At 40.5% G+C, this 72,089-nt stretch overlaps 1 protein-coding gene across 1 annotated transcript; it reads right to left on the bottom strand.

Annotated features, from left to right (window-relative positions):
- Positions 1-34,097: 34,097 nt before the first annotated feature.
- LOC137912508 (leucine-rich repeat and fibronectin type III domain-containing protein 1-like protein) lies at positions 34,098-62,919 on the bottom strand. The gene is made up of 7 exons (XM_068756658.1): positions 62,724-62,919; positions 61,767-61,918; positions 61,395-61,648; positions 60,992-61,235; positions 60,685-60,842; positions 59,616-59,996; positions 34,098-34,773 (listed from the first exon to the last, which is right to left on the bottom strand). Exons 1-7 carry the CDS (start codon positions 62,914-62,916, stop codon positions 34,098-34,100), a joined length of 2,058 nt encoding a protein of 685 aa, XP_068612759.1. The 5' UTR covers positions 62,917-62,919.
- Positions 62,920-72,089: the final 9,170 nt, after the last annotated feature.

Genomic DNA, 72,089 nt, shown 5'->3' with positions numbered 1-72,089 from the left:
GGAAAAAATTGCTTTTATCAGGCAGAAACCTTGAACAGAACCTAAGACCCATGGCGGGTGGCCGTCTGTCTTGAGGAGGAGAGAGAGAGAGAGAGACAGCGGTAGAAAGAGGGAGAGACAGAGACAAGGACAGGTAGGAGGAGAATAAAAAACAAAGTGAAGGACAGAGAGACATATATTAATTAAAACCATGAAATATAAATTGAGAATTAACCTTATTTGTATTATCTTTATAAAATAAATCTGCTTTATTATCTGGTGTAAAAATGGAGGATACCTCAGTCTTTTCAGCTCTGGCGGTCATAAAATTAGTGTAAAAATATGAATATGCTGCCAGTAACATTTATTGGTTTAAAAAGAAGCACCACTCCAACCACGTGCACACTGATTTTGGAGATTGTGATTTTCAAAGCATGTGTCATATGCTACTGATTTAAGTACATCTGTTTGCAGTTCAATTCGACTTTGCCTCAAACAAAGAAGACCAAACAATTTGTTAACTAAATTTGTATTGACATCTTTTGTTTTTGTTTTCATTTAAAAAAGAGAAATTGCTGGAGAACGGTTCCGTCAGGATTCTATCCTGCACTAGTTCCAGAGGCCGATTGAAATGGTTTCAAATTGTTCTCCACCTTTTGAAACCACAATTTAGACAAGTGCAGCAGAGGAAAAAGGCAAGATCAGGTACGTGAGAAAAGGATTTGAGTGACAGTCCGTTTCTGAAAGAGAAACAAGCAAAGGAGCCAGAAATGGAAGCAACAGATCTCAGTGGATATAAACAAACATAAAATGTCAGTGAAACACTTTCTATATTTTATAGTATAGTACAGTATCAACGTACATGTGGCACAACTGTTTTCATTCAGTGCAGTGATCCATTAAAATGTCAAAAATATGAATCAATGAAATAGAATTGGGTTTAGTTTCCCTAAACGTGTGTGGTGTGGGTGTGTGTAGGTGTGTGTGTGTTGGGGGTGGGGTGGGGGCTGACGGATTGAGACACATTCCTCAACTCCTTTCAATTATTTGGGACTCAAACTGTTCTGATGCTGAAAAGACATTCTTCAGCCCACACAACTGCACAGTTGGTGCAGGGTTGTCACCCTTTGTGCTTTTGTTGGTTTCGACACACGCTCCTTGAGGCGTGTCTTTTCTCTGCTTCTGTGCTGTGTGTTGATGTAACGGCTGATTTTTTTATTGCTATGGTAGGATCTTGTTTGAATGTGCATTTGAACTTCATGCTGCCATTTGAGCTGTGTGTTTTGAGCTGCATGTGAGTTCAAGATCAAAACGGTATGAATTTAGAAATCCTTACATTGCTTGTGAGAAAGATCTTACGCCACTTGTGTCTCCTAAATATTAGGAATGGAGATAGATACTGGCAGAAGGGAACAGGATATTCCAAGAAAGAACCCATTAAACTTTGGAGTGGAAATGAAACCATGAGAATAAAGATCAAGATAAAACGTTGAACACGTCTTGTTAGAATATGAATTATGGTTTGATTAAAAAGGGATTGTTGGGCCACATTTAACAGGAAACGCAGTTCGCTGACCTTTTCCAAAATGCTTTTCTTCCAAAAAAGTAACTGATCCTGCAGTCAATACATTTGCATTCATATTGTGAGGCTGGATTGTTGCTTTTCCCAGTTCCTTAATTTGCCTCAGTATATTGTGACTACATTTTATTGATCAGCATTGTCAAAGTTTTTATTTTATTTTTCATTTTTACATCATTTACAATTAATGAGGAAGAAAAATGAAACATGCATCTTGCAGCAAAATTCAACACTACAGAAGAAACTGCATAAACTCCATGAATTAATTAACGTCTACAGTAGTGTTTTTGTTAATTACTATTTTGCCTGATTATGTGTCAAAATATACAGGTGACTAAATGTGGTGCATTCACTGGATTTGTTTGCACTGACAGACGTGCTGCGGTACGATGGAAAATATGCAAAGTACCATATCTAGAACATTTTTTTTATTTATTTTTTGCTTGGTCTCACTGAAATCTGTTTTGTAAAAGGTACCAGTCAAAACATCAACGCTGACACGAGCCCTTCTATAAGCCTGTATGCCTCCTTTAAAGGGATCCGCGGTCCCTGCTTTCCACTTTTGCGTGTGTTTCTTCTGTTCAGATGTTGACTGGTTGAATGTTCAGTCCACGAATTGGAGGTCAAAACCTTGGAGTGTCTGCTGTGTCTGGTTTGAGCTTGGGTAACTCAGAGAACCGATGTACCATGTGAGTCAGTCCGCTGTGCAGCAACTACCTGCTTTCCTTTGTTGTTAATCGCATGACCGGTTTCACAGAGGCAGATGCAAGGGGAGGAGGCAAAAGTTGGGGAAAGGCAGATGGAGGAGAAGTGAGTTGGTGAAGAGGGACAGTGAAAGACGAGTTGGAGGAAGGGATCGCCAATCAGGACAAGTTTGCTGTTAGCTGCATGACTGAACACAGATAAGACAGAGGGAGAGGATGGAGGAGAACAAGGCAAAGACCCAATGGGATGCAGGATAAAAGAAAATAGTGTGAAGGAAGGAAGCACTTTGGTTATCTTACTTCAAGACAAAGGATGGGAAGATAAAGGATAAAAGAGGGGACAGAACAGATTGAAAAGTCCAGGGCGCTGGTCGAAGGGATGGAGATTTTGCATTTAAGCACCTTTGCCTCATAATTGTTTACATTTCCTGTTGTGAAAACTGAATGTAGAGGAAGAGAACAGATCAAGAAGAATGTGTCCGACAGATAGAGTTTAGAGTTGGCTGAGAAAGTCATCTGGCCTACTTTGACTTGGTTTCTCAGTTGAAGTAACATTTATGCTATACTGTTCACAAAAAGCAACACATCAGAAAGTAATATTAGAATATAGTATTTAATTCATGTAATAGTATTTGATGCCTGAAAACAGTCCACATTGGAGTATAAATATCCTTTAGAAAACAACGTTCTTTATTGTGCATGACAGTGAATAGTACATGTTTTATTATGCTTGATTAAAGCTTAATAAGGTCTAGGCGGAACCCCCCAGACAGTTAACCCCCCAGAGATGCTGAACATGGTCTCAGAGAAAAGCTGTCATCTCAAGAAAAATATGGCATTATTTTTTTTTTGAGTAAAATCATTCTTTTATACAAGAAACAAAATTACAATAAAGTATAAATGAAATTATATAATTACCTGCTGTGTATATATTGCATAATATATAATATATACTCAAAGAGCTTTAGCAAAAATGAGATCACAGATTCTTTACTTTTCAAATTTAAATCCCTGAATACACTTTTGATTCTGAGACAACTTGGATCTCTGCGGATTGCCGGCACACAGCAGCTCTGTGCATTGGGTTACATATGAGCTGGTTGGGTTATTAGCGGGTTAATCGTATGTTGGACATTTAACGATACCATTTTTTTTTTCATATGACCTATACTCGTGCAGCTCAATCTGCAAAAATGGGTTTAAGGTGGAAGAATGTACCAAAAGATGGCTGATGGAGGCGACTGTGACTTAAGTGTATACCTTTAAATTAATCATCAAAATAAAAGTCTGATGGTGAATGCAAGCTCTGTAGCAATTTGCTCGCCAATTCATGTGTGAAAGTGCTTAGATCATGTTATAGATGTGGATTATCAAATGGAAAGACAGAGCTAGAGAGAGAGAGAGAGATAGAGAGAGACAGAAAGAAGCAGAGCAAACAATGTGGAAAGACAAAGTTCACCTGTTTATCCTGGTACATAGTCGGCCTCATTCACCACTGCTGGCAGATTGCATACAGAAAACAAAACCTTCCACAGAGATGGAAAGCTTGTGATGAACACGTGCAAGCAGGGATAATAGCACATATTATGTCACCGGTGTTGTACTTGGTGATCTGCTTGACTCATTAAGCGTAAAATATCAATCAAAAGAAGTCTACATGCTCTGCCAAAAACACAAGGCCTGTAGAAGTCATTCAGGTGTCATCTAATGAGTGTGTCCTGTCTGCCTCATTAATCCGCTTCTTTCCTCAGCGCGGATGGTCGGCTGCTACACGGTCCTGCCAGCAGGTATCAGTCATCACCGTGGCAGCGAGAAACCAGCACAGCCGATTGAATGGAAGAAGGAGAACGGCTCAGCGGCTGTTCTTCACTTCTGCAGCTGACAGCGTGATTTAGTGTGTGTGTGTTTGTGTGTTGTGCAACGTCTTCTACGGATCCCGCATGTACAGCTACAGAAACGATCTGCCGCTCCTCCAGTGAATTCAATTCCAAAGATAATGTTTGCAGGTCATGTCTTTCCTCAGCTGTTGCAGAAACAATGGCAAGTCTCTTGCGGTGGCGGCTGTAGTGGTGAAAAGTGGTTTTGTTTCAATATTAAATCTGACCAAATGTCAGGAGAGATGGACTGTGTTAGGGTTAGGGATGGACTGGGTGGATTGTAGGTGTGTTATACTGGCTTTCAGGCCTTATTGGTCCGTGGACGTCTTCAAGATTTAAACATAGGCCTCTTTCTAATCTGACAGATGGTGATGTCCCAGTATTAACTGCAGGGTGTAGATAGTCAAATAAATAGCATCCGTTTTCTACTTTTACTTTAATTCATTTGCGATTTGTGCATTAATCATCCAAAGTCCACAGATTGCTGTTTTGCTTGAATTGAACCAAGAGAAAGCAAAACAGGGTAATAGTAATAATACAGCCTCTTTTAGATCTGTAGTTTTGCTTCACCGAGTCATGAGAAAACCAAACCAAGGTTGTTGGAGGGAATCCAAAACCAAGAACATGACATCGAGGTACCATGCACTGCTGTGCTTCAGCGCCGGATCACTGATCAAATCCCCCATAAATATTGTTGGTTGTTGTTCCTTTGCTCTAACGTTTCCTTTACATAAAAAAAACCGTTCAATCTTATAACATTTATGACAAGAACCACCTTTTAGACATTTTGCTTGTGAAAAAAGTTGAAGCACAGCTCCACGCTGATCGATTCACAAGCAGATACGCACAGATTGATTGCATGTAAGACAGGAAACGAGGGAGGGAAAGATGAATACAGTCAATCTGAGAGCTAATCAGTGCCTCACTAATGGAGTTATACACAGCCATAGCTCTCTGGTCTCCTATTTGACTTGCTCCCATCTGCATATCATTTACATACAGTTACCCTGGGCAACAAGGTGCAGGAGAGACCTAGTGTGTGTGTGCATGTGAGTGGTGTGTGTTGTTGAGAGTGTGTATGCTCCTGTGTATAGTTAAGTGGCGATGAGTGCAGTGTAAACGCTGTTAGATGGATCCATTAATCATGTGTTTAACCTCATCAGGAACTCCAATCACACACAGACGCAAGCAAAATGGGAAGCAGTGAGAGCAGGTAGAGAAAAGGCAGCGACAGCACTCAATAGTGTTTAAACCATATAGATGAGCTAAGCGGGCTAAGCGTTAGTCAGGCCTGAGGGGATTACAGGTTTGCAGTTTGTTGTCTAACCCTGTAGAATCTTCTCCTTCCTCTTTCGGCTGGCCATCAGGGGTCGCCACAGCAAATCAACCTTCTAGTCGATTGCATGCTTAATTCTGGCAAAGTTTTCCACCGGATGCCATTCTTGCCGCAACCCTTTGCGTTTATCTGGGCTTGGGCGGCACTACCCGGGCTACCTCTGAGGCTGCAGTGTCTAACCCTGTAGAATAAATAGCATAAATACATTTAGCTTGGACCTTGAGTCAACCGATGCAGAGGTTGCTCATCACACTGCTCAAATCGATGCTGATGTTCCATTGAAACATATATTTCGATCCACACAACAAGTAGAGCTTTACAACACCTTCTTTTAGAAGTGTAAATGTGAATAAAGACAGATTAAAATAATCCAGTGTACTCTGCTCTAATTGTAAGAACTGCTCCCTCCACTATTAAAATTGTGCTCAGTTTAAATACATTTTGGAACAATTATTAGAATTTGAACCAATGGTTTATTTTACTGCTGACATGAATGTGCAATTTGTTTTTATAAATAACGATGTGAACTATTTTGAATTTTTTCAACAAAGTAACATAATCCTGAACATTAAAACCAAACGTGCTACGAAGCGAGAATATGCTCTCGTAGTAGGAGGGCAGTTTGACTGGCAAAGCCAATTACCAACTTCCGTCTGGAGACATGCGCTGTCTGTCTGTCAACGTGTCAATCTGACTGCTGCGCCAAGCTGTCAATACAACACACACCAATCAAAGATGAGGATCAGAACCGTTGGAGGAATTGCAAACTGGTTTAATCTCACATACCGATGCTACACTCTCCACACACAAGACCCACTGTCTTAGCACACGCACCGAAAATATATTTACATCGTTACACACAGCAGGTGGTGGTAAACACTCTGTAATTGGTGTGCTAACAAGCTACCTGTCAATCAAAACTATCCCAAGATCCCTTCAGTATTCTGCTCATTCTGGTTCAATGCTGCAGTTTTTTTTAATCAGTCACAATTTAGGGAAGATCTTGCAAATTGGGCGATCTTTGGTACATGGAGTGCATTCGTTATTCACGGTATAGTTGTAGCAGTAAGAATAGGTTAGGCTCAGTTAGTTCACAAAGACACGATAGAAAGGAGTATTAGCACTTCAAATATGAAACATCGAGTTGAGTCTTCCTAGTCTGCTTTATAGACATTGCGGTGTAACACGATAACCTCAAAGATATTTTAGTTGAACGTGGAACAAGTACCCAATGGTATCTTTGCTCCTCAATTCAGTGTTTGGTCTGCAGTAAAGCCATGATAAACAGAGCTATGGTTCCAAAAAACCTGGGACAACAGATAAAACAGAATATGATGACTTGCTAATCCATTTTCAAATCAGAGCAGTACATAGATGGTGTTTGATGTTTTACCCCCTTCATGTTCAGTGATTTCTGTTTGCTTATTCTGAATCTGATACAAGGAACAAAACCAAAAATTAAAATACAAATAAAGAAGATAAAGAGACTGAGTTCATGATGCTGGAAGGGAAGGGAATCAGAGACCTCAGGCAAATACCTCAAAGACTGGATGGAGGCACAGCTCTTAGTTCTTAGCTGCCCAGGGCATGCCCAATGGGCAGAGAGGCTCTGTTCAGAGGTTTGAAAGCTGCTAAGCTGGAATGATCTGAAGGCCTGGCAGGGGAATTGCCTCATGGGCAGTGATGGTGGGGCATGCCAACTGATTGATGGCAATGCAGGTGGGCCCATTCAAGAAGTGAAGGTGGAATTCAACTGGAGAACTGAAGGTTGAGATTGGCATAGTAAGCCCGATAGATCGATAGAGTTAATATATACCCAGCCTTGGCAGTTTGCCTCCATGCAAGAAACATCCTTATTCCACAAATGAGTGATGCAAGACTAGTTGACATTCTATGTCTGATGGGTCAATGTTGGTCAGACTTTATCTGATTTTATTTTCATGGATCCAAGTGCAAAAAAGATCAGGCAAGCAGGTTTATAAATGGAGAATAACATAAAGCTGAAATCCAATATCAAAAGCCAGCAGACAATAAAAACAGAAGGCTCAACCAAAAACCAAAGAATAGAAAGAACAGAAAGGGATATGAAAGGAAAACACAGAGCAAATGCACAAAATGCAAAGTAACAAGTGAAAGTGGGAAATATTAAATACACAAGAATGAGGGCAAGAAGATCCTGACCGGGGAAATCATAAAGACTGGACAAACACATACTGACAGGATGTGTTAAACAGATTATGACTCTTATTATGAGAATTCTGTACACGCTGGACCTTTAAGTGAACGGCAGCAAAATGCTGCAGGCATGTGTCTCAGAGAATGTTAGCTGGATTGATCTTGGGACTGACAGCTCATTACCCCTTGCAGTGTATGACTGACCTTAGGGAAGCTTCTTTGCAGGTAAATGAAGAGCAAGGTCATAAATTAATAGATACTTGCCAGTGAAAGAGACACGTTTCTTGTCTTTCAGTATAGTTGGACCAACATGTTCTCCCAACAGGTCCCTTTTATTACTAGTAGCTGGATTGACTTTGGTAAATGATGTCAAGTCAGGCTTTCGGGGAAATAATTTAACAACCTTTTATTGTTTGAGTTTCTTTTGTAATTCTTAGTGAAGTTGTGGTATTTCAGAATATTATTAATGCCTTTTATTCCCCCCCTTCCGTTTTTTTCCTTTACAGCCATCATTTCATTAACGATAAGCAGCTCAGACCCTGGCACTCTCACTTTTCTATAGAACTTCAAACATGCATATTTGAACAGACACAAAATAAAAGTGATTATCATGACTCATCTGCATGTTTTTTATCCTGCACGTGCTTTATTTATCTTTTGCTTGTATTCTACCTTGTAAAATAAATTATACCTCCTAACTCTTGGCATCAAAACACTTTGTGTGTCCTGTTAAGAAGATCAGATAGCCGTATGTGTAGTCTAATGATGAAGGACAGAATAAATAATTTAAGCCTCCTTAAAGCATGACTTGTCATCAGCCAGCAAACTATTAGAATGCAGCAGAAATTAAGAGGCTTCGCTAATGTAAGCATTGGCCATATTTAAGGGAGTTCAATGATGTGATGATAATATGCTAAAACGGTGCTATTCAAGTGGCAAACTGCCAGCTAACAGCCCTGCTCGGTGAGCAAATTAGGGTTTAGCTAATCTTTGGTTTTTGCGATATTGCTGTCTCTGAATCCCTAACGAGCGCAATGATAGGGTGATCATATCTGCTTTGCGAATTTTCAGTGAAGTCAGAATAGTAGGGAATTACCCAGCTGGATAGTGAGGGGAACAGAAATCTATACCTATTTTTCTAGTTCTCTCTGTCTTTGAAGTCCAGTTTGAGAAAAGTCGTAAAGGGTTTGACTTTTGAGTGTTTCATGATTGAAGTTTGAGCAGAATCTAAATGCAGTGGGGCTGATGAGGAGATGAGCAGCAGGTGTTCAGAGCAGCACAGGTGACGTGGATGAGCAGATGACGGGTGTGGCAGGCAGTGTAGCGAGAGTCGAGCAGGAGGCTGGAGTTACGTGGAGCAGGAAACTATGGCCGGGTTGCTGGCGCCTACATTGATCAGCCACATTTAGCTTTGCTTTCTTGCTGCTGTTGCCATTTTGCACTACTGCCTGTGATTCTCACTCTCTCTGTGTGTATATATATTATTTCTTAAGAGAGAGAATTTAGTTTGTTATGATGTGTGCCTTAAGCCGTGGGCCTTCTCACGATTTTATTATGCTCGCATAATGACAATAAAGTATCTTGAATCTTGAATCTTGAATCTTGAATCTTTCTACTGCATGTTTGTCATTAAGTGTACAGCAAATACTTATAATTTACCCTCACTGTCTGCCCTTGCACTTAATCAAGCATGGCAACTAGCTAACGTACCAGCAGTCTATCACTGTTACAGCTATCCTCTTTTCCCTCAAGCATTAATAATAATAAAAAAATATGCGGGGCATGCTGAAAGTAAAGGTCAAAGGAAAGGACTCAAATCTTAATACAGCGATGCAAAATGTGCCTGCTATTTAATAAAGGGACCTGCTCTTTTGTGTTTTTAATCAGATTATAAATGTTATGCAGCTTAACATGATTTCTGTACTCTTCCTCTTACCTCTCTCCAATTCGATTGCTCTCCTTCTTGAAGCCACCTCCAGGTGGCAGACAAGAAGAGGAGAAGAAGCCGTACAAGATGAGTGGTGAGCTGAGGCAGATGATGAAAGGAGGAAGGAAGGCTTTTTTACTTAATGCCTGTGTGTTCATCCATGTGAGGGAAGAACTGGGACCCAGGCCAGGCAAAAGACTATCAAAGAAAACATGGCACACCATGAAAGTGTAGCACATTGTCGCAAGTACACAAAAAAACAAACAAATGGCTCATTGGTGAAAGGAGGAGAAAATGAGGAAAGTCAGGAATGAGAGGGCAAGGGAGTGAGGAAGAGTAGAAAGAGAGAATGAAGATGATAAAACTGGGGTTCAGCCTGGTGGGTTCAGGATCAGTATATGAATGATGGACAGAAGAAAAGCAGAAATATGGACAGAGGACAAAGGGGAGTTAGGGTGGGAAAGAAAACGGATATAATTGGAAATCAAGGAAATATTTTCCCCACCATAACTTGTCTTGTCTGTGCATTTTTATATATTTTTTACATATGAAATTAACCCAATCTGTTGTGTATTGAGAGGAGCAAAGTGTCAAGTTCATGTACTTGTACCGCTCATAAACCTCGAGTTTGACTGCATCAGTTCTTGTAACATTCATTCATTCATGGTACTTGTGAAATAATATTTAAAACGATGCAGTCGTTTGGGCCTTTTCAGATAATGTATAACATTCTTATTTTGTGCATTATTAGATTCAAAGTGAGAATAAACACTGATTTCAAACTGCAGCTCAATGTTAAAGACGGATAAAGCAGCTCTAGGCAAAACGATTGAGGTCGTCTTGTCTACAAAACAATTGACGATGGATGGATGGATTATTAAAGTGCACCATGCTTCTTTCATGTTCTCTTCTTGGACACCATCAATGAGCAAATCCTGTTCAAGGTCAAACTGTTTTTACATAGAAAAGTCAGTTTTAAAGATTGTGTGTATTTTGCTTTATTTTTCTCCCCCTAACACATTTGCTTTTTCCTATATACCTAAAATTACGAGAGACTAAATCAGGATCTCATTGTCAAGCACTATATCTTATTTTGCATCATTCCTGTGTAAAGGTGGATTTATATTTTTAAATGAACTTCAGATATAACAGCAATGCTTTTATGATCAAAGCAAAACACACTTCACCTTTTTCTCACTAGTTTCGTCTTTTACAATCACGCTGTGCAAAAAGCTGCAATTATTTTTTCCATGTGGGGGGATTTAATCACCAAGGCAACGCATTCCTTATCAGAAAGAGCTTCGTGCACCGTGCTCATCTATTTGATCGAGAAAATTATCCTTGAAGTCAAGGTAGCCGCCGCAGTGCCTCCTGTTTATAGCTGAGATTTCCTGGGTCCTGTTGTTCTCTCCTCGACCTCCATCTCTCAGATGTGCGCCCAACCATCCACTTAGTGATTCTCCCAACATTCCTCAAAATAAACAAAATCTTTTTTTTTCAAATTAGATTTTATCTCCTCCCACACATTTTCTAGTTTATTTCTTGTTTCTCTGTTGTGTTGTTCGACACTCTATCTTCAGTCAAACAGACAAATTGTACATTTAGTTTGTTTCAGGTGGCAGAAAAAAGATATTGATTTGGCAATGGTGAGACAAAGGCGAGCAAATCAGGAACGCGAAAGGATTAAACTGCTTATAGACATATCTGACACCTTAACAATGAGTCGTACCCTCTGCTCCACATCGGAGCACCTTTCTGGATGACATTGTGTTATCTTGAGCCAAAGCCAAATGCCAGATCCCCTTGAGTCGGAACCCTGCTGACTCTTTCATGCAAGTCAATCCGTGTCAATTTACTTTTATACATTAATTCATGTAGAGCTGAGGTAGTTATGAACACGACTGAAACCATCACTAATTCAACCCAATCGGCTGTCATGCATCCCAATCAATTGCTCAGAGTAGCGTCGGAAGCAGTTGGTTTTAGGAGAAATGGTGTTTGGGGTTAAATAAGCAAACACTGGACCTCACTTTTCTAGAAAGCACCTTTACGTCAGCGGGCATCACACTATGTTAAACACTCGGGTGAATCACGTCAGTGTCGGTAAAGGGTTGTGTTGAACCTTTAGAAATGTAGCCTATGGTTGTGCAGAAAATGATATGTTTCTTACAAGTTGTGACAGTTAATTTAAGTTTGAGAAAATAATAAATAAGATCTCCTGTAAACACACACACACACAAAAATAAGTAAATAAATTTAAGTACAGGCTGCTCCTTGTCACCAGAGAGGCAACTCTCTCAGACACGAGCAGATGTTTCCGACTGGAGCAGGTGCAAAATGTCACTGATACGCCTAATGCACAACACAAATGCCTTATCACAGAGGGCAATCGGCGCGTCGCAGTAGCAGCTCAGTCCATGCAAGATTTATTGAGGAGAGAACTTCCTGTTCCCGATTTGATGACTGAAGCAGGTCAGACCGCTGACACACAATGTTGCTACTTCTTCTTCTTCTTCAAAAAAAGTATTTTACTATTGTGTTGAATAGTGTGGGAAAATCTAAATCTATTTACAGAAGAATGTTTTTATTTATTACTGCTTTAAATAATGTCTTTGGAGAGTTGGAGAAAAAAAATGACACAATGGGAACTTTTGATCTTACTGCAAAAACACTGTTGTCAGAATATAGTATTTGTCGGATTCACTATTGATGCAATCACTTGTAGTGATCTGTAGGCTAACCAAGAGCCCACATATGCTGCAGGATAAACAATGGTGGCTGAATAAGCAACAAAGTGGCATTTGTAATTACAAATAAATAAGATAGTATTAACTTGGGACTTAACATAAACATGAAAAGACAAAGACTTTGTACAGCTAGAAAAGAAAGCAGTGCAGAAGCTATTCTGATATTTTACAGGAACCAGTAGGAAATGACTGTTATTTGGGTTATTGCGGGTTCTCATCTTCCCCGTTTGGTCAGGGAGAAGAGAGTCCCGGAAGTCCATCACAGCTGATGGAAATAATGGCGGCGGTGCTGCTTACAAAGGAATATTTCACTCGGCTCAGTAAATTCACTCAGATTAAGGTGTTCGTATCACTATCCAGCGCATACGAAACTGGAATCCCTGCCATTTGCCAATTTTCACACACCAGTGTGTAGCAGTGAAAGCAGCAGTAGCTTTAAGCCAGATACGTTTGGACATGAAATGGGAAAGGCAGAAGGCTTCGTCAATCGAGGAAAATGATTCTTATTTTGGGTGAGCTCTTCTGGGAGTGTGGAATTATGAGTTCTTTCCACACTGTTGAGTTTTATTTTTGAACATGATCAGACCGAATATAAAGGCAGTTAGTCGATTGAGGAATGCTCCTGATCAGAGAATTCTTGAATGGATTAAAGTTCTGTGCATGACTAAGCTTTGGATTTGCACCATAAATGTCATTGTTATGTATTCAGTGTGATGCTTCAATGACATGTTACTTAAAAATGTGTTTCTGTTTGCTTTGGGGAAAACTGTAATTATAGCATCCTAAATCCGTTCTCTGTGGGTTGACTGCTCTCCTTTGCGGCCTGACGCCAGTTGAGTGAAAGTGGAGAACAACATCAGAGCACCCTAAATCCAGCAAAGCAAGACGTAGAGGCAAATGATGCATTGTCAATGAGAGGCTTATATTTTTTACGGCGGTTCCAATGCCTTTACAAATAACTCATTCAGCTACACTCTGAAAGAACTTCAAAAGCGCTTAACTGCCTGCTATTTCATTTCAATGTATGCTATTGTAAACCACACCGGTTACACTATGTTACAATATTGTCAAATCTTACAATACAATTCAATTCAGTAATATTACGGTGACACAGGATTCATCTCTCTGACAGGCAGAATAGTGAATAAAAAAGTTTTCCTTCATACACCATATGCCTCAAACACAACTGAGCAAAAGTATGAAATTGATACAATTAATACACTCTAAAAATTCTGAATCAGAAGCCCTTTGTCTTCTTCAAACAAAATTAAAGAGCAGCATAACTCAGAATTAGCAGCAACGTTTTGTAAACGTATTTAAACTGCCCCTCCAGCAACAGTTAATCCCATTTTCCACTTGAATATAGCCTATGATTCTTGATAAACCTAAAGTGCTGGGATAGAAAAAAAATGAAACTCATGAGTCAAGTGACCTTCAAAGGAAAAAAGAAAAAGTTCAGTCACAATGGAATAACTTATTTCCACAATAAAAATACATTTGTTACCAAACTTAGGGATGTCTCCCCAAAGATCTTTCCACTGAAGGAGCCTCTTCATGGTCTGTAAAGCTTTTGAGATTTATATACTGGCAGGAAGCAGCAGATATGGGGTTTCTATATAAAGACAGATATATCAGTGTGGTGATTGCAGATAAGGAATGATGGGCCACATATGCAGAGGCCTGAGATGACTTCAGGCGGCAGAATCACAATTGAGTCCTTCTGACTCTGATCTCCGCTGTGATTGGCTGACCCTACTGTTTTATCTCTGATTTGATTATTTTGAAAGGGGTGTATTTTAAATCGACTCTGATGACTTGTGAAACTTTCAGTGTCTCCTCTATTGGCATTTACTCTCTGTGCAGTAGAGAGACACACTGAAGCTCTAGCACTGTGCAGAGTAACGCTCATCACTCATTCCTTTATACCCCTGCATATTCAGAAGTGTATTTTAAGCAAAATGGAAATAAAAGATTTGAAAGTCTAATTCCAAAACCACCCAAACAATTTCAGGGGCCTGTCATTTGTTGTTGGATTTCCAATATCTTCTGGAAAGCCTTGCAGAACATTGCATTTGATGGCAAAGTCTTTCCAAAGCTCTGGCCTCCGTTCCGTACTCGCCGTTAGCAGTTTATTAAAGCTGACCTCTCGATGTCAAAAGCCACTAAACCCGAACTAAAAATATCAGCATCTCCTCCTGTCTGACTTGGCTTGTTCAGTCATTTAAAAAGCACAGCTGACACAGTGAAACAAGGCCAGTGTCTGAGTCTCAGGATGTTTTTACGCTTTATAAATTGGATCCAGTACGTAACAACACAGCACTTCGGCCAGGCACAGACTTTTTGCTGAAAGTTTACGAGGAAGTAAGATTGGAAGCCTGAACGGGTTCTATCCCACATTGATTGGTATTTATAGTTGTTGTTTTTCATACACTATTTACCTCATTGTACTGATACACCCATGGTATACCAGGAAATAGGTTTGACAGTTTGATTTCATGATAAAGGCTTGGTTAAGTCCTCCTTCCATATATTAAGAGATCCTACATTTTAAGTCTAGGAAGCACTTCCATCCTTGCATTTCATGAATTTGATTTTCTGTTCTACTGAATGCTCTCCCTGTGCACATGCAGACAGACTCCAGGCAGCGTGTGTGCGCTGACATCTGCCTGTTTCTGTGTGTGAGGATTGGTGGAGGTGATTAAATACATGTACGGCACACAATCCAGAAACGATTCATATTCCTCCTTAATCACGTGAGACGCTTAATGCAGTCCTACGTCAGACGGCGTAAAGTCCCCGCACAGTGAAAGCGATGCGGAAACGATGTGACACGAATCAGAATATTTCACTGTTTGGACAGGTCTCCATGCTGTTCCTTGAGATGCAATCTCCCAGCGAGTCCCCCCCCCCCCTGCTATTTCCTGCCAAATGCAGACAAAGACAACATGCTTTGACAAGGTTTGGTCCCAATTAAGCATCTCTGAGCAGAGAAATAATGAAAATATATTTTTACAGTCCAATCATCATGTCTTTCCTCTTCAGAAATTCTCTCCTGTGGAAAATTTGGGCTGGAAGAGAACAGTAACTTTGTGTTTAATTAGTTGGACTCAACTTGATGAGGCCCTGCGGTGCAAATCCAACTCCAGCTAAAACCAGGGGAGAGCGGAGCGGTTTGGTTCTCTCGCTCTGTGTGCGATCCTCATTAAAATACATCTGAATGCTGCTTGAGGTTGATTAAACAAAAACACAATGAGATGGCGGCAAGATAAATGCTGAGCCCTGCTGATAACAAACGGCTGCGTCTATCGCCCTTGCTCCCTTTCGCTTAGTGAGAAGGTTTTCCCTTACAAATGCATCCAAGCGCGGAGGGATATTCCAAATATTGCCTAATGTGGATGGAGAATTCGAAGCAACAGTGCTTCAGCTGCAGGAGTGTTTTAACTCATTCAGTGCCACTCACGTCTAAAGACGTTTTTTGAAACCCAAACATTCACTGCCAACCCTGACTCTCTTCGACGGCCAATAACTCTGGAACAAAGGATGGTAGGAACCCACTTTTATGTTCCTGGTAAAAGAGGAGACTTTGCATAGTCCACAACCTTGTGATTGATCAATGAACCATTAAAAAATAAAAAAAAATCATACCATTTGAGGTTTTGTTGAGCTTCGAAAAATTGATAATTCTGAGCCAAGGGCATTTGATCAACAGCTCTTGCACTCTGTATTGCTTTTAAAATGCCGCAACACTGACATGTGTCTGTCTGTGTGAATGCCTTCATTGTTTTCAACGGCGTGATTTAATTTGGAACACCTCGCTGCATAGATTTACATTTAGATACACAGGCAATGATTTCAGGATGAGTCCTTATTAATACCATACCAAAGTACGGCAGTTGACGTAAATGTTTTACTTAATTAATGCATTCAGGAGCATAACTGATTATTTTTAACCCGGGCTCACTGGCAGCGTTGCAATTAGATGATCACCTCAGTGCAGTTAACGTGTGCCGAGTGGTTGTAGTTTGAACACGGCGTTTCTGCGGGTGTCCGTAAAATGGAATGGTAATAACTACTTCTCAGGATTTCATTTTCTAATCAAATTCAGCCTTAGTCCAGAGTAGAACCAAATTTCAATATTAGGGAATCTTGTCGAAACGGGAGCATGGGTGGCAGCTTTCCTTCAGCTGCACTCACGGGGTGACGAAGGTTCATGTTTCCTCCTCAATCCATTTCTTTTTCCGTCTTTGGGCTGCCATCATGCCGAAGCAGTCTCTTCAACTTCTGTAAGGAAATATATATTTTACTTCAACTTTCACTTCTGTCATTTGCTCTAATTCTTTCGTGGGGGAATAAAAAGAATCGGAAGGGAGAGGAAATAGAGTCAACAGGTGGTGATGAGAGCAGAGGAGAAGAGAGAAATGTTGAGAATCTTTTCTGCCGCTGGTGGCTTGCCACAAATGAAGGAGCAGAGAACTGAGGCGAGGAGCAGAATTCTGGGGAACAAAATGGAGTTGTGTAGAGCAGATTGGGCATTAATGGTGAGAGTGGAAAATGGAGAAGAGAAGAGATCGAAAGATGAGGGGATTGGAGGTGAAGGCATGGGAGAATGGATGTGAAAATGTGAGGGGAATAGATGAAGGAAGAATTTGAATGATGTGTGATATAATAGCAGAGCAGCTCTACGGCAGGAGCAGACAGATTTAGGTTACATATGAGAAACATTTAACAGCTGAAAGCAGGAGACAAAAGAAGGACATAAGACAATTCCAGGGGCTCGAATGTTCAATAAAAACTGCATGCTTTATGTAAAGATGTCACATTACTGCATTCATGCAGAGTATATGAATGTATTAGGAAAAACAAACAATAGTATTTCAAGGGCATGCATTCAGATTTTCCAGTTGCAGTAACAATAAAAGACACTGTCAGCATCACACTTACTGTATGTCCAAGAAGGCTACGTGTTGTTGTCGGACCAGCATCTGCCAGCAGTAAGAACTGATCTGTTCAGATTCAGAATGATGTTTGATCAAGTCCCACGCTGAGCCTTGTGTTACGTGTCACCTTACCAACCTTTAGCGTAATGAACTAATGTGTTCTGCTTTGTTCTTCATCGACTCCTTAAGAAAAATATCTGGTTTTAAAGCTCAGCTACTTCAAGCAGCTCAATGATGACTGTGTCTGCTGGTGCTTTATTGACTCCTCTCTGCTCAAAAAGGGCTGCCTGCTCTGGCCAAAAATAACTCTGGTGACACCTGTGGAAATGAACTGAGATGGTGAGGATGCATGAAGTCCCTGATCTAAAAGAAGCTGTAATGCTGAGGGGAACTGCAGAATCACGTCAAAGATTCATTTTGACAAGACATACCATTATATCTGTTACAGAATTCTTAATTCTGGGAGTTACAATGCCAACATATGGATGCACACATCTTTTCAAATATAAGTAATGCATCATGATGGAGGAGGAGTGAAGATTTATGTTCTTTTTATTTTTATTTAACCAGGTAAGTCAGGTGATAATTGATTCTCTTTTTTAATAACGACCTGGACCTAAGTTGCATGTCTTTCGTGGTGGGAGGAAGCCGGAGGACCCGGAGAGAACCCACGCAGACATGGGGAGAACATGCAAACTCCACAAACTGCAAGTTGGATTTGAACCTGCGACCTTCTTGCTGTGAGGCAACGGTGCTCACCACCGTGCTGCTCAGAATGAGCATATTGTTCCTGATTGACTGTCCAGCTACTTCTCTCTTTACATTTCTAATCTTTTGGATCAGAATCCATGAAGTGGAAAAGTGAAAGAATGCAGCCAGCCAAGGAGAAAGTTGTCCAGTTTTGTTTCATTTTATTAGAAAAATTCCACGCACCATAAAAATTACATGTACAAAACTATAAGATTTGGAATTGCTTTATGTATACATACAAAAGATAAAGCCCAAAAACAAAAGGGAAAACGAGACACAGAAGGAGAAAAGTGAAGACAAAGCGTTAGTGTTCCTTTTTTTATGTGTGTGTTTCTTCTGTTGTGGATCAAAGGTCAGAGGTCATCTATCTCTCTTCTGCCAGCTTGGCTCATGGAGTGGAATCATATCAATCATGATGGCAATGAATGCAGTTAAATGCACATATGAATAGCGATACTATATCTCAGATGGTACCTGTGAACCTCATGAGAATAATGCGATGGATCATTTGGGTTATTACAAAGGAATAACCATCAAACACATGAGGACGTAACTCTTTAGAAGTCAACCATTAAGCTGGGCGTTATCGATCATGCTGTGTGCACCTAAACGCATTCCATTGGTGTGATTTTTGACAAGGAAGTGTGGAGCCACTGGATGACTACAATCAAGATGTCAACAATGCTGATAGTGTAGTTACAAACAGTCGTACCGCGGTTAACTTCACATTAATGCGTATCCAGTTTAAATTCAGAACTTTCAACCTGTAATTGTATTCAGTGATGATGATGATGATTTTGATAAGCATGTCTCAGATGAAATGAATGAGAATGAAGACTGGAGATCTTGGCTCACTTCCACCCTGCTACTTTATTTTTCATACATTTCTTCCTTGACATCAGACACGCGGCTTTCCTCCGGATCGCTGGGTCTGAGAAGACAAACAAAAAACAGGAGAAAAAAAAGATGCATTTAAATTGTTGTTTACTTAAAAAGAAACAACATTTGTGTTTTGTCTCAAAGCAAAATCATCATTAAAACGCATGAGTCATGGCTTATGGGCAAATGTTTTGGGTGAAAGCCAATTAAAAAAATGAGACATAAAATATATGGGGAATGATACAAAGTTGTGAGTGATGCAAAAATGTATATCTGATAACGTGTAATTACGAAGCAGCATTTATGAACACTGGTTGCTTTTATGTGTTTCCAGCCTTGAGCGAAAATAGCAGAAAGAGGTGAGCTGTTGTCGTGGGCAAATACCCATGTGTGTTTTGGTGTTTGTGTGTATTTATGAGATTTCTTTCCGTAATAAGGCCAGTCAATTGCCATTATGTGGATCAGAGCAGATCAGCAGCTGATCACACTTCAAACAATCTAAGAACAGCACTTAATCCACTCTAAAATGCAAAGAGGTGGTCTTTGATAGAAAACCATCGACAACCAATGCCATATAGTGACATTTGTTCTGTCCTGCACCTGGAAAAAACTGAGACAAATATGCGGACTGAAGCCGAACCCGGATAAAAAGCTGAAGCTTTAGAAGCTGAGATTAAAGAAGGCGACATTCACACTTCACTTGAAAGTATACCGTCAAAGCGTTTTTCTCAAAGCAGACCTTTTCCACTAGACTGTTCACATTCATCTTTGTGCGTTACCATGCCTAACATTCATGTGCAATGAACGAGGATGCATATAAAGATCCATAGATGTTACTGGCGTGCTAATTTCTTATCAAAAACGGAGGGAAATATTGACACAGGCACTCATTTCTCGCATTGTTTGCTGTGCTAACAGTGGCGTGCCACCAATTATTTAGGCTGAGGGCAAGGACGAAAAACAGAATTTGATTTATATTCTCATTTACTAGAAAATTTGCAATTTGTCACTCCTGCAATCCTCATTAATTGACCGTGGCCATCATTGCTGACAAAGCACGCTCAGCGGGAAGAAATGCGACATCAAATCTGATCTGGCTGTTCACACTCCTTTCACATCCACAGGAATCAGACACATATCTGATTTAGCACCGCAGATGACAGTAGCAGATTTGAGAACATCACATGCCATGTAAGCTATTTTTATGTCTGGAGTGTAAACATAATCTATCAAAAGAATATAATTGTTTTTGTTAAAAATATATTGAATCCATTCTGCTAAGTGACTGCAGGTTTATGTGGAAAATGTGATTGAAGGCAATTTGCCAGCCCCCCATTCTCCTTGTTAAACAACCACACCAACAACTCTCCTACCATTGGCCTCATTAGTACTTTAATGTGTGCACACAAAATGATTAGCTGTCACACTCTAAGTGGTCCTCTTGGGGGGAATCTGGTGCTATTTTCATATTTGCTCAATGACGGGCTGGCAGAAACAGGGTGTAATAATAATAATACAGCAGCCTACAGCAGTCCCTCAGTCTGGCAAATGACAACCAAAATATTGATTTTTACAAGCAAGTTTGATCTTAACGGGAATGTGCAGAATTACCTGATGCATACATAGTAGAGAACAGCAAGTCAGTCAGTGATTATATAGATGTTATTTAACACTGTGTTACTCTATTTCCCAAATAACCTTTTTTTTTAAAATGTCATCAGGACAAATTTGATGCACTCCTGAGTAGGAGTGCATCGACCTTTATATACTGTACCTCCAGCATGCGCCCTTTAAGACTGGATTAAAAATTTTAGTATTCGATTAGGCAATCTTCATAAAGGAAATTAGATTACACTTCATGCAAATGTTTTGTGTAGATTTATGAGTTATATCATTGTGTAATAGAAAAGGCTTATGTAATTTACATATCTTTTCATATGCAATTAAAACAAAAATAATAAAACATTTACTTTGTAAATAACAGATACTTTGCAAATCTCAACCAAAACTGTGAGGGAAAAAAAGAAACAGAGCCCCGAGACCATGTTTTTTTACTTTGAATGAATGAATGAATAAATAATTACATACATAAATAAATAAATGCATAAATAAAACCTCTCTTCCGTCATGATAAGATCAATTCAATGACATAGTGGGAGCACCCACCCAGAGGCTTATAACATTAAACCTGTATGAAACTTTAATCCAACGCAGTCTTATTTTGTATCTGGTCTGCAAGGAAGGAAATCGGCAGATGTACAAACATTTGATCTGTGATTGGTTTAATGGGTATTCCATTAAAACGTGATGTTATGTTTTGATAATGAACTTTGTCATGTAAGTTGAAGACAGTTTAATTTATACTGCATTGCGCCAAATCACAAAATATGTTACGAGACCTTCAGTATAGTGGTAATGTATTGGCAATAGAACAGAAAACTGCCAACACAGTAACTACGGACAACACAGAGGCCCAACATTTCCCAATGAGTGAGCACTTTACAGTGACCACATTTTGTTACATTGGAAATATCATGAGGAGCATTACTTACAATGAAAGTTTAGCTCATAAATGAAAGTTTCTATAATGAAGACAATCTGAAAGTTGTTATGACAGTAAACTAATCCAGGGCATCAGTACAGTCTACAATACTAAACTTTCTACTACCAAATGAAAATGCATTGGACTCCTGCTGTGAGGTGCAATATACTACACTGAGTTAGTTAGGAAAACACAGCTGCAGACATTTACATAGAATTCGCTCGAGGTATTTCTTGTATCATTTTGTAACCCGCTGAATTGTGCTACCCGATTGGTTTCAGTTCTTTTTATTTCTTTTCATCTGTATCCTGGAGGAGGGATCTTGCATCAAGGTGCACTAGTGTTTGTGTCACTGATGCTTGTGAAGATAGTGTACGTTAGAAGGCAGCGAGAGAGAGCGAGGAAGCGAGCGTTGTGAAATGCTCTACATTAACCGATGCTGAGTGGTAAACCTGCAGCGTCCAATTACGTCGTCCCATTAATGCCTCATTTTTTCAACTCCTTTCTTTGTCGTTCTCTCTGAGTTGCAACACGGTTGACTTTCACAGGTCTCCGTGTCGCTGTGTGTCAGCCAGTTTCAGTCGCTAATGTTTTTAATATTTTAAATGGTTATAATTACACAGTAATTGCTGCTCTCTCATTTGCATCAAGGGCTTTCAGTTCCAATTAGCAATTATTCCGCTACCCTGAACCAGACGTTTTAATCACTTTCTGTTTAAGTGTATAAATAATACATGTGATCTACAGAATAACAGAAACAATTTAAAATAAAATAAAAAAAAAAACAGAGTACTTAAAAAAGCAATCCATTCCTCGTTCAGAGCATCTATGGATGTGTAGTTCTCAGAGCAGATGATGCTGAGTTTATTTTTTGACCATTTTTATAAATACTAATTATCTCCCACAATGAGAATCATCAGTGACCGTGTTTAAAGCTTTCAAATTCATATTTTGTCATTGCTGTATTTGACTGGACAAAGGTGTGTTTGTGTGTGTGTGTGTGGGGGGGGGGGGGGGGGTAGACTTTAACTGAATACACAAATCGACAAGGGCTTTGAAACAGCTGAGTGATCCTATGCTACTGACCTTCATAAACTAACATTGGAACACTACAGTAAGGCCGAGATGTTTTGGTGAACAAATCCCAGCGGCGCTCACATTTTAGATGCTGAATCTGCCCCCAAAAACACTGCCTTTGTTCTTGTTTTCTTCTTCTTCTTCTTCTTTCCGAGGCTACTTCTTATTCGCAGCTTTCCAATTGCTGCTCCTGTGTAGATGACTGCAGCTTTTTCAGTGTGACTGACGCATGCATCCACATTTAATAAGGTGCGCCATCGCTCATGCAGAAGCATCAACACACACACACTGTGCATTCGAGTGTGGCCGTATCAATGGGAGGTCACCGGTGCTATCCTCCAGAATCGCATTTACTCATTTAATATGTGTCCATCAGCTGTGCACATCACATGCCCCGGCTGTGACGGCCTTTTTTCCCCTGCCACTTAAGTTAAAAGGGGACAAGAGGTCACGCGACAGACAGCCACGGAAATAGAGATGCTATAAGTGTATGTTGCGCCATCTATTATTCATACTACCAAGTTTCCTTTCTGAGGGACGAAAGACAATCACAACACAGCTGCAGATCAGCACACACTATGGAGTCCTCCATACACCCAACTCGGCATTCTCTTGTCATCCTTTTCTTGTTCCTTTTCTCCAATGTCTCCTTCATCTCCTGCATGTTGCTCTTACTCATCTTCATTGCATCTCTAGTCTTCATTTTCCTCCTCATTTTCTTAATCTTTGTCTCTTCCCTCCGTCCTTTATCTCCTGCTTATTTGGTAAGCTGCTTATCCTGTACAGCTTTTCTCATGCATTTTATTCTTTTCTCCCAAAAGCAGTTCGAGTCCCCCCCCATAAAAAAAAAAAATCAAGATTGTCATAGGAGTATCTGAACCAAAGCGAGTACGTGTTCACGCCAAGCTCTCCTCCTCCTCTGTCTTTCCTTTAATTGCATGATCAGTATTTTTTCACCACATTCTCACTTTAGCCATCCCAATACATTGGAACTTATCCCTGCTGCATCTTGTCCTCCATCTCTCATTCCCTCCCTACTTCCTGTCCTCCCAGCATGTTTTTCCATTATGTTTTCTGTTACTGCATGCATCGTTCACTTTAACGCAGATGTCCCTATCGAGTATTTATAGCTTTATATAGCAGCTCTTTTATCAGTGGCTTGCTCAGCAGCCTATATGTTGAAAATTACTGGAAGTGTGTAAATACATAATGTTTTTGCCGCTCCTGCTCTCTCTCTCTATTACTCTATCTCGCTTTGTTTTTGACTCTCCTACAACCTGTCCTTGTGTCTGTCTCGCCCATTCTGTCATTGTCTCTCTCTCTCTCTCTCTCTCTTTCTCAACCCAACCAGACAAGACAGATGAGTCTTATGAGTCTTATTTCTGTCCAAGGTTTATGCCTGTTAAAGGGAAGTTTTTCCTGGCCTCCGTCTCCAAAGTACTCTCGTGGGACAAGTTGGGTTCCGTCTTTCCCTGCTACACCTGTAAAGTGCCTTGACATAACTTTCTGTTATGATCTGGTGCTACAGAAATAAAAACGATTTAAATTGAATCATTCACTTTGCCATGCTATTCTAGGGTACCCGTCCTACATGACTAGGGGTCTGATAACACCAGGGCGTACACACATGTATAAAACCCTCATTTTGAATCAGCTCTATGTGAGTAGTCTCCCGTCGTCCTCTAGAATCCACACACAGCTGGAAAGCCATGTGTAATGAGTGCAGGATTCAGCAGTGATGTGTGGCAGACTATTTGTCTTTTTTTTGTTTTTGATATAGTGCAGTGAGTGTGTGTGGGTGTCACATGGAGATCTTTATTCATAGGCAGTAAGGCATGGTCACGTCTAACTACATCACTGCCACATCAGCAGCTGTTGTCACTAAATTGAAGTCTTAGCATGGCCCATCAGCTCTCAGGGAGACTGCCCACGCTGCACATCCTCTACATTAAGGTTGTAAAAACAACTCCAGCCAGTGCACTGCTTAGCGCGGCCATTTTAACCTTTAAACAAAACAAAACACTGCCGCGAAAGAGCCACAGATGAAAGCTGTCACATTCGGTGAAGCGACATCGTGCTACACTTCACATGCGACGCTTAAATAAAGAGACACGGTGCGAATTAAAACACTTCTTGTTTAAATCATGAGGCGATTACCAGCGAATGTCTTCAAAACGTCCCGTTTTCAACAAATTCCAGCAAATTATATTTCACTAGATTGCCACTGAAAACTAGATCAAACCAATATCCCTCCCAAATTCCTGTACAATATAAACATTTCCTTTCTCTACGCAGATTTTGTTTCCAGCACCAAATCACCAATCACTGTAACTGAGGTGCCCCCTCGCGTCATTAGCAATCACACAAGAGGAACACAGTTCCGTCAGGATGACGGGCTCCTAATGTGCCTTGGCGACCACTACACTTTGGCGAGGAGGTAATGACAGTGAACAATGTCAGGGAGGACAGAGGAACATGTCTCAGTCATTCATCACCATCACCATTATCAGTGTTATAGGAGTGTCTAACAAGAGTCATTCACTTTTATGACGAAGAGAAAGAATGGGGAATAAAGGCAGGATTTATTTCCGGAGCCGACGGTACACACTTCTTTTCTCCTGCACTGAGACCTCTGTAACGCCGACACACTTTATGTAGCCACGCGAGTCCGAGCAGCAAGACAACATGAGAAAAGCAAAGTCAAGCTGTTTTTTTCAGATGCGCGCTATCGTCTTTTCTCATTTGCCGTCTGCCACACTTGAGCAGCAAAAGGGATTAATCAGTATAATCTGGTCAATATTGAGCAAAGCCTGCACAATCTGATGAGGATGCTCCAAGATCTCCAAATCATTGCCCTTTAAGTTTGAAAGACAGTCCTATATTGAGCTATTTTCTAAAAGGGATCTATTATTATACCTTGTTTTAACTCATGTATCTGTTTTCATCTTTCTAAGCACACAAACATAGGAGATTGACAAGACAGCACAAACAATCAACAGCAACAACAGATGGAGGAAATGTTTGCGTTTGTCTTCTGGGGCCTGACATTGTGACATCTGCGATCGTATCGGACCATTTATGCTGTCGGGAGGACGCATACACACACACACACACACACACACACCTACTGGCAGACACACCATCATTCTGGTTTTTGTGTGTCTTTCAGGGACTGGACAGCCTGACCTGACTGATTAATCTCTGTTATTATTGAATGAATAAGAAATCATAGCGTTTATGGCGGCCAGCAGTTAAAACTGGAGACGGTTGTCATCACTGGCGGTCGGTGTAGCATCATCCATTATTGGAGAAACTGACATCTCTGTTTTGTAAACTCGTCCAAATGCCTCAGCAATGGCTGTCATATCAATATGATGTGTGCACAACAGCGTGCTAAGTACCTGTCCACTGAGGACAAAATGGATTTATCAAGGAAAAACAAAACACATGATATGATGAAAAAAAAAAAAAGCTGTGAACAGCCACTGAACATGGTCACGTGGGTCCAAGAATGTATGGTAAATATATACAGTAGAAATGACTTAATGCATTTCTTTCAAAAAGTGATTTCCATATTTAAAGTGAGGCTGTAAGAATATGCAGCCTCACTGTAGCATCAACAGAAGAGTGCACTGCAGTCGTTTCCTGATGGCCTGATAGTCCAGGATCTATTAAACTACCACTGTGGTGTTTTGTTTACACCCACATTTTTATGTTATGGAACATAATTGTTGAAAGGAGATTGCTGAAAAAAGGAGATTGCTGAAATAAGACAAATATTTAACAAAGTATTCTACTGATGATTATTATTGGTAATAAATGCACCAGCTAAACTTGACAGTCAAACTATCTGTAATACGGGGAGCTTTCCAATCCTGCAGCATCAGTCAGGAGCCATGACTAAAGTGATATTGCCGATCCCTCTGCAAATTACATTCCTCCGGCTGCACTGTTAGCTCACAATCATATCATCTCCCTGTGTGCTATATTTTCCACTGGTTTTCGATAACCGCCTCAGGCAAAAAAACAAAACAATAGCATTTGTTGGACAGGGTGAAAGGTGGAAGGAGTTGCACATGAGATGTCACTAAGATATGAAAAGAACAATACACAAAGAGGAGAAGGGATGCATTTCCCATCGTCGGTTGTGAGGCAGTCTTCGGACAGTGGCAGCAAAGTGGATCGCTTAGCCAAAGGTGGCTTTCCAATTTTCAGGTTGACAGCAATGGTATGCCGCTTGTTCAAAAAACTGCCCTCATTGCATTACAGGTCACTTAGCAGCAGAAGAGCTGCAAAGTGTAAGAGAGTTATAAACCATGAATCAGGACCTGGAATTGGTGGTTAGCCAAGGTGGGTAACTTTACATTACATTTGGCTGCTCGTTTGCTTAGGTTCATATGCTAATCTGCACTTCACTCACCTATTGAAGTAGGCCGGAAGAGAGAGCGAGAAAGGCTTGGAAGGTCTTCATCAGTCCCATCCAGTGCAGCGGTAGATACTTCAGTAGAGGAAAACAAAAAGACTAGCCTGATGGAGGACAGGCCTGTCTAGTCTAGTTGAGTCTGAATCCTTTAACTGTGTAAAAATCCAGGCTGCACTGGCTTCATGAAGGCCGATCCAAGAGAGTTCAGTCAAGGTAACAATCCAGGTTCAGTCCAGCCCAGCGAGGATCGACTCCAATCCTTAAAGCAGGCTTGTGTTAGTCCACGGAGATTAATACAGCGGAGCCACGTCCAGTTCCTTTTTTCTGAAGAAATAGTTTGCAATAATTATTTGGAGTGTGTAGAATGTCCAAATATCCAAACCCAGATGCCTTGTGGAATCTCTGATGCTTGTGCAGTGAAACAAAACACAGTTCGGTCAGCATTTAGTCTGCTTTTACTTTTACTTGGTGTCTGTCTTCGCATGTTGATGCTGCTCCAGATAATAACTCAATATTTTCCGTCCGTTTGCATTTGTGGAAACATGCGTGTGCCTCCTAGTGATGGTCCTTAAATTACCCACCACCCACTCTATCCTTTTCAATGCCAATAAAGATTTTTCCTGCAGTAACTGGTCAATTTACGGCCAAACAGACCCCAGGTTTTGACACAGTTGTCCAGAAACGTGAGCCGAGATGAGCAGAGAGTTCAGGTCTATGACCGCATGATATCCATAGAAACAAAGCAATGGGTACAGTAAACAGGGGACATGGGAGAGGAGCTAAAGGGCCTTCTTCGGAGTTTTCACCAGCTCCTCCTTGGTGGTGACGTTCATTCTCCACATCTGCCAATTAAAAACATCAGGGTTCTAGAAAACGGGAGAGCAAGAACAACAACATTTAAGAGGACATAATGCAGTTTAAGCTACTATTTGAAAAGGAAAGGGACACAAGGGCAACGTTTTTAGGTTCTAAAAGGCGATATTTAGAACAGGGAGGTTAAAAAGAAACTCCAGAATAGGGATCAGTCTCGAGGAAATAAAGGATAGATAAGAGGTTTTGGGAAGAAACTGTTTCAAACATTGACGCCTCAGAGATATAATTTAGCACCTGTGAAATCTGTAAAATTCCAATTACAGTGATAATAACACAGAATTAAGAGCATCACACATGGAAGGCACAAACTTTTAGCAGCTTTAACTTCTGTTGCTCGGTGTCACAAACTAAACGCGGTTCTACCCAGGGGAACTTATTTTGAGAATCCCTTTAGGGACGTCTGTGTCACGATCCTTCAGAACTTCTGTTGAATACTTGATGGTTTTAAGAACAGCTCACATAGACAAACAAAACCTTTGTGTTTCTGGTAAGTTAACTCAGAAAGAAAAACAGATAATGAAACCCGTTCAATTGTCGTGTTTCTTCCCCGACTTTATCATATAATTAACGCTTCTCTCAAGGCAAAACAACTGAAATGAATACAGCCAATTTGAAGTAGATAGGATTTCTTTTCTTTAGGTTTTTGAATTGAAATGCTGAATGCCATGAGATGAAATACCTCTATAGGAAGATCATCCTGACAGAGAAACCTAAAGAAGTGCAATCACTCTGAGGATGACGAAGCTGCACTTGTTATGGTGTTAGATTGCCACAGCTGGTTTTTGTAATGTGCACGTTTGTCAGGCGAACCGTTCTAAACGCTATTTGTCAGGAGGAATATTTCTTAGATGCATTTATGTACAGCCAGCACTTATTTTGTCAGTTTAAGAATGAAGCAGAGTCTTCTTAATGCCTCAGACTGTATTCATCCATCACAACAACTACACATCGCTCCTCCATCATCCAACTCTCCTCTCCTCTTCTTCCCCATCTCTCCTTTTGCCACGCCAACGGATAAGGAGATGTGGAGGTTCAGACGGGAGAAATGTAGAAAGCGGCACGTGAGGAAGAAGTTTGAGCGGTGTGCAGATGGATAGGAAGCATATTACAAGTGAAAAATAACCACATAGGAAATGTCGAATGTTACAGGATTGAAAATAAATAGTAGACTATTTAAAAACAGCATTAGAGGGAAAAGTGTGAGCCAGCAGAAAGGAGAGTGAGACAAAAAGATATAAATACATTTGCATTTGGAGCAAATGTCTTAGAAATACAAAGGTAATTAATAGGGAAGGAAAAGAGGGGAAAAAAAGCAGAAACATTCTGAGGATTTATAAAAAGACGATAAATAAGAAGTAAAGCTGTCGCGGTATCACACCCTGCAGATTTGTTTGCCCTGCAGGTGGGTTTAATTCACTTAGTGTGGCTTGTGGCTGAGGATGTCGAATAAGATGTCCACTAATCTTTTTTTTGATCGGCGGTGCCTCCCGACCACGACTAAGCATTCTCGGGCAAGACGCCGAACCCTAATTTCCTTCCTTTCATGCACCTTGCATGGCGGCCCAGTGAGAACTTAGTGTCTGAGCCACTGATAGGCCAGTTACAATGTGCATTATATTTACCTTTGACATACCTACCCTTGAGATTCCTGCATTAACCTAATAAACTACAGCTGCATGAACGTGTTTGTGCTGCTCACAGCATAGAGCAAACATGATTGTTTGAGTTACATTACTAATTTACTATGAAAATCAATCACCTGTTGGTTTTCTACCCTGTGAGCTCAAGAAATTAAATTCCATAATGCATTATTGGATCACAATAGAAGAACGGCTCTCAAGGACTTCTACTTTTTGTTATATGTTTGAACCTCACCAGAAAACGAGTGAAGGCAATTAAGAAGGGTCAGATGGCAGCATTCAAATACTAGCATAGGAGCAGATAGATCAGGATCAGTGACAAAGGGAGACAAGGAGAAACTACAGGAGTATCGGAAATAAATGCAGGGATAGCTTAGGTTTTAAGTGGCGATCATTACTCATTGTGTGTTGTCGTGGTCTTTTTTTCCCCAAGACCTTCAGATCTTGAAGTCTCTCCATTCGACACTTTGAGGCCACCTGACATCTGCTACTGGAGTCATCCAACAGACAGGAAGAGAGAGAGAGAGACACAGAGAGAGAGATGATACACAACCAGGACCAGAGGAGAGAAAAGGAGACATGGAGAGGAACAAAGTGAAACTGTGAAAAGTACTGACACAGATGCAGGAAAACAGTAGCAAAAATGAGGGGAGTGGGGAGAGAGAGAGAGCAAAAATTGGCAGGACAGTTGGAAAGCTGGTGAATAAAACACATACAAGAATGAGAATGTGGCAGAGAGAGCTTGAGAAACATGGTGGGAAGAGAGAGGGAGACTCAGTGAAATGGATAAGAAGAGACAGACGGAAGTGAAGAATGATGCTGAGCCAACAGGATGGCACTGACAGGAGTGATGATAGATTAAAAATACTCAGAGGACAGACAGGCTACAGGGTCATGGATGGGCCACGCGGAGAACATACACTTTCACTTCACACAAACTCACATGTCCTTGCGTTATCCTCGACTATATTTGTGTCTGGCCCAACCTTGTGAGAGTGTTTGCACCGGCTCAAGGCAGTTAATGCTCGTACATAAAAACACACACATCTGCATGCACGGACCTTGCAGGGATTTAGTCGAGACTGTGTTTACACACAATCATCTCTGCGCGACTGCGAGGACATTTTATTCACTGGCTCGGAAATTGGCCAAACTATGATTCTAACCCCTTTAATGGAAATGGAAAACTCATCCTTGCAATGCAAGTACAGCATCAGACACACACTCATATCCAATGTTTGGCTGGCTGCTGTTCAATTAACAGCATTTCGCTTGACATCATTATAATGTGTTTGTGTCAAGCATGTAATAACGGCTAATGCTGGTAGAAAATTCCCCACTTAGCATTCAGGTTCAAGAACGGTTTCTGGATTTATGCAGCATCCTCTCACGAGTCAGATCTCATGCAAGTCAAAACGGACTGAAACATGTTATTAAGTTTGCATTTGTTTATTTTTAATTACGGAATCTGCTCAAATTCCTAAAATCTGTGTCGATGCAAATATGAATTATGTCTCTTTTCGTGCTTGATTCTCTCCTCCTGTGACTTCCCTGAAAAGGTAAAGGGACAAAATCCACTGTTCTTCCTCTTTTATTGTAAAAACTGCCTGAAATAATTCAGCAGACACGTTTTTTGTTCTCTCCCAAAGGTATTGTCTTTTTGGAATATTTCCTCTGCTTGTATTATATTCCCTCTATTTCCCACTATAAAGAGTGTTACTCTGGACAATCCCTGAATTGTTTGTCTATTTTAGGCTGCTGAAAATTCATGATTACTTCAGAGTGTGAGGAATGTGGATTTTGTGTTTCTTAAGATGATCTAGAAATAACCATATAAACCAAAACTCTTCCAATATGCATCTATTAAGTCCTACTTGAAAATATTATAACCCATGAGGTATATTCCAAATATCACTATTTAGCATAATAAAAGGTCTTCAACTAAATAATTATGCATCTATTTACGTATCTATTGTTCCAAGCTATTACCCACAATGAGCAGATTGTTCCTGTTGAGTCACATTTTTTGACAACCGTGGGCCTTTAGTTGGGTCTCTTTGTGCATCTGTCAGTTGCTGTGTTCCTCAGGTGCTCTGAGTCACTGCCGCTCTCTCTGATCAGATCAATGTTGGATTTCTCTGCAAAGCAGCAACCAATGAAACACATCACAGACACAGATATACCCCGAGAGGCCCCAGCAGCCTTTTGTACAAAACACACGCACATTATCCGTCATCGTAGGTTGCCCTCAAAGTGCCAGCGATCGTGGAATCAAAGTGAGGAAAACAAAGACCACAAAGGCCAGTGCATGGTAACTTTTTTCCTCCCTGCATGTTGTGCTGCAATAAAAAGTAATAATTACCTTGTCAGGTATTTTGCAGTCAATGATGCATCATGAAAAGTAAACTTTGCAAAGTAAAACAACTTTTACTTTCGAAAAGTAAAAGATTCAGAACACCTGCTGCTCCGGTGCGCAATCTTCCCCTCAATTTGAGGAGGTGGAAAACAAAGGGTTTCACTATGCACTGTGCCATTCAAGGTAGTCTGATATTGAGTATGGCACTAGATGCCATTGAGCATCTGTGCAACTCTTTTTTCCCGTGCTGTTATTATAGATCGTGATATGACCAGATGTCCGGGATTTTAATTTCAGTTTAAATGTCAGGCTGTCTACCGATCCAGCAGAGTTCATTCGGGTAAAACACCTTCGCTGATCTTGCAAGCTAATCCGCCGGGCTTCGCTCATATCTCTTTTTTCCTTTTCTGCGATCAACTTGAGGCTGAATAACACCCCGTTTCAACCCATTCACAAAGGCCAGCCGGATTACATATTAGCCACTGATAAAGTATTTCAACTCAGCAATTTAGGCCACTCTGAAATGGCCTAAATTTGCCTTTTTTTTGGACTGGTTAGTGCGTGTCCTTTAACTCCTAACACACAACATTCTCGGACCCTCCTCCTGCATGATTTCCTACTCTACCACCATGGCTTTGTTTTCTCACAGCATCTTATCTATTAGCGAGAGTAGCTGTTTAATTAGCACTTATTGTTCCATGCTTCCCTCAGTTTAAGTGAATTTCTTAAAATGAGTCCATGTTCCTTCTGCTGATGAGAATCCCACTAAGGCATTTCTAGAAACCTCTCCTGTTTATGCGCCTCTGTCCCATTCCCTCCCTCTTGCTCCACGTTTGCTCCGCCTTCTCTCTCTCTCCCTGCTCGTCCGTGGCTATGCCTCCTCTGAATGCTGGTGATCTCATTGACTCGTTGATCTGATCTGGTCCAGATTCAGCCTCTCCCCTTCTCTATCTAATTTGAATCTTATCAAGGTTTTTTTTCTCTCTCTCTGTATTTGTATCTATTTTCTCTTCCGTCTTCCTCCCCTGCCTTTGTATGGTCATTCCATTTTCCAGGCGTCCACAGCTGAGAGTGAATTGAGTGGCTGCGATCCTATTTAATGGGTAACATAAGATACAGTCAGTCACTTTCACAGTCATATTATCTGTTGTGAATCTTTTCTGCACACACACTGTTCAATGTTTTTCATTCCTGGTATCCTTGACAGTGGCTCTTCCTAATGTATTTCCTCATATTCCGCATTAAAGGGAAGTTATTCCTCATTTGACTCAAGTGTTGCATGATGCGCAGATTAAAGTCCCTTGAGGCAAATTGTGATCCACTACACACAGCTTTATAAATACTGTAAAACTGATCACACTTGACTGTGTGAGTTGTCTTTGTGTAATTATGCATTATGTAAAGGTCATTCCTTTAGAATTAGATGTCTGCAGGATTTAGTTTCAGCTGAACTCCTGGCTTTATCTTACACATGTTTCTTGACTTTACACAAATCTAAATGTGTGTATATCAGCAAACACATGCTAATATACACACAGTGTACATGCTGTACCAAGGAAGAGAGATGTGATAAATACATTGTGCAAATTCTCACTTTCCTTGAGGCCTTTAAACTTTTTGAATAGAGAACTGGGGGGGTGTTTTTCTTCCAGTGCTTGATATTGAATATTGGAAAACTTTGAATAGCCTCTCCCTTTGACTAAGGCCTCTTTTTGTTTTTCAGTCTTAGTCACTCTGCTTGTGTAACTCAGTGGAAAACTCGCCTCCCATGTCCAATAGCATTAGATAACCTAATGGAAGACACACAAAACTCACTTAACTAATGATAGCTGTATGGAGATGAATGATTCCTGCAGCTCTAACAATTCCTTTGTTTGTCAAATCCAAACCAAATAGAATTTCTTCCATGGTCAAAGTCACTAATGGGATGAAAGAAGAGCCAGAAAGTGCATCTTCTGGCAATACTAATACGGTGCGAGCATCATGAAAACTTGTGTATAAAAACCCAAAACCTTAACAAAACATTGATTTCACCAAAAACCTTTTGCCTACAATCTTGTATTGTTTAGAAATCACACCAAGATCACCACAAGATCGTGACACCAATGATGCTAATTCAGTGCTAATTACGCACCATGTTTCTGACTCTCAGCTACCAAGGACGGAATCTTTCTTACGCATCGTTCCACTCCCGCTGAGTCTTGCCCGATTTCATACCTTCACTTCCTCACCATCTCTTTCTGTCTTGCTCTTTTTTACCTACTTCTCACCCAATATCTCTGTGGTGCATGTCTGTCTATTTGCCCCCTATCTCTTTACTACCTGCCAGTTTGTTGGGGGAGGTGGGATCTTTGGCGACAGATGACGGTCTGCTCTTCATCTCAATGGCAACCCTAGAGGAGAAGCGTGCCTTGGTGGGGGAGAGCAACTCCTCATTGGCCAAGGAATCAGTTCTTGTCATTCTGCTCCGTCCACTGCAATCCTCCGCAACCAAGGCCACAGTGTCTCTCGTATTGTTGCTAGGTGACATTGCCATGGCCGAGGCTAGTGCTTGGTCATCCTCACCGTCAGGTATTTTTGACGCAGAGCGAGGGAGGACTTGGACCTGTCCAGCTCCTCCTTGTCCGTTGCTCTGTGGTCTCGCTGAAGTTGCTGCAACGGTTGCTTTTCCATGGCCAGCCACTTGGTTGCTGTAAACCTTGTATCGGATCATTAAAATAATAATAAAAACCAGTACAGAAGCAACGATGATCCCTCCAATGATGATGATCATGGTGCCACCCAAGAAATGGCTGTGCAGTGCTTGGCACTGGCTGAACTCTGTATCCGTAGTGAATGACAGACAGCCCAGAGGACGTGTTGCAGTCAGTGACGTGACGACATCATCGAAGACAGCCAGGACACAAAGATCGTAGGTGCGTCCTCCAGCGAGGTCTCGGACCAGGAAGTCATTGCTGCTGGATGGAATCATCCTAGCAAAGGAAAAGACAGAAAGACCCAAAGATGTCAGTGTGAGGAAATGTAATCTGTTTAACATCATGTTGCCGTTCAAGATGTGATAGCTTTTCTTTTTTATTTGGAAAAAAAAGACAATAAATGTAAAATAAAACAGTTTTCAGTGCAATTTATAGACAGTAATTACCTCCGCCGAGACGGGGGCTTTCCTTTATCCTGCACCTTTAGACTTTTATTGAAATGGGATTCAAGTATTTTTTTCCAAAATACATATTTAGCATTTCAATGTAAGGCTATTTTCCAGAGTTACATTACAAAATGACAGCATTTAACTTTTTCAATTTGGGTTCACTAGAGATTAAGTACAGTGCTTGTGATAAACCTGATTCAAACTGTTCTATATGCTGGAACAGTTCAGCTTTACTTCACAGGAACAGAGTTTAAAGTTAAACCAAAGAGACGCTTAATTGTGTTACATTAACCACCAAATAACTTACAACGTCTCAATGACATTGAACTATGAGACCGCTCTGATCATACAAGTGATTCAGAAAGACAAAATACCTGCCAACATGACCCCCTCTGTCAAACCAGGCCTGTACATCCGCTACCACATTGTGCCAATGAAGCAAGCAATGAGTCGTCACTGCATCTTCTCTTGTATTATGTTGTGTGCTATTATGAAAGCTGCAGATGTGACATGCATGCATCACCATTGTACTGTGCTGCATATTCCATCCTTCACTGCCTGTGCCACAATAGTCACCTCCTCACTCTAATTTTATGGTTTTGGAACGTGTAATCTGGGATCTGCACGGATCTGCAGACATTGTCATTCTCTGATTAAACATATTCCTAAATCTGACTGTATTTCCCTTCCATATTGACATTCCCTCTTGTGGTTTCCGGGTAATAATTCCAGGTGGAAATAGCTTTCAATTAAACAGATGGCAATGCCATTGCTATGGTCGCTTGAGTTTTCCTTTCTTGGGAGGGGGGGGATCTTCATTCTTTTGGAGAATAGCTGAACTGATATTCCCACAAAATGATACTGTGGTTCTGTGCCTCTCCTCTCATCTTTGCAGTGTGACAAACTAAATCATAGTTTATTAGAGCAGGAACTTTTGGGAAATGAGACGAAGACCAGAGTGTCTTCAGTGAAATCCTCAATGCGCATCTGGGCTTGTAATCCGCTCTCTGCAGTATGAGACACCGGTTTCCATTTTAACAAGCAATTTATTGCTTAAACTCGGACCATAGGTTTGCCTTCTGTGAAAACCCAAACTGTGATTTCACATGTGCAAAAGTGATACAGGGGGCGAAGCAATCTGACTCAAACCGGCTTGCGTAAAAGTCGTGACTGATGATGATGAAGATATTGTCATGGAGACAGAGGGAGCAACTTCTAACAGCCATCATCACTTTGAAAATTGCCCAAACTGTCATTATGGACAAGAAAATGGAACATTCTTTTGTCTTGCTGTTATTCCTTTATAATGAACAGACTAATAATTGCCGTCTCGTGAAACAGTGAGAATTCACCAGAGAGGTGGGGATGAGGTACTCTGCCAACATATAACAGAGAGGAACTAATGAAGCAAGTCAATGCTGTCAGTCTGCCAGTCAGGAACATCTTCAGGTATTGTGCTTTCATGTGTCAATTCTTTCCAAGTGAGCTGCTTGTCATTTTAATTTGATTATTCTGCTCCTGGGCTACACTGAACAAAATATCACACTTAAATGCTTGTGGACACAAGAGCACAATTATCACTGAGTCTCGATAATGCTGGTGAGCAACAGTGAGCCCTAATGTGAGGGATGGCTATTAAACTACTGAGCTTGATGTTGTTGCTCGATGGTGGGCAAATCTTAATTAATAAATGGCATGCTTGTTCTCAATGAAGCAGCGGAAAATCAATCAGATCAATTATTCCAGATGGAATAGAATAAGTGAGCCCTTTAATGTTATCCTTAAAATCTTTGCTAACCATGGGCATTCTCTCCAAATAATCTCCTGCAATTATCTTGAAGGGCAACTCTATTTGGAGATTGCTGTCTAAAATGACTCCATGTGTCTCCCAATGCAAGTGATCTGTTCTTAAAAGGATTAAAAAACAGAAACTTCGGTCAGCCCAAGGCTTTGCCAAGAGGCAGCTGCAAGCAATCCAAGATGCAAGTGGGAAGGATGGGGTGGGATGAGGAGGGAATTCTGACAGATTTTAAAGCAGAAACCACCACCACCATCTAACTGCCATCTGTGTTGTTAAATTTGAACGACTAGGATTTTTTTTTAGCAGAATCCCCAAATGATCAGAACAAAAATGTGTGCTTAAATGCCAATAATTCTTTTTGACAATGCCTATATCCAGAACGGTCGGTTCCTTTTGTCCCGGTTTAGCTACAGAACATGAAGAATCTTATATCTTCATCAAAGTCAGGTTCTCTTAGTTGTGCTCTTATTAAACCGCCATTTGTGCAAACATATGTTGCAGAAAATCACTTGCTTCTGACCAAATGATCACACAGCATTCGATTTGCTCATTGACTGTGTCAGCTGTTAATCAGATCTGTAGACGCTTATGTCACGTTAGCTACTGATGAATAATTAGCTCTGGCTCTCAGTTTAGAATCTTGTGCTCTTGTCGGTCTTTAGAAAACAGGACTAGGGCTGTTGGCCAATGCACCAATAGTTCAGCAAGCGCATTTGACACTGCAATAATACCGGATGATTTATTCAGTTAATGGGTGCAACCGGACACACACACAAACACACGCACACACATACACTCACACAAACTTAAACAGCATAATGGATTCCTTTCCTCCACAATTCAAACAAACAAAGACATACAGCTTCAGAGAAAAAAACAATGGTTTGTACAAATGCCTCTTTCACACACGATGGACAAACAGACCAACAGTCAGTTCTAATTTTCTCAATCCTCAGTTTTCTCTCACACCTACCAGCACACACACACACACACACACACACACACACACATGCACACGAGTAGCTGATGACACACAGTGACAAGACTGCGAGACTCATTGGAATACACAGTGAAATGCATCTCCCTGTTCGAATTGAACAGATTAGCACTCGCTGCGTGATGTGATCTGTGTCCACCGAGATGCTGCAAGCATGACAATAGCCTGATTAATGGGTTTTGGTGAGTGCATAAACTGGCAACTCTTCAAAGTAATTGCTTCATTTATTTATTTATTTAACTGAAAAAACCAGAAACAACATATATTTTAATCCTCACCACTGCAGTGCAAGTGTAAATTACTTCAGCTCGAACCCAACTGGCTGCGGAGCCTTGAAAATATATGTCTACTCAGACTATGATGCCAGGATGCCTTGACGGAGCCGTAAACCTGCATCGCTTCAAGGTTTTCATGATCAAACACTCTGCATTGAATAAGATAACGTGACTAATGTCAGAAAATGTCAATAAAAAAAAAAAGAGAGTCCACATATAGACTCAAGATGAAATGGTAACAGAAAACACACGGCAAATGCTGTCATAGAATGACAGATACTGCGAACTATGTGTGCAGAAACAGAATGAGGTTAGTGATGCTTTTTGTGTAGCTATCAATTTAATTGTGTAAAAAAAACACTGTTAAAATTGCTGGTGCACAGTGGATGAGGCACAACATTGCACAAGTGCATGCAGCAGTTTGGTTGCCTGAAGGAATTCCATGGCAGGGAAAACCTAACCTACATGCTGATATTGGGAAAAAGGACCCTTTGAAGTCTGCCATGCATGATTTGTGTAGGAATTCAGCAATTGTGTGTTTAAATGTATTAAAAGCTCTGTCGCTCTGCAGTTTATTCTTATCCTAATGTCATTCAGTCAGCCGCGGGATCGACTGGAGCCTATGCCAGCAGTCTACGGGCAAGAGGCGGGGTACAGCAACACATCCTGATGGAAATGCTGCCTCTCTACATACACACAGCACGTGTGTGTGCGTGTGTGTAATGTGTGTGTGTGTGTTCCTGTTCAGACGGAACTGTTTGGAGGCCAATCTCATGTCGTTGTGTTTTGATACCATCATGCGTATTTTTCTCTTGTAATTCCACTTTTCATCACAATTTCTATCGACAAGCCACCTCCGCCCACTGACTGCTTTCAACACCACTCCAACTGAAGACCAGTAATTACTGTCGTTTCCCCAGGTTAGTCCTCGCCCATATGGCTCAAATCACACTTTAATGCACAAATGCACCATCTAACTCCTTCATAACGGTGAAAGAGGCTCCCACAGAGAGTTTAAGTTCCACAATTACTTCAGCAACTTCAGATCCTTCAGCTGCAGACGGATGGATGGAGGGATGGAAGGCGGGGTATCTAATGCTCCGACTAACCTTAATGAATTGGAAATCTTATTATCAAAATTCTTTAAGTGACTTCAGAAAACAAACTTGAGCAGGTGGGACTATACACACTAAAACACACGGTTGGTACATTGACATTCCGAAATCTGAGATTTAATTTTAAGAAATGCACTTTAATTTGTCACACAATTACATTCCACAGTGACCATGGCAGCGTGCAGCTGCGCGCGTGCACGCTATGAACTTAGTTTCGGTTTCCTTTTCAGAGACAGAAACGGCTTTTGTTAACGGAATTCAAATAAGAGATAAACGTAGTAGTAATCTATAGGATTTACCTATGGCTTAATCCTTTTATTCAGGCAGGCAATGTCCTTTATTAGGAAATACAAAAGTGAATTACTGATTTAATATTCCGGAATGGCTTTTGGAATAATATTATGACACATTACCAGAAAACTTTGTGTAATATTTATGATTATGATAAAAAAAAAAATAGCTGAACACAAATTTAAAAAATAAAATCAAAAGCTGTTTGAGACAGAACAGAGGGACGCTGTCCTGCAGCATCTGTTTGCCATTTTGACCAAAGACTGTCACAGATATTTCATATGTGCTTGGGAACTGCGTTAACTTGTGAAAAAATATAATATGTGACCTTTAAAACATGCACATTCATTCATGCAGGGTCACAGAAGAACTGTCACTCTGTCTGTACAGCAGAGGTGTCATCCGTCTGAAGCTGACTGGCTGCTCTTTGTCGGTGGCGATACTTACAGACCTGTTACCAGCGGCTTGACTTTATCAGCATGTCATTATTGTCCTGTCTCAGGCGATGCAGTCACCGTTTCGTTAGAGGCTCTTGTTCAGCAGCAACATGACGAGGCAGTCTGTTTTGTGAGCGGTGTGTTCATGAGTGGGGCTGACATTTCCATGCCCTCTGTGGATATCTACACTCACATGCACGTATGTGTCCATGAGTGAGCCTGACATTTTCATGGTGTCTGCATTCACTTATGTTGACTGATGGAAAGACGCTTGGTCTGTAAATGCTGTCCATCAATCAGCCCCTCCGGGCGCTCAAAATTCATCCACTCATATGTTGGTGCACACACACACTCAAACGAGATGTCATGGAGTCGCACAGAGAGCAGTGAGTACTGACTGTTCGATCTAAGCAGAACATCAAGTGAATATTTATTTAATATGTGCACTGGCTGTTTTTAAATTATTTAATATGGCAATTATTGCACCAGTGGAGGTGCTGCAGAACACAGGAGGGCAAGCGGCTTACAGTAAAGTCCCTGCAGCACACATATCCCATCATCCAGCAAGACATACGACCAAAAAGAGAAAACATGTCACCCGAGCGGATTCATAGATGGAGAGTCTCGGACCTGCGTTAGCATACACCAATGACAAACAGTGATTGTCAACAGAGCAAACATTTTAATGAGAATTTCAGAGCTTGCTGTTTCCTTGCAGAAATGAGCGACCTTTACGTCCTCACCAGACCCAAGGGACGGAAGTTGATGTTACAAGCTTTAATTATGAAAATAAGTGGCACATATTTAATCATTCTGCGTGGACTTCCCCTTTAAAGGCCCCAGCCTGTCACCCTCTCTTAGGGAGTGAGTTGTCCCCCTTTCCCCTTCCCCTGGGCGTCTGATTCAGTGTTCCCACTGTGAGATTTTCACTCAACCAGTTTTAGCACAGCCCATCTCTCTTCTCCCTGCACCTCCATCTGCATCATTTGCATTCACCGGCTTTCTGTCATCCACATCCACTCGGATCAGATTGCAGAGCAGTGACATGAGAACATTTGCACTTAAATCACTTTTAAAGCAGATGTAAATGGTGATTAAATCATCAGATATTTTTTCTATTAGCAGTGACAATAATCTAGGAGCCAGCTGCATAAACTGGGGATAAGCACCAACTCACTCGAACTCTAGATATAAAACTTAGATCAACAACCAGGGCTTTGCTTTGCTGCTCTGCCATTTTATCAGATGCCACAGTTTTGATCTCTTCTTTTGCCTCATGTAACTCTGAAATGTACAAAGCAACCATTTCATTTTCACATGACTACCTCACTAAGAGAGGTCTCAAAATTATTTGTGACATGCAATCACATTATATAATTATAATTATAATTAGATCCATAATATCGGCCATATCCAATGAGTTACAGATTAGCTTGCAAGTCCACTTTCAACTGATATTAAAAGTAATATTTTTGGTAGGTCCGTCTTTAAACCGGGTTTAGGTTTGAAGTTTGACCACTGATTAGATAAGACGGGAGTACTATATATATATATCTATATATACGTAGGTGCAGAACTTATCCATAATACAAAGCAACTTTTCTTTCATTCATTCTTTACTTTTTTCTTTTAGGAAAAAAAGGGGAAAAAAGTGTGAGACAGGAATAGATGCATCACCACATCCATCTTACTGGGCCATGTTCCCCATTACTCATCTGCTGTGCCCCAGTAAAATCTCACATTCAAGCTTTAACAAGCTCCTCTACCGTATTTGGCAGCGGATTAATTTAGGTCACTAACAATAGGAAACGGACAAAGTAGTTGTGGAAGTCAGGAATTCAACATAACTAATAGTGAATTTCTGCTTTGTTTAACTAAATTTCCGGTTTGTGTGTGTATGTGTGTGTACGTGAGAGTGTGTGTTCATCATATATGAGCCTTGTTTCCTTAGACAGAGGAAACAAAAATTAATTGCAAAGAGTTCCTAAGGACATCAAACAAAAGCAGCGCTCAGCCTGAATCAATTAATTCCTTTGCACTTTGGCTAGATGCGACCTGATGTTTCTTTTATGAGGCATCTAAAAAAATCTCAGGTGACCTCTGCAGATCTATCTTTTTTTTGTTTTGAAATCCTCTGTTCTGCAGGAATAATAGAAAAAATTAGTGGCACTGAACTGTCCCACCATGTTGTGTTTGAAACAGCAAGTATTTTCTCCTCCTCCTCACCCAAAAACTCTTTGCATGCGTTTATTACTGGTGATGTAATCTGTCAGCATAGTGTGGCTGAAGCTTTGCCTCGGACTCATTCAGTCAGTGTCATTGTCATGCTAGTAGAATGTCCGTTTCTCTTCACAATGATGGAGCTAGCCATTATGTCGTGTCTATACTTAACGAACTGACCAACTTTTGAATGTGCAATTCTTTTCATTGAACATTGCAATGTATAAATCATTGTATTTTTGACCGACTGGATGTCAGATTATTTAAAAAATCAATCAAGCTTTTTGACCCACATATTTTTGTTTTTCTTTTAAGCATTGTTGCTTCAAATAATTTCAATGACTATGTTGGAATAGCTAATCTCAAAATCAGAAGTTTGATTTCACTGAGCGATGGATCAGCATTTAAAATTGGCACCAGTATCTTCCCACAAGATTGCTATACTTGAATTTAGCAAGGCATATCTTTATGTGAGCAGACAAAGGAAACACGATGCAGATAATGAAACATTATAGGACTGAACCCATAGAGCGCGAGACAATATAGAGCTGGCCCAATTATGTAGAGAACAGAATTATGATTAATCTTATTTATAGATCTCTTCTTATTTGTATTACAGTCCACATCTCGGATATAAAATTAATCTGGATCAATGAAAAATGACAACGTAATCCTTGTGTAACAAATGAACACAGCATTTCAAATTACAGATTGTGTTACAGCTTCAGTTCATTATAGAAATGCATTGATTAATTTTGCAAGAGTTACTACACATCCATTATGATGTAATTTAGCGTATAAATAAATGATAAGTAGAATTCAAAAATGTCTGTGTAAATAAATTAGAACCTCTCATATTCTTTTTTTTTTCTTCTCAAACTGTATCATAGAAAGCTCGGAGACTGAAGACCACACAGGTTCTACTCCATAATAATGGAAAGTCATAGTAAATGTGAGATTGCATCTTTACATAGAGTATTTTGCATGCAGCAGCTAGAGCACAGAAGTCAGTCACTGACTTCCCCACAGTCAGGAACAATAAGCCAACATGGCTGTGATTTGCTGATTTCCCCATTTGAAATACAAACGCAAGCCTGACAGCCGAACAAAAGTCTCAAGAGCGAGCGCCGAGAGCCAATCAGAGTCCTCTGCAGACTTTACCGCAATAATTATGACAGTGAGACAGCTGTGACACACACTCATGAACATGGAAGACGAGAAAACAGCACTAATAAACGCAAGCTAGAAGAGTTTATTATTACTCTGAAGGAAAATTTACTTTCTGTTTGAACTTGTCTTCTTTGTTCTCAAAGTAATGTCTTAAAGCTTTAATTCTTGATTCATCAGTCCTATTAAAATATATCGATGATTCATATATGTACTTAGTCATATATTTTACATAGACTTTGACAGTACCCCTGCAGTTTTGAAGTTTTATCCATGCAATGCTCCCTCAAGGAAACTCAAAGAAATCAGAATGTTAGCAGAACACTTGCAACAGATTTTAATACCATTATCGTGTAATTTAATGCTTATCATAGCATTGTGTAATATCATCCAGCATCTCGAGCAAATGCAAAATGTGCTACTGTCCTCATGCAGACAGTCATGCTTCTTAGGGGGGGTTTCTGTGGGGGGGGGGGGGGGGGGCATGAACATGATGACAGATTCGATTCAAGAGGCTTAGATACTTTTCCCACATGCCATAGTGATATTTTGCCACATTATTCACGAGACCAAAAAAAGACTATGATGAGATTATGAATGAAATGACCTCATAACTGGAATTTATAGATATGAAGTCACAAAATGAAATGCTGCTCATGTCCCCCTCATTTGATTTTAGAAACCTGTTAGAATTGTGATCAGCATTGTCACTGTTCTTTGTGACTCTCCAAAAAACATTTGGAGACATTAATGATCGAAACGTTTATCTTGCTGATTTTTGTTCTGTCCCTTTTTTTTTTTTTTTTTTGACAGGGTGCACCAGACACGAAGATGAAATAAAAGCCGAGTGAAGTCTCATAGTGTGCAGTGCTGTGACATTATAATGTCATTTCAATTTAAAAACGATGACCCCCCCTTTTTGCTTAACAGACTGCCATTTCCTGTGTGCGGCGGAGCGTGTTGCTGTCAATGTGTCAGTGTCAGGTTCCATCCGCCTTTCAAAGGAGGGCAGAGTGACGATCTGCCAGGTAGATCAAGGGGCTTCATTAATCCCATCAGTGCATTGAAATGTGACGGCGTCGCCACATCGTCTTTACCAATCAGATTTTTACCTCTGATAGAACAGTTTTATGTGGTGACATATCATATGTCAGTAGTTGTGATATTTTTCTGTAATCTACTTTAACTGGGCAATGGATCTCAGAGTTAACATGCGCTCAGAGGTGCCAGTAGAGGTTATTTGGAGCCTGGTGGGTTTTCCCAACACCTCATGTCTTTTTGAATGCAGCTATCGAACATCCCAGGCCAAGCTTTTAGAGGAATGCCTGGGTATGTGCTGCATGGTGGAGCAGTGGGTAGCACTGTTGCCTCATAGCAAGAAGGCCCTGCGTTCAAATGAGAGTGAGAATAGATGAATTGGCTACTCTAAATCCATAAACATGACTGTGTTTGCCCGTCTATGTGCAGCCTTGTGATAACCTGGCGATTTATCCAGGATGTATCCCTCCGCAGGCCAAAGTCAACTCCCCCGTGACCCTACACAGAATCACGTTTATAGAAAGTGAATGAATTCAATATTTGATGGCATGGGGAATATTTTAGGACGTTGCATTGAGACTCTCCATCGTAGACACTGCTCTGCGTGATCAGTAAAACTACCTGGTCCGGCAAAGAATAGCCAATAATTTTGTCATCATATGAAGAGGTTTAATAATTAAGAGAATGTGGCTGGTGCAAGGAAGACGTTTGTCCATAAAATATGAACAAGGGTGTCACAGCAATAAGCAGTCTTTGTTCAGTGAGCATGAATACATGTATGTTCCACTAAAAGTGGCCATTGCTTTATGTGTCCTTTTTTTTCTCCATTCTACAAATCTATTTTACGAATTCACATTCAAGATTATTTGTATGATCATGCATGCTCTTTATGATGATGCGATAATGTCCTATATTTACCAGGATGGTGAAATGGGATGTCTGTGTGCAATGCAGCAAAACACAGGTTACACCGGAGGTTGGACACAAGATTGTCTCATTCAATATGGAGCAGGCCTCAGGGGACAGGATGTCACAGTGACGCACAATGCAAAGTGAATGAGAGACGCAAGGTAATGGTTTGCACAAGCGTGAACTGGACTGACTTTCTTGTGGTCAGAGACATGGATTTGACAGCTGGTAGGTCAGCCGACAGAATTGCGATAGCCACCTGTAGTTTCAATAAATCTCCAAATGCTAGCAGTGACGTGCTCTGACAGCAAAGACCATGGTGTCGCTGTGGTTTTCTACTTTAACAGAGCTAATCTTCACTATTAACACCGTGACCTTATAGATGGACCAAATCAGTACTGTTCTCTGGTACATGTGTGACTCAATGCATGTATGGCCTTCTCTCTGATTGAGTCAGAAGGCAGTGGATAACCAATATGAGATAAAGTGTTAATCCCCAGTGCCGCTACCGTCTATAATGACAAGGCAATACAGATTAAACACTTGTAAAATGCAAGCTGCAAAACCCCCGGCTTTTGTTAACGGAATTCAAATAAGAGATAAACGTAGTAGTAATCTATAGGATTTACCTATGGCTTAATCCTTTTATTCAGGCAGGCAATGTCCTTTATGAGGAAATACAAAAGTGAATTACTGATTTAATATTCCGGAATGGCTTTTGGAATAATATTATGACACATTACCAGAAAACTTTGTGTAATATTTATGATTGATAAAAAAATAAATAGCTGAACACAAATTTAAAAAATAAAATCAAAAGATGTAGCTCTAACTATAAAAAAAAAATGGTGTACAACTTTTTAAATATGAATGGTTGCCATTTTTAGCAACCTAGTTACCTGTAGTTCTTTTTGCCGTATGCTATGACTTATGGTCACCTTGCTCTAAAAGCTAGCTAATAGCCTTCAAGTGGCAATTCATGATGTTCAGTGATCCGGTATGGTGGTGTTTCCTGTCTGCCTTTCTATAGCAAGCAAAAACACATACTTCAAACATGTTGCACATGTTATGGAACTTTGCCGCACAGCGTACAGTGCTAAAATCACGGTGAAAGCATTTCCTGCATTCTGTTCCTTTTTGCACATATCATCAATCTGGTTGCATATTGGTCTCAAGCTGTTTTTGTCTCTTTTGTTGTTGAGTAAATGTGTGTGTGGTTATGCAGGCAGCCTTGTAGGTTATTTTTTTATTCTCCACTGCCGTTCTCATCTTTAAAGGGCAGCAAAGAGGGCTCAGGATGTCTGGACTGAAGTGAATGCAGTTCATTCACTGGTGTCTGTCTAATGAAATAAAAAGGATTTACACGTTGTTGACACTAATAATAATAAATAATAAATAAATAAAGATAAATAAATTATATATTAAATTAAAAACAGAATCTGAAGTAACTGCAGTACTTTTACACTGATGGTTTGGCTATTTCCTCTTCCTCCAGCCTGGGGAGGATCTGTCGGTTTGAACTGTTGACCTGTCTAAAGAACAGGGATAGAGAGAATGAACAATTATGGGTGTTTTTTTTGCCCCTCTCTCAATCCCTTTGCTTATTTCTCAGGTCATTCTCTAAAGGTTTTTTTTATTTTTTTTGTATGTCAGAATGAATTTCTCTCGTTGGGAGCATAATACTATCTGAGAATCTAAAAGTGGAGCTGAGAGGGTGGGAGGATTTATTCATAGTAAGTAACATTCATGTGAATGCACAATCCAAGGTTGCCCAGCAACACATTACATGGTGAAGCGATCCTGTATATGATAATGATAATTATAATTATAGTAGTAGTAGATAATAATAATAAATCAATTGATACAAAACATAATTATGTATATTAATATATATTTATCCATCCATCAATTTTATTGCAGAGGAGACGACCACACATACATACAATTAGGAGTTATCAATTCTCCTAAGCAGCATGTTTTTGGAGGTGGGTGGAAACTGTAGAACCTGGAGAAAACCCACAGAGACACGGGGAGAACATACAAACCAGCACAGATAGGAGTGAGGCAACAGCGCGACCCACTGCACCACTGTGCTGCATCATTATTTACTGATATTATTACTAATAGTGGGAGTAGTAGAAGAATAATCTGGGTATGAATAAACAGGACCATGAAAATTGACATGGTCCATAGACAGAGAGGGTTATCGTAGCTGAGTAAATAATGTCCAAGGACAAACACACACACAGTCACTCACAATGTGACAGTCATAACCATGCAGGGGGATATGTCCATCTCGTTGTCAAGCAAAAGAGCCTGACAGAAACAATTAGCAGGCAGGGAGACTAGAGAAGACTGGATTCAATTAAACTGACAGCTTTCCCCACAGACGTACCGCTCACTGGGCTTTTATTTAAACCAAACGGTGCGTTTGTGTGTATCTGAAAGAGAAGGAGACAGAATGAGGAGTGTGTGTGTGTGTGTGGAGGAAGGGTTATTGGAGATAGCATCCGAGTATCTGAGTGAAGATGAAGTCATTTCTCTCCATCCGACCCAAGGTCATTCGGCTCGGCTAAGGATTTAGAGCCACACAAACACAGCCAAAGCCTAATCTCCTCCCCCCCAACATCCTCATCAAGGCACGCAAGGACTCCACAGTTCAAAGAGCAGCTCTGGTATCAATACAGCAGAATCATAGGCTATGTTAGCATCGGTAGGAAAGCAGCTTTCCGATACAGGCATTTAGAAGAGCTTCAGAAATGGGAGACATTTCTATTACTCTCGATTAAAGCCAAATGTACAGTCAACAAAGCGGGTTGTTGAAAGTTCAGGGGTATTCATTCACCCTGTGAGGGGAAAAAAGCCTCACTCCAAGTCGGTAAGGTGAATGCACCGACAGATGTGCAGAATCTGTAGAAATGAAGCTGCGCAGTTGGAAGCAATGGGTGGGCATGGAGTTGCACGGATATGATGTTGTTATTGGTGCTTACTGGGTATTTAAAGTCCCGTCAGTCCAACCTGCAGCGGATTATAATGTGCAGCCTGTCTTATCTGTTGTTGTGTCTGACATGGTTTCTGGGAGGAATTATAAATAAAAAAAAAATCTCTTTTATGTCCCTGTTCTCTCATCTGTCATGCAGTTCAGCATCTAAAGAGAGGGAGAGTTATGAATTCATTTAGAAAATATTATGTGAAGCAAACATTTGCAGCTGAATGGGATGGCGGGACAAACAAAGCTCCTTTCTCAGTTAGTGATTGAAGATAAAAGGAATTATGCTCACCATAATTCAGTTTTATGTAGACTGCAGTGAAACAAAACAAATATAGTACAATATTTGATATGCCTAATATTATATATATATATATATATAAATCAGCTTTAGTATTACAGATAAATCTGATGAATACTGTTGGAAAATTTCTGAGATTAAATTCCTGTTTTAAATCCCACATCTTCTTCATTTCTCAGCAGGGAGTAACACAAAGCTTATTGATGGTGACTGTTTTTACCAGAGACCAGGAAACCTAAATCACCTCTGTTTTTTTTAAAGTTATTTCCAAGTCAAAAAATATTTTTGCAACCGAACACAGTCTGCTTTGGAAAATAAAATAAAAAGATAGTAAGATAGATAAAAATATGATACTCCATGCGTATCTGCTTCTCTCACGGCCAATAAATAAGTAAGCTTAGCACATCTATTCTGACTCTTAACCTAAACCAGCTCTAATACGATGGATTTGCTGGAGCATTGCCAGATACCTATGATTTATAAAGCATATTGATCCACAAACCACCAATGGCCCATCAACCACAGAGAGCAACAAAAGGGGTCCAAAACAACAAAACAAGAGAAAGGTGATTACATGCATTTAGAGAGCAGTGTTGACATTTGGGGCCATTTACTAAATTTAGCGCATCTATCATAGATGAATTTTGGAAAGAGAGCGAATGAATGAAAAAAATGAAAATATGCTGAGATAGCTTGAGAAGGGGAAGTAAAGATGGAATGTAAGTGCAAAAGCAACTGAGAGGAAGAAATGAGAAATGATGGAATGACTATGGAATGAGCGGTGTTGACACTGGGGAGCGTGTATTTAGCGTATAGCTGTTGGATTAAAGCCTAATTTTACATCAATCTAAGTGGGTCATAGGGGAAGAGAGTGGGGATGAAGCTGATGCTTGTTAATGGCTTACGAGTCTTGTAAGTGCTGGGATAGACTTTGAGTTCAATGACAAGTTGTTCTTGATCCACGCCGGAGGTTTTACGGACTCAAGGAAAACATGTTTTCTGTTCAGCTGGACAAAATTCTACAGCTTCTAGATGGGATTCTAGATACCCTAAATGGAAATCATTTGACTCCTGTTTCGGTAATGTTTTCTTTTTCTAATTGAATAGATTGTCCCTTGTGCTCTAATCAAATGGATCCCTGGGAGCATATATGGCATTCATCTTTATTAGCTTAAGTAATGAATTCAGAAGCATTAATATCTCAAAACTGTGTGTCAGAAAGAAAAAGAAACGGGGAAAATGGAATGGAGGAAGAGGGAAAATGAGGATTGGTAAATTCGTTGTTGAGTTTTCAGGGTGGACGGGCATTTCGAGTCGGAAAAACACATATTAATGTTAATGTGATGTGCTGATAGAAACTGTATGGGATCAGCCTCAAACATGCCGTACTTGCAAATGATCTACTTGACCTATGCAGGCGACGAGTCAGCAAAACCACTACACAACACAGATGAACGCACAATGAACACAAACAGTAGCCTTTACATAATGAATAAATGTTGATACAATGGGCCTTCATGTACATTACTGCTCCTGCATGCATGCACACATGGCATGGCTACATGCTTTCTGTGTAGCATAGCAAAAGACGCCATGGAAAATGGATGTGCATGCAATCCGTTCTCTCCATCTCCTTCTGCATAGGTCCTCATGCATTTCCATATATGACTCTTGCTCATATATTATTATTTTTAAAGGCAGATCGTTGCTTTAGCTCCCTACTTTGTGAGAGACAAGAGGTGTAAGAGAGGGATGAGAGAGGAGATAAAGAAAATGAGAAAAAAATAATCTATTAGAATGACGCAGTCCGAGAGATGGGGCTCCAGCAAGAGAACAGAGGGACGGAATACTTATTACCAGCATCGGTAATAATTGACAGATCCTGCTCATGAGCTTGAGTGACCTCATACATACAACACACACACCGGTTTGGAGTAACAAACTGAAATGGACCAATTAAACGAGACCTCTACTGAGACATCGGCCTGCTAACAGTAATGGGACACTGTTTTTAACAATTAACAATGCTTCCTTGAGCGTTCATGTGAGACCTTCAGCTTTGGGCGAGAGAGAAAAGAAACCATCACTTTACAAAAGCAACTTGAACATGATTTTTTAACTCAAATGCTTCAGCGGAAATGGAAGATTTGCATTTTTAAGACAGGTGCTATAAATGAATTGGGACCTGAGTTATGAACAGATGCTGAGAGCAATGATGTGGTTAATTACAGCCTGTTTTTAAACCTGGACATGTGAATAAATTGAAGAAGAAATCCTGTCAAGCAGAGTTTTCGGATTATGCTGATGACAGCATCCCGTTCCTATTTAACCAGGTGATATCTTACATTGTGATTTGCTGCAGCCACTTAGACATCATATTCTTGCTAATACAGCGCAGTGGTTCTCACACACTTTCGCTCATGTGATGCTTCTGGCTTTAACTTTGAAATCAAAGTTGCACTTCTTGTCATCGTTTGAAAAATCATCAGCACATTGCTCAGCGAGCGAGTGTTAGTTTTCTTCATCTCTGGGACAGCTAGCTCTGACCCGGACTTCTCTGACAGCATTAGTTCTAATACAAAAGTGTTTTCACGTTCTTGTACACGTCTCAAAATCAAACACAAAACAAAGCAAATGTTTTTTAAGGGCAATAAGAAGCTTTTATCTGAGGAGCAGACACCCGTCACGCGGGCATGCGGCTCTGTGATAACTTTGGTTGCCAAGAAGTGTATCACATTCTCTTCATCCACAAACACAGCGTTTATTCCCTGCTCCTCTGTCAGTGGTCGCGGAGAACAGAATGTGGTCGTGTGTTTTCAGACGGTTGAAGGCTCGGCCGTACTTTAAAGGTCAATTATTAAAGAGGAACCCTGAAAGCAGGCCCTCTGCGTGGAGCTGCTCCAGGGTCCTCACTCCTAATGAATCCCCCAGCCGTATTCTCTATAGCACCTTTATGTCATCCTCTTTTATCTATCACTCTTCGGTCACCCTTTGCTTCCTCTGTACCCACTTCCTCTCAAGGAGCAAGATGAAAAGCATCTTCTTGCCCTTCCATGCTCCTTCACGATCCGTGCTTCCAATCTTAGTCTTTCTCTCATTTCCCACTACCCACCTCTCCCGTCTTATCTTTTATCCATCCTCCAATTTAACCTATAAATATTGGGTTCAATATGTATAATTTGAGGTTTTTCTTTTACTACCCTATATTTTGTTCTATCTCTGTTGATTTGATATGGAGGAAGCTAAAGGTGCAGCATTTGAGTACAATAGTTCTCCGTAGAGATGATCAGTTTCATCTTGATAGCATACCGTATTGTATTGTTTTGTTTATATTGTCACTAATGCCACTATAGCTCTGCAATTGCGATGGCTCTAATCTCATTCCTCCTATAATTCCATGCAGGTGCAGCTGGAGACAAACCAGCAACGAGGTGCACCTGAAAACATTTAATACTCATCAGCAGCCACACTATATACTCAGACGCTCCCGTCTGTTCTGTGTCCGGTGGATTATTTCTCCAGTGTGCCTGCACCCCTGTTTCCGTCCCTCCCGCATCTCCAATATCGTTTCCAGTGCTCGTTTAGTTTATTATTCGCTTACTGATATTTATGTTTGAGGCAGTGTGTAGTTTTTGGAACTCTGGACCCCAGCCGTTCCCCGCGTTATAGTGTTTGTTCAGTTTTCTTGCCAGTGTTTCTTAGTTCCGTATTTTGTGACGTCTGTCCGTATGTTCATTTCAGTTTTTGTATATTGCCAACTATTTTTGCTTTAAGTAAATTCCTGCTCCAAATCTCTCCTTGTATAACGCATTTCAGACGTTACACGTACAACTACACCAAAAAACAAACCGAATGGGATCAAATGGATTAAACAAACAAGTCGACAAAGATGGATAAGAGACTGAAAGATACAGAGAATGTACAGAGGATGCAAACAATAGCTTCTCGCAGTCAGTGCAGCAGATCAATTTAACAGTGTGCCACCATTTAAAAAATGGAGAGGAAAAAAGATTACACGCAGAAGGTTCACTGTTCTCGTGTATGTGGAGGCATGAGGCATAGTCATAGTGGGTTTAAAGTTAGAGGAAAATAAAATAGGACAATAAGGATGAAATAATAAGAGGGTGGAACCCGTGCAGAGTAAAGAGAGAGATAGAAATGCAACCATAGAGTCATGATTCCAGTCTGGACCAACAAGATAGACCTTTCTTCATGATTCCACACGATGCGGAACATCAATAGCTCCGTTGCATTTATGCGTCCCATGACTTGCTGGAATGTGGAAGTTCATACGTCAAATGCTCTTGATCCATAATAAACAGTCGAGCATTCAAACTCACATGCATGAAACGCAAATGTGTATATAGCACTGCTTAGTAGACAGATGTCAGAATCAAATGAAGCACAGAATGGATTTCTAGTGCAGAACACACACACACTGACTAAAATCATAAAACTTTGATAATATAATGTTTTTATTTTTACTTTTTTCCTAGATCCATTAGTCAATAGAACACGTCAATATTAACATGTCAATAGTTGTATAATGGTCAAAAAATATACACTAAGCAGATAGAAAAAAGGAATTCAAAGAACGTCCTACAGCATACATGAAAATCTTTATCTTTTTCAATTTGATTTAGGATTTTTTAATACTGCCTCTTAAATTCTTTTTTTAAGGAAACCACATTCAGTTATTACATTACATCATTGTTGTGGTCTCTGCTTATAATTACATTAAGGCTTTGCACAGAAGGCGGACACCCCGTTAAACTCACAGAAATACCCTGGTCCTGTCACAAATGAAATCCCACACAATATGTAAGAAAAGGAGGACTTTTAAGCTTATCCTTGAGTGCGTATCGTTGCATTGTGGGACTACGCACAAGAAAAAGCGAGGAGCTCCACACAAACCTAACATGCAACTTAAGCACCTTATCAAGCTGCTGCAAGGCTGGAGTTTTTAAATGTCAACATCATTTTGGTCTCTTCATGCTCAACGTTCATCTCGCAGCTTCATTAGTTCACTGAGCACACAGTGACCTTCTTTTAAGGTTAAGCGCTAGCCTTGTAATATGAATTCATATTTACCTGGCTAATCATGTGTGAGATGTCTCTGGAATATGGACGATGCTGTGAGCCGATAACAGCTGTTGTAAGGAAACCTGAGGTTGGTTCAACTCGCCATCTTAGAAATAGATAAACCAAGCAGGAGTATCTGCTCTGCTCCTCCCCTGCATGCCCTGCCATCTCCTGCCCTAACCCACAGCCTCTTTCTCATCATCCTCTCCTCCCTGCCTTTTCTCCCGTTTCTCCTCTCATTGATTACTTCTCTCTCACTCCACCACCACCCCTTTTTCTTGCTGTACATCATGTGTCCTTTTACTTAGTCTTCCCTCCGTCCATGAAGGTCTGAATCCCGCGTGTGTGGATGGAAAGAGGGCGATAGCGTGGAACTGTGGAAGGGGCACCAGGGGTGTGTCGCAGGATAATTAAACATCGATTTAGGCTGAAGATGAAAACAGCAACAAGACGCCAAACAAGGGGATTATGGGTTGGGCGGCCGCAGGCATTCTGCTGAGCGCTGCAACTATCCAGGAGAGGAAAGGAAAGGGATGCACAGAATGGAAAAGATGGAGGGAGGGGAAGTTGAAGGTAAGGTTACCAATTAAGGTATACAAAGATGAGGAAGAATGACAGTGGGGAAAGATAAGGAACTAGGGGGTAACGATGGGAAAGAATAGAATTTGAATGACGCAGCAAATACAGGAATAGAAAGAAAGAAACAAAGAAAGTCCATGTGTTCAAAGTTTTAACCTAAACTCTCGGATCTGACTTGTTAGTTCTGCATTTACGTGGCAAAAATACAGCAGGTACCACTGGCTGTGTGTGTATGTGTGTGTTTGCATGTATGGACAGTTACATATTTGTCATTAGGCCCGCTCAATACATCATACACCATAAATCATTCAATTAAGTGACAATGATAGCAAAATGACAGTCCAAGTGAGTGCAGAAATGTATGAATGGTTTAGCTGGCAGGACACTGAATATCCTGTCTGAATAATCTAGCACATTTAAAAACATACTTAAGGTGGAGCGGTGGATGGACTAATGATATGTGGACGTGTAGCACAGCATATATTATGCTGTATATTATATATATAGTCTTTTATATACTATTTTTTTTAATGGAGCCAAGTTCAAGAAAGCGAGTTTCAGGAGAGCCATTATGCATCATCAGCATGAGAATATATGCATTAACCTAACAACCTTTAAGAAGCTGTGTTTCCCATTGGTCAGAATCTTAGACCTACAAAAGTCCCCAGAGCAGACATTAGCAGGGGAAGCGGACATGCACGTCAGCCCTTGTGTTTTTTATGAGCCATGCAATATATTAATTCCCACTCCAAGGTCAAAAGCACGAGGCCAGGAGCTCACTCATTAAATTGTAATTTGGATGGCAAAGGGCTAGCCAAGATTAGCTCATTATCCGTATTACTCAATTTACCACAGAAGGTTTCTGTGAAATGTTGTATCATCCTGGTGTAATCCTGTCAGCAGAGATGAATTAAAAGTTAGACAGCAGGAGTTTAAAATGGAGAGGCGAGGCCTCTGAATTTAGCACTTGGACATTTTCATTTGCCAAGAATGCTTCATTGATAAAAATAAATAAATAATAACAACTAGAAAAAGCACTCAGAGTGCGCAGACCTCCACCGAGGAGCTCATTCCCCTCCTAATTGGATTTACACCATGCACATTCTGATCTGGATCATCATCAGAAGGTTATAAATAGGAGATACAAATCGGAAATACTAATCGGAGTTGATGTGTATTTGATGTATTGATTTATTAAAGGTTTTTGAATCTGTAAATGGGGTTTTCAATGTTTTTGTCACGGGCCGGGGCAGGAAAGAACCCAAGCGCACGACAGATCTGAAGGGGCAGGCAGAGGGAAGGTCCAAACAACAGACGGGGGTCAAAAACCAGGAAATCCAAACAGGCCAGCAGATAGATCTCAAGAGGCAGGCGGAGAGGAAACAATTCAGTGTAAACTGCACAGGAAGGCAGCCACTCCAATGACAGATAATAGCCTTAAAAGAAAGTGATATCCAAGATAAAGCCATGCAGGCTGAATCTAACCACAGATCTGTATTTTTAATAAACTCTTTTAACTTTTTCCAAAAGCTCAACCAGCGGCATGATCAAACGTTAATCTTCTGTACATAATAACAGATCTATCCATCTGCTTCACAAACATGAAAGGATAAATGTGAATGATATACTGATATTTATAAGTGTCAAGTGTTAAAAACCAGACGCCATCTCGACTGGAACGGTCTCTAAATGAAATAACACTGGCATATCTTTGGAAGCAACAAACGCATCGCTGGCAAGGAGGGGTGGAGAAAAAGGGATTAGAATGAGAAATACCAGATAACAGGAAGTGCAAAAGGGGGGAATTATTAAAGCAGGAAATTTGACAAAACTGGAATAATGCAGATAAAAGGAGTTTAACTTGACAACATCAAGTAGAATAGATACTGTGCATTTATCGTATCCATTTAGGAAGCAACATTAACATAGTCACTTTCCTGTGCAAGAATTAAAAGCCGGGGTCTGATGTCTCAATCTGACCTATGGCGAAAAAGTCTATCGCTGGAAAGCGAACAGAGATCATGATATCAGCTGTCTGCAGCCAGGGGCGCTTCTCAGACTGGAGGATGGTGAGTGCTCAGCCCAGATGGGTCTGGGAGGATCCTGCTTTGTGTGTGTGTGAGCTTTTAAATGCACTCATAACAGCATGTATTATTTTCACATGCATTTCATGGAGTGTAGTGCTGTGCTGAGCTCTCCATCATCTGCCGACTGCTGCTGTCTCTTTTCCCTCTCTAAGTACTCCATCAATGTCCTTCTCTCTCTCTGTTGCTTTCCTGCTGCTGCTGCTTTATAGCTGTAAATTAGGCCAGAATAAACATGTTTTTGTTTTTTTGACATAATATAATGATTTAGGCTATTTTTTGAAAAATAGGCATTTTAATGCGACATTTTTGAACTGTAAAGAAATCAGAAAATGGAATTGAATCATTGAGAGTCACCTGATTCTTTTTGAAGTTTGAGTTTGGAAATAAATGATGCGGTCAGAAGTGGCAGTGGTCTCTGAAGGGTACCACAGCTCATCAGCACAGATGTTGGATTGATGGATGGAACAGGAGTGGGAGGTACTTTGTCCACTTGTCCACAATAGACACTGGAGACACTCAGAGATTCTTCTGGTGAGGTCTGTTGCAACGGATGACTGACAAAGGGCTTTTTGGATAAAACACAGCTGTGAGCTGATCCGGTCCGTTCACACAAAAACACGGATGACACGTGAACATGTGCACAAGAAACACACTTCTGAATAGGCATTGATTATATTAGTCAGAGGGGTAGAAGAACATGTCTCTGATGCAGGTTTAACTAACTCACTGCTGGCTGATGGTTTCCAAGTGTGGTACGTACACACAAATGCGGTTCTACACTATTACAGCGAAAGAGCATTGATCGCAAGCAGTCAGGTATTTTCCAGGTTGTTTCAGAATGTCATATCTGTGCTCTGAAGAGGAAATCTGGACTACCATCTGTCTCTCTGAAGTGGGAATGGCCCTAAATTGAGCTTGCTAAAGCAGAGGTTGAAAAATAGAGGACATTGTAGATTTGAACATGAGAAGATCTGGACGCTGAAGTTTGAACACTTTACTGAAATTGCTTAAAATTGATTATTCCCCAATGCAAGTCTAAAATAAACATTGAAAAATCCTTCCTTTTCATCGCACCGTGGGAGGTATATAGCAACCACTCCTGTGCGTGTGTGTGTGTACAGTCTATCTATGAGAGAGAGAGAGAGATCAAGCCAAGCTAATGGCCTCCTTACAGCACAAATAGATTTATTTTCTTTTTTGTTTTCATGCCCCCTTTTTTCTCCTCAGTACTCTGTACCATCTCTAGCCTCACCTCTCCTCTCAGCCAGCCTCTCTCTTCATGGCATTTTGTGTTAACCCTCCTAATGGATATTGACCAAATAAAGGCAGAAGAGAGGATGGAACTGCATAGACATCCACAAAGAGACACGAAGAACAGAGCTGGCTTAATGATGACAACTTCATCCAATTCCATCTATGGTATCAGAGTTGTGATTTTTCCACGACCATAGGAGAACTGAGCACTAAAAATAATGCTCATGGCATATCACATCATTTTTGGGGAAAAAACAAAAACCAGCTGCATCACATTCCATTCACACCTCACCTAAAGGCTAAAGCCATCACAACTGTAATAATCATTCTCATGTAAATATCTCATTACTGTTTTCCTTTCCCCCTCTCAAATGTTAAACTCCGTTATGCAGGATTAGTGCCACAATAACTTTCTTTGTCAGAAATAAAACAGCCGACCATCTGGTGTATCCTCTCACACCAAGCTGGCTTTGATCGCCTTTGCTAAAAAGTCAGATATATGCATTTTGTCGCCTACAGCTCTTTGTCTAGAAGCTTAAAGTGGTTCTTTCACCAATTACAAAAAAAGAAAATTAAAATTAAAGGCAAAATAAAAAGTAATCTATATACAGGTACCGTGAGCGCGTTTGGTTCCGAGGGACCGGTCGTGAGTCGATTTGGTCCCAAGTTAAATTACCGTCAGTTTATTATAATGTAGATGCTGGTGCTGCCAGGAGCTGGGGTGGAAACTGTCGTGTTGTTACAAGACGTACCGGTGCGGTGGTAAAGTGGAACATGTGGAGTCAACATCTCGGGGCTCTTCCTTTGCATGTTCAGGTACTCGTCGACTTACGCTACTACTTCTGTAAAGGCTATATGTTATACCTTTAGTGGAAGTCAGTTTAATATTACAGATAAAGTGATTATAGTTCCAAAAACATCCCACTCAAGGTAAGAAACATTTAAATGGATTTACAACCGACTATTTAGGACTTTATTTTGTACCTGCAGAGCCACTGACCCCAATAATAGCACCCAGCCTCGAACAGGCCGGGGCAGCTGACCAGCTGTCGTGGTTAGAATTCTAACAAGCAGCAAGCAGCCCCACAGCTATAACTAAAGCGTCTAAATACATAGGTGTCCTACCTTTCAAGTAATATTTCTCACAGTTTACAGTCGAGACCCTTCCTCATTGCCATGTCTCACAAGCGTCACATTTTCAAGGAGGACAACCTTGATTTGATAAATTACATCACAGGGGTCTCTTTCCACAATCGTTTTTTCCAGATAGACAAGCGGCTGTTGACCACGAGTTAAAAGCCCATTGTGTTTTAAAACATGTATGATTTACGCTTCAGAGAAATTTACTCCATTTGTCCATTTGAACATACCATTTTTTTTTTTTGCAGTTATTAGTTTTCTGTGATTCTATGAAAGCCACCTGCCTTTAATAAGAATGTTTTCCAAATGTGTTGCCATGACAACGCCAAAACTTATTTTATCTTAATTGCAGATAAACAGGGATTTACTTATACTTAATAATATTGCTAATTCATTCAGTTTCACACACAGGTAATCAATATCAGGTTTAATATGCCCTTACAGTTTTATGTTTGGTGATAAACTGCAAGCTGCTTACCATATCTGTGGTATGTGGTGCAGACAAAGCAGAATGTGCACATGTTTGTTGTGGAAGATGACAGACATTAGAGTTTTGTTCCATCTGGATTAAAATGTGCACATTCCACTGGTGGTGTTTGGTGTTGAACTACTGATTCAAATCTGACAAGGTCAGGACATTACTTGGACTAAGAGTCTTTACTATGTTAAATAAACTGACACACATCAAAACAAATTTTATGACAGCTCTCGTCACATTTTCCAAAGGTATTCCTGCATTCAGCAAGCCCAAAGACGTCTCTATCATTCAGCTAATTAGATTTGCACAGCTGGATGATTTGCTAATCTCTCCGTATCTCATCTATCATCTGCTTTGATCCTCAGAGCAGGGGCTGACGTAGCGGGAATTAGCAAGCACGCAAACTGCACCGCCCCCACACACACTCACTTAAAAACACAAAACAAACACAAGGATGCTTTGTATGAAAAGGCATCAGAGCCTTTACGTTATTGTGTAGACAGACGAACCTGTAAACCAATGTGTCATCCCCCGAACTGTTGTACTGGACCTGGAACATTCTGACTCCAGATACAGGAGTCTGACTGCTCCACCTTATTAGGGCAGAGTTTCCTGTCAGCTCCACCAGTGAGACTCTCCGGTCTATCCCTCTTGTCTCATTGTTTGGCAGCGCAACCTTAGAAGAGGTGAGGATGTCAGAAGGGGCAGGTTCAGAGGACGGGTCTCGGCTGCGGCTTGTGCTGTTTGCCAGATGGGGCATTGCGGTGATGACTAGCTCCACCCTTCCTGTGGATTCACCTGCTGCATTGGAGGCAATGCAGGTGAAGTTTCCCAAATCCTTCAGGGATGTAACATTTATCTCCAGGCTTCCATTGGGGAAAACCAAAGTTCTGGAACAATTTCAGACATATAATGGCAAATTAGTCAATTACTTAAATAGCAAATGAATGTACACCAACAGGAAATATGGTGTGAGCTTTATAAACCTCCAGGTCATACAATTCCTCCACCGCTAAATCCTTCAATTTAAATGTTCCGTCTTTGTTCTTTTCAAATCTGCATGCTCTTTCTGGTTGTCCTTATACATTTATCACCACTGCAGATTGTGTCTTAGGTTGGCAGTTAGAATTCAGTGCTTAAATATGGCAAATCATTGTGCTCTCCATTCATTTCAATGAAGAAAAGAGAAAGGTGCACTCACTTCTTTCTGAGAAAGAAGCCATCGTTATTCTGTCAGTTTAAATGGATGAGGCAACCACCAAATAAAATATGAGAAAGATGTGACAACTGCCAATCGTATTACAGGAGATGTGACCCTCACAAGTGATTTGCCTATACCCCCCCACTCCAGCCCCAAAACAATGTGAGACACATTTTACTGTTTCACATTTCCACATAGCATGACAGAGTAATTGGGCTGCCAGTTTCCTGACACCAAGCAAAGCTGACCAGTGCAGGAAAAGTCTTTACTCTTTCATGATATTTTCAGAAAATCTATATATCCGTAATGTAGTTCTATGGAGAAAAGTCCTACATTAAAGTATAGACTGTACAGAGGAAAGAAAACACTTTTATTACCTAGAGCTATTAGATATAAGCCTCCCTTCAGGGCTAATCCAGTGAACTTCAGGCTCCGGGTCACCATTTGCTTTGCACTTGAGGCTTGCAGGCTGCCCTTCCATAGTCACCGTATGAGGTGACTTACGAGTCAAAACTGGTGAGTCACAAATGAATTCCTAAAGGACAATGAAAAATGAGGTCAAGACACTTTCAACATATCTTTGATTTTCTTAGATATTTAGACAATTAATGGTCAGTCTCAGTTTAAGATTCTGAGATGACTTTTAGTTGTCTGCATGCCAGAAAAAAAAGCTCAAAATGTCACCTCTTCGGGTATTGTCCAAAAATACTTGGCACTAAGGTCAGGGGGTGAGGCGCATGTCTCAAGGTCATCCTCTCTGGTTAGTCGCCTCAACCACAGAAGTTCACAGTTGCAGTGAAGTGGATTGCCACCGAAACTCAAAACCAGGGAGGATAGGGGGGAGCCTTTGGACTTGGCATAAACTGGGATTCTCAGGAACAGTGGGTCCGGGGGAATTTTCTTCAGCTTGTTCGATGTCATGTCTAACCTGTTATATATATATAGGATGGGAAAGGAATAAATTGGGAATGCATAAGGGATGGATGAAAGGGAGGTGATTCAGACATCAATAGATGAACAGTAATGCATTCAGTTTCTCAGCCAAGCTACTTCTTCACATTTTGTGTCTCTGCAAACAATACTTTACCTTGCCAGTTTGTGCAGGTTGGTGAATACCCCCTGTGGAACATTTTCTATCAGGTTATGATCCATATTTAGGGTGTTGACGTTGGTTAAGCGGCCAATGGTGTCCCAGGGCACTTGGGCAAGGTTGTTGTAACTGAGGTCAAGGTCCTCTAGAGTGGACAGGAAGTCATCGAAGGCATGGGGGGACATTGAGTGGAGCTGGTTGTTGGCAAGGATCAAGTGACGGAGGTTCGTCAAGCCTTTGAAATGGTCATCCTGGTTTGTGAAAGAGTGAAAATGCTATCTGATGCATTGCAGTTCTTTTATCCAGTTGTGTGCACTCAATAGACATCAGTCATTCATCCATACAGCCACCCACACCCATCAGTCTTACCTTAATCACAGTTAATCTGTTAGAGTCTAGGTGGAGTGCTCTCAATCGCCGGAGATCACTGAAAGCTGATGGGAGAATCTGACTGATGGTGTTTCTGGACAGGGTCAGGTGTAAAAGACTAGTCATGTTTGCAAAGTCCTTTCTTCGAACAGCTGAAAGAGTGCAGAATAAACACAAAGACTTCATTAACTTAATATTACTGCCATAATTAGCCACATACATCACGCAGTAGTATTAAGGGATACCAATAAATTGAGGGTTGCACATCAAGTATGAATTAAAGCACATGTTGCCTGACCACAGAAAAAGGCTCTTTGGCCCTTAGAATTCAGAGCCTGTGCTTTACAAAGAACTGCCGTGGACGGCAGATCTGCTACCCCATATAATAAATAATGAAATTATCTTTCTGGACTTTGTGGAAGCGAGTCTTAATTTAACTTGTGTGCCTTTTGTTTTGGTGAAGTGAAGAAAATTATTTCATCGATGCCAAGCCTGGGAAGATTAGTTGGCTGCCTTCCCATTTGGAGCCAATGGGAAGCCAGATTATATTTAAAGGATAAAGTAACACCCAATTTCTTAAAGTCTTTGATAACGGGAGGTTATAAATGATAAATGAGATTTGTTTTACTGAAATAGGAAAGTAAAAAAGACATACTCGGAGTCCCGAGTATGTCTTTGCAAACCATAGAACCAATTACTGCATAGTGATATAACCGCACATGTCTTGATTCACCACTGTGCGTGTCCACTACATCCTTTTCTGTGGCCGTGCTGCTATTTAATTTGTACTGTACCACTTTTGGTACAGCTGCTGCCACTCAGTGTGCATTCATGTTGGCACAAAATGCCAGTTTCCCTCTTGAGGAAATCATTTAAAACAAAGTTTGATGTTTGTAAACAGGCTGGACAAATGGCAAAAACGTCCCATGAGCCTGCCTAGAGTTGCAAGAGTGTTACCTGTAATGAAGTTCTCTTGAAGCCGTAGCTCCACGGTGCGCCGGTCAATGGCAGTCGGAACAAAGAGTAAGCCTGTCTTGGAGCAGAGGATAGCAAGCGATGGCGAAAGGCTCTGGCACATGCAGCGTTTTGGACATGGCTGTCCTCTGCACGCTGCTGCCAGCAACAGCAGAGAGAACCACAACCATTCCATTATCCTCCACTGGGAACAGGGCAACTGGAAGGAAAGCAAAGTAAACACAATTGCATAAATGAGGAAATTAAAAAAAAGAAAGATGACGTTTAACAGGATGTGCTTAAAAAATGAACGGCTCCTCCCAGGCCAATTCTTAATCCTGCTAACTAATAAAAAAACAAACCAGATAACTAACCAACCGACAGACACAACAGGTCGCGTGCGACTCCACAAAAGCAAAGTGATGGGATCAATTACATTCAAATTAAGACTATTTAATATTCTGTGTCAACTCAGCAAATGTGATTTTCTCATTGGCTTAATTTCTACACATTTGTCAACAAATACCAAATACAAATATATGTACCCAGGCTCCAGCGTAAACCCAGATTGGATTAAGCGGCTGAAGACGAGATAATTACTGATTGTCTCATCTTCAGGAAAAAGAATGAATGAATGAATTAAAGATGAATGTGTAATAGAAAAGATTTTCAAATTATATCTTTATTTAATTGGCTAGCCTGCAAACATATTGCATATAGCTTTATTGATGGGGTTTAACAACTTTAACAAGTTAAGCCTTGAAAATAGGACATAAAACACCTTAAATGCCAAGCAGGGAAAAAAACCAGTTACTGCAGCTCTCTGATGCACCGAGCCAAGTTTATTGCCTTTTAATACTGGGCAACAAATCAAATTATTTTCTTTGAGCCAATGCATGTGCACAATCCATGTATGATTTGGTCACTTTACACATCTGACATTAACATAATCTTCCTGATAGGATTATCAATATTGTGTAAGATTACTATCATCACAATAATGCCAGCAAGGCAAAACAAAAGTTAATACCTGGAACACACTTTCATGCACATGTATTGTGTGCTGAATGAAGGCTTCTTTATGTTCAATGACTCTCTATACACTAGACCGTTTTTAGTATATGCAGCAAAAAATAACTTAAATGCTGAGCAAGGACACGAGGGACATGTATACACACTTTAACACAGCTCCGTCAATTGTTATATAAAACCATCCATCCACTATAAGCGTGAGGAGTTGTTCCAAACAGAAACCTGTCTACCAGAAACGGCCTGTGCAGTATCACATGTAGAATTAGATGTTGACCTCTGTCTGCAGTGACATGATATGTTTGAGTGGATCATGCCTTTAATAATACGATGCCTTTGAGGCTGTTAAACTAAGTGTGGATGATTAATGGTGGGATGTAATTAATTAAAACCCCTGTGTCTCTCTTATTGTGGCCTAACTAGATTATTATATATATATATAAAAAAAGAGCAACACATTTGTTGCATTTGGAAACCGCTACATGTACTAAAACATGCATGATCAGAATCAGAATACTTTATTAATATTATGGAAAAGTGTCCTGACAGTGACGGATTTGATGATGGCGTGTTGCTGTATTTGCCAGTGGTGTAGTCGGCAAACAAATTTGCCGTGCCCTAGTTTTGACTTGAAAAGAGGTTTAGGTGTGACTTGATTATGAGACACATCGGTTTGGACGTTGTGTTTTCTTTCTAGTTCGGCACTGTGTTGGTGACATATATGCAGACAGAACAACACAAATTCTTTATGTGGTTCAGTGATGTGTTAAAACTCATCTCTGGACAACGTCAATCCAATTCTCACCCATGTTGGATAAATGCCATGCATCGCTGCATGTATTTATTTACATTTCCTGGTGGCTTCACAGGTAGGGAAGTGTCATCACAGACTGTAAATCAGGAACTGCTTTAATCTCATTGCTACCCAGAAAACTGACCACCCGGCTGGAAAGATCGGCCGTTGCCGCTGGGATAGGGTGGATAAGAACCTTTAAACGAGTAGGCTGGCAGTTTCATTTCAAGACTTCCGCATACAAATTACTAAGACTGTAACTCAAATTCCTAACAGACCATGTAAGTCCAATTTAATGGGACTCCAGGGACTTAAATCTGAGAGAATTTCTATTGAATATACTACATTCACACACCAATTTCATTTGAATTAAAGAACATATTCATGAATGATAAATGTCTTGGTCTTGACTAAGTTCCCGAACCTTTTATTTTAGCTGGTAATATCACACACTGTCACATTTTCCCTCAAAATCCCACAACACCACAAACATGAACAGTTAAACTGTCACTGGAATATATATCTTTTCTCCTTGAGCTAAATGCCAGGGCAATAAATTGGAGTACTGTAGTGTATTTTAATGTCTAAAAGTCAGAAGTAAGACGTGGAACACGCATGGCATTATTTTTGCACTAATTGCACTGGAGAGCGCCGCATTGCTATTTGTTTTCTACGATCGACCATAAAAACTGTCAAAAAAACCCATTAGAGATGTCTGCAGGAGTGACAAATGGTTGTGTTTTTATGTTTGTGCAAAAACACAAACACTCACTGATGGGCTTTGTTTTTTTTGACAGTGTGATCTCCAGTTTGTATTTGTAAATCAATCAGCTCCTCCCAGGCAGGGTATTTTTTTTGTATGCGTTTAGGACAGATATTGCCACGGAATGAAATGCTACTGTACAATTAGCGTAGAAAGAGAATGGTCATTAGTTATGGGAAGATATGCACCTCAAGCACAGTTAAAGATATCAATGCTATAGGAAATGCGTTAAAACAACACATCATTTGGAATTCTCTTTGCTCAGTATGTAATAGTGGAAAGACATAAAGAAAACACTAACAACAAAAAGCTAAACACATCACTCTTCTGGAGTTAAAAAAAATAAGTCCTTCTCAGGATAAGTAGCAATATGTAGCCTGTTGTTAATGTCTCACCAGCCATTGTTCTTCATTGTTTCACCAGACATGTGGAAGTGCCTTTACTCATGCATTTATTGTTAGAAGGAGCTGTGAAGTTGAGTCACCCCTTAAATATACTGGAGTTTCTTCTGACGAAGTCCGTGCACTTTAGTCACAAAAGACATCATGCAAATCAAATATTCCAAAAGCTACTTCGGTTTATTGTACATATGATGCACTTAGAGCACAGCAGATAATAATCCCACAGCAATGCATTTCTCATCAATGAATATAAGATCCAAACAGAATGTAGAAGGAGCAAAGAGATGCGCGGTTGTGTGAACTAGAACTTAAAGAACTTAAAAGTGAACCATGATTATAGCCTCTTCTAAATTAATTAGCAGTGCAAATATGCGTGCGTGCATAAATAAGGACATAAGAGAGACTGGAAAGTGATGGAAGTTAGTGAAGAAGAATGATCAGGGAAGCGAGTGTAATGAGAGGAGACGGAAGAGGGCAATTTGAGTTTGTGCTTTTTGAAGACATGAGGCTCATTAATAGCTTTATCTAATTTCATTTGCACCACATAGTTCATCTAAGATGTGTAAAGACATCTCAAGTAAATGTGTTTTAGGTTTTAAAATATCTCTGGCTACTGATTGATGATTAACTGATTACCTCCGCCGAGGCGAATCGGAGATTATGTAATCACCGGCATTTATCTGTCTGTCTGTCCGTCCGTCTATCAAAACGTTCTGGACGGATCTGGATGACAAGAAATCTAAGCATCAGAAGTCGTGAAAGAGTGAGTAAATCAGGAAAAAGAAAAGCCATGTGGAAATATACTGTATATCTAATGTCAAAACAAAGTCATCCAATAGACAGAGGTCGGCAAGTGAAGGCAATGTTTCTATTGGATAAAAAAATTGCTGGGGGCTTGTAACTTAGCAACAGCCAATGACACATGAATGGTAATAGTGTGGAGGTGGAAAGTGTGTGTGTGTGTGTGTGTGGTATGGTGGTATGGTTGTAATGTTAGCGTGTGGTGTTTATATGGGGGTTGTGAGAGTGCATGAATGGTTTGGATGTCTTGTAAGTAATGCATCTGAAGTGTTGCCATCCACCATACTGAATGTATGGAGAGAGAGAGAGAGAGAGAGAGAGATGTTTCATAAGTTTAATTTGTCCAAGATACAAATCAATGTGTCCTACATTATCATAAACGCCAACGTATGCATTTACTCTCTTGCTCTCAATGACACAGTTTTTACCATGGGCCCATTAAGCTGTATTATAAATAATACAAGATGAATTTTACATTTAAAAATAATTACGGAAACAATTAAAAAATAAAAGGAATTTAGTAAAGACACATTTGACAAACATAATTTAAATAAAATATCTGCTTTGATATGTTTGCAAGGAAGCGCTAGACTGCAGCAAAGACTAACTATAATGAGGCAGTGGGGTTGCTAACTACAGCATAAAGTTTAAAAGTGTAGCTTTTATGCTTTAAGGAAAAACTGTCATGTTATGGTTAAGCTCGTTGCAAACTAGTAGCAGTAGTTATGCTACAGGGCAAACAACAACAGTATAAAATAATTAATGTTACTAAAACATAGAAGAAAAGGGAATTACTAAACATGGAAACTGCTCCTTGACCTTTAATATAATGGCCTCAAAAATCAATTTCAACACTCCAGACTTCTACGAAGCTTTCAATTATAGAACAACATCGCCGGCACCAGCGGCTCACTGTCAAAGTGTCACTACTGTGTGATAACTTTGTTTCTCAGTTGTAAAATTTTAATTTAGTTTATGATAATCTCGGAACTGAAGTAGGTCAAAATAGATTCCTTTCGGCTACCATAGAACCCTGCTATAAATCATTGATACGCCTCTTTTCGATCATTGTAATTGATGAATCTGATGATACATGTGTTGCCCACTTAGCACTGTCTTTAGGTGGGGGGACAAGGGAAAACCGCTACCACCTAAGACCTGCTTTTACTGGAACAATCTCCACAAAATGTCTCAGAATTTTTTTTTTTAATTCAAGGCAACAGCTGGAACATAAAAAAATAAATTTATTCTGCTGATGTTTTCCTGTTGTTAAATATTCTACTGATATTGCATCACTTGTTTTGTGGCTTATTTTGTTCATAGCCGTTGTGTCAAAGTGAGTTTTATTGTGTTGTTGATTACAAGGTCACAGTTTTAGTCCATCTCCGTGCATTCCCTGCAGCATCGCAATCATTCTCCACAAAGCTGAGCAAATTTGCTTTCCCTGCAACACACAGATGCACACACACACACACACAGCCACTTAGGCAAATACACACCAGTGCAGGTTCTGATGCACACAGTTGCCCAGACAATGGATCTGATCCATTTGTAGGATCTGCACCACACTGACAAACACAAACACACACACACACACACACACACACACACACAAGGGAAACATACATTTACTACTTCTCTCTTTACTCTTCTTTCTCATTCCCTCTCTCAGTTTCTGTTATTGTCACTCATTTTTTATTATTTTATTTTTTCTTACACTCTGCCCTGTATCTGTCAGCACAGTAGATAATTAGCTGCCGCCGCTGCCACAGTGCATCACTGCTTGTGGCACTGACTGCACTCTATTGTAACACTAACCGCAGCCTCCGGTTTACTGTAATGCAAACCACACAAAACGTGCAGACTGGAACAGACATCCACGCTGATACCCATCGCTCTGATACAAATGATACTATTTCACTTCCTCTCGTTGTCTTTTAGTGGTGCTACATAATATTTAATACACACATCAATCACTTCCTCTTCCTGTTGCAAGTCTCTCCTCATTCCTGTGCGTAATTGTGGCCGTCTTTATTCATCATTATTTCTCATCTGCTATATGGGAGAAAGTGGCTGCTCTGTACTTCTTGGAGGACAGCTTCCAACTCTCCATTACCAATGCTGTATATGATATAGTTCCAAATATCAATAATCCTTCCGTGTTGTGCGTATCTGCAACAAAAAGCTCTGCCTGTGGCGGTGTCTAATTTTGATACTTCCCGTCTGTTGACTAATTTGCTCCAGAAGCAGTTTTAGAGCATTTTTTACTTCATGATACTTTTTACTTGTTTTCAGCCTAATGTCAGTCGGTGTCCACATTAGTATGCTGTCCATTCCAGTTGAGGCAAGTTAGATCGATTCGTGTTTCAATGTTCATGTTTGTGCCAAATGGCAGAATTCCTGTGCTGCTTCCTGTATGAGACAGCATGTGTTTTCTGCAATGAATGCGTTGCACTCACTCTTTTTTGTGTTTTTATTATTACACTGAGAGAAACCGGGGTTGACAAAGACTCAAACCCACCCGGTGTCAGCAACTGCTCCTTTTTAATGCCATTTTCTGTGACATTTCTCATAGGATGAAGGATAGCAGGAGTGACACCACATATTATTGTGTGTATTTAAATGCCTATTCACAACAGCTTTCTCCTTTTCCGCCTTTAGCCAAGTTGAAAATGTGACACTTAATTTCACAAGTTTCTCAAGCCGCACTTCTGTGCTTTTCACGTTTCGTAAAACGCTGCAGTCATTGTGATTCTGCAGCAAAGAGGCAATCACTACACGATGGTGACAATATCATCACCACTTGCAATGAGAGCAACCACGAAACTCAAGGGAATATGAATATCTAGGAGCTCTTTGATCATCCGTTGTTTGATATGCTGGAACAAGCACAGTCAGGTCGACCTTGAACACATGATAAACTTTAAAAAGCTGAGAGCAAGGTGATGGCATGTAGATTTGATTAAAGGTGCAGAGATGGGAAGGACAATGAAGGCAATCCAGTGGTCAGATGTGTTTTTTTTTTTTTTTAATCTTTACAAATGTGCTTTTGTTTAATGTTTGAAACTGCCACAAGACGATTTGTGATACCTTGAAGTTCACAAGCCAAAAGACCATGAAGCATACCGATGCTCTCTCTGGCCTTCCTTCATCTATCCCATCTCTTTTTCTTACAGCTCACACACTGTATCTACACAGCGTCTCTCCAAATACTCACTTCTGTTGCTAATGTGGTTCTGACATTTGTCCCTGTCAGAATCAGACTTGCACTTGTTGCCTCTCCTTAATGGTTTCTTCATCAGCTCATAGTGGCCTATTTCTTGACTTGTTGTATGGTTTCATTCAACCTCACCTTACCTCTTTTCTGCCAACCCCTTCTTTTTTTTCTGGGTTTAGCTGTGGAAGATGTGTCTCATTTTGCAGAGAGGGCATGCAGTGGCAGGCTTTTCTGATTCTGTTATTATGCTGATTGTGGTGTAATAATAAAAAGAACAAAAAAAGGGGGGTAAGGCAAGCTGAGCTGATAGGACAAAAATAAGAAGAGGGGGCATAGGAGAAACAGAAATAGGTAAAATAAGATGCTGATCAGCATAAAATCACTCACAAGGGGGGGAACACTGTCAAACTGGAAAGATAAGTAGAAAGGGGAGAGAAATGAGCTTGGAGAGATGTGTGCCACTTGGTAGTCATCACAGGAGAGGCCTTCTCCATTCAGGAATTCGAAGTGCAGCTGTCGCTTCAGGGAAGGGATCTCACACGCGCGCACACACACAAACACACTTGCAGGGATGCACATTGCACACATGCACTCTCTCTCTCTCTCTCTCTCTCTCTCTCTCTCTCTCTCTCTCTCTATCACACACACACACAGATACATACTCGCTTTGGGCTGTGCTTTGAACTGATCCCTGCCACTAGAGAGGCACACACAGAGAACTGGGTGATAATAACATTATCCTATGGCCTTCATATGGTAATGTGGTTTTATTGCTATAAAGAAATATGAATATGACGGCTTTCAGAGGCAGCTTAGGGAATTACATGGCTGTCATGTTTCTCAGCTTCAATGGGATATTTAGATTCTCTATTTATCTGGCGGCCTGTGGGTGGGAAATCCATTCAGTTATTTACCTTTGCCACAATGTGCACGGACATGTTTTATAGTCACACGTGTGATGTACATGTGATGAGCTGGTCACAGGTCAGTTGGGCAAGCTGGCACACAGCTGGAGAGAAATGATGGTGAAAGACGGGCATGATGCTGCAGGACAGACACACAACAGGATAGGAAAGGAAGGGCTAAACAGCGACATGTACTCCAAGCCTCTTCACTAAGAACAGACAGTGAGCTCCAGAATCGGCTTTGGGTGCAGCGTGTGCTATTTAAGGTAACTTTACTGCAATGGCCTCTGTGGTCCGTGAAGTCTTGACTTTATTTATTTATTTTCCCTACATTTTAATGCAAATATATCTTTCAAAACAAGCTTGCCACAACCTCAAGACGTTATTGATCCTTTGCATTTCCCTCTAAATGTTCAATAACAGAGAGAACAGGTAGTCCCCTCATAGACCAACAGCACCCAGCAGACAAGCCCGAATGAAAGGCATGAACGATTAAAAGCAGACGACCATGTAGAAAATGCATTTCTATCCACTTTGGTGTTTGTCTTCTACATAATGGTCATTCATACTCTATCCATTAATTTCCTGTGAAAGGCAGTAATAGAACTGAAATGAAGTCCCTGATCCCTACAAATGGATATCACACTGTTATGACATAAGCTTGAGTTCAGACTGCAGAGAAGCATCAGGTAGAAAGGTCCTGGGCCAACATTTCAAAGCCTGCACTTTTTCCACATTTGCACCAGTAAATAAGTTGAATCATCAGTGGAAAACTCAAAGACTAGTTACTTCGATAGCATCAGCTTTGAATGTACAGGGCTTCACAGATAAGTTGACAATCAAATATCTGCCATCTCCACTTCTATCCATCTATTTTCTTGTAGACGAGACGACCTCAAACATCCCGTCAACAGGCGCTTTATCTGTCTCGTGGTTCACGGGCATTGCTGGAGCCTCTACTCCACTCGACTACGGGAGAGCGGCATGGGCGTGCCCAGCACATTTCAGGGCCACACATAGACAGACAGCCACTCACACACACTCACACTTATATGGACAATTTCTTTAGGTGGGGGAAAGCTGGAGAAAACCTGCACAGACACGTGGAGAACATACAAACTCTGCACAGATAGGAATCGGACAGCAACCACACAGTTCACTTTCTAATTTGCAGTCATTCCGTAGTTTCAGGGAATAAATAATGAATTAATTTTTACTTTTGTATAACTATTCTTTATCCATCTCCATGTTAAAGCACTTAAGGCTACATCTACACAGTCACGCATTACGAAATGATTGTGGCCCATTCCACACTGCTAGGCTTTATCAACATTAAATGTCTTCATCTCCAGAGGCTGCAAATATCTGATTCCCCCACATCAATCCCCTTTCAATATCTGAGATGAATAATCTTAGATAAGATGAAACTTTTTTTGATACGACATTGCACACTTTATTTG

Source organism: Brachionichthys hirsutus, unplaced genomic scaffold (genome assembly GCF_040956055.1).
Source record: "Brachionichthys hirsutus isolate HB-005 unplaced genomic scaffold, CSIRO-AGI_Bhir_v1 contig_976, whole genome shotgun sequence".
In the NCBI taxonomy this organism is placed as follows: Eukaryota; Metazoa; Chordata; class Actinopteri; order Lophiiformes; family Brachionichthyidae; genus Brachionichthys; species Brachionichthys hirsutus.
Note: the sequence above shows the minus strand (reverse complement) of the source record. Positions and strands in the feature narration are given on the sequence as shown.

Bases quoted from the DNA above. Each gene is read 5' to 3' on its own strand.
- LOC137912508 (XM_068756658.1), bottom strand. From the start codon at position 62,916: ATGGAATGGTTGTGGTTCTCTCTGCTGTTGCTGGCAGCAGCGTGCAGA. The intron at 61,919-62,723 runs GTAACACTCTTG...GCACTCTTTCAG, and splicing joins TCAAGAGAACTTCATTACAG to CTGTTCGAAGAAAGGACTTT. The intron at 61,649-61,766 runs GTAAGACTGATG...TTCACAAACCAG, and splicing joins ACAGATTAACTGTGATTAAG to GATGACCATTTCAAAGGCTT.